Source organism: Orcinus orca, chromosome 16 (genome assembly GCF_937001465.1).
Source record: "Orcinus orca chromosome 16, mOrcOrc1.1, whole genome shotgun sequence".
In the NCBI taxonomy this organism is placed as follows: Eukaryota; Metazoa; Chordata; class Mammalia; order Artiodactyla; family Delphinidae; genus Orcinus; species Orcinus orca.
In genome coordinates, this window is record NC_064574.1 from 43,927,095 (window position 1) to 43,996,404 (window position 69,310).

General features: G+C 52.4%; 2 protein-coding genes across 3 annotated transcripts; one reads left to right on the forward strand and one right to left on the reverse strand.

The window, feature by feature from the left end:
- The first annotated feature begins 2,607 nt into the window (after positions 1–2,607).
- Positions 2,608–31,592, forward strand: APMAP (adipocyte plasma membrane associated protein). Of its 2 annotated transcripts, XM_004270434.4 has the most exons (9): positions 2,608–2,768; positions 10,772–10,888; positions 15,395–15,510; positions 22,770–22,862; positions 24,102–24,218; positions 25,345–25,519; positions 25,979–26,113; positions 26,533–26,725; positions 29,560–31,592. In XM_004270434.4, the coding sequence occupies exons 1-9, from the start codon at positions 2,677–2,679 to the stop codon at positions 29,767–29,769; spliced, it is 1,248 nt and encodes a 415-aa protein (XP_004270482.1). In that variant the 5' UTR covers positions 2,608–2,676; the 3' UTR covers positions 29,770–31,592. The 2 variants fall into 2 exon arrangements, with proteins under 2 accessions (XP_004270482.1, XP_033285312.1); XM_033429421.2 differs by lacking the exon at positions 25,979–26,113.
- Positions 31,593–33,355: 1,763 nt separating this feature from the next.
- Positions 33,356–43,217, reverse strand: CST7 (cystatin F). The gene is made up of 4 exons (XM_004270433.4): positions 43,079–43,217; positions 35,446–35,618; positions 34,444–34,560; positions 33,356–33,801 (listed from the first exon to the last, which is right to left on the reverse strand). The coding sequence occupies exons 1-4, from the start codon at positions 43,146–43,148 to the stop codon at positions 33,724–33,726; spliced, it is 438 nt and encodes a 145-aa protein (XP_004270481.1). The 5' UTR covers positions 43,149–43,217; the 3' UTR covers positions 33,356–33,723.
- Positions 43,218–69,310: the final 26,093 nt, after the last annotated feature.

Sequence of the window (69,310 nt, forward strand, 5' to 3'; positions counted from 1 at the left end):
GGGGTGATTCTCTTGGTCTCCAATCTTAGGGACACTGGACTCAGACCCCTGTCCCCCCCAAACTGGAATGCTGTATATATGTCTCTATTTCTTATTTCTTCTCTAAGCAGTGATGCTCGACTTCGGCTTTTAAAAGTGTCTGGGGAGGGACTTCCCTGGTAGTAAAGAATCCGCCTTCTAATGCAGGGGAAGAAGGTTCAATGCCTGGTCAGGGAACTAAGATCCCACATGCCGCGGGGCAACTAAGCCCGCGCGCCTCAACTAGAGAGCCCATGCGCCTCAACTAGCAAGCCTGCATGCTCTGGAGTCCGTGCACCACAACTAGAGAAGCCCGCGCGCCTCAGTGAAAGAGCTCACTGCCGCAATGAAGATCCTGAGTGCTGCAACTAAGACCCAACGCAGCCAAAAAAGAAAAAAAGAAAAAAAGAAAAAGTGTCTGGGGACCCTTTAAAACTACCTATGCCCAAGCCACACCCCAGACCGATTACACTGGAATTTCTGGGATGGGACTGAGGCATCAGGATATTTCAAAGCTTCCTGGATGATTCTAATGTGCAGCTAAAGTTGAGAACCCCTGTCTTAAAGAGTGATAGCATCCTGGGGCAACACGAATCACAGTGACCAGCTGGGGCACTTGCCACTGCTGCCTGGCAAACGTGTTTATTTTCACCCTCACGTCATGCCTTTCAGTCCAGCTGCCGACACTGTGAAGGCCTCAAGACTCTGATTATGGCGTCTAACCCCTGGGACGGTCCTCCTGGCACAGGTGACTTAAAAACAAGTGACCGGGAAGCAGCACCGCTGGCATAGGCTCAGGGTGAGGGGAGTGGGTTCTGGTTGGTCTAACCCATGGGACACTTGGTAAGGTCTGGAGACATTACTGATTATCATGACTAGGTGGAATGCTGCTGGCATCTAGTGGGTGGAGGCCAGGGATGCTGCTAAACCCCCTACAGTGCACAGGACAGCTCCCCGCTCTCCCTTCCCTCCAAGGAATTATCTGGCCCAAACTGTCAACACCACTGAGGTTGAGGGACCTGATCTAACCAATCAGAGTGGTCCCACCCCCCTGCCAGGAACGGGGTGTTAGCTATGCTGGAGGGTGGGTGGGGGGACTGAGAAGGAAAGAAACCATAGCTAGCAAAGTGGGCCTGACCATGACACCCAAACAGAAAAACAGGACTAAACCATGCCGTGCAACACGTGACTCAGCTCATGCAGAGTACGTGCTCCAAGACAAAACCACTGACCCCTCCAGTGGCTCTCCTGATTACAAATTCTGACCCATCCTTGCCAAGACCATCTATGGCCAACTACAGCCCCACACCCCTCGAGGACCCTTCCATAACACCCCTGTTTTGAGGAGACTCACGTGTCCTCTGGTGCATTCCTTTGCTGCAGCAAGTTGAATAAACCTAACCTTTTATTATTTTCTTGTACAGCCATGTTCCTGGCTGTTTTCAGTTGGCATGGAACACAAATAACTCCAGTGAAAGTGCCTTAGACACTAGGAAGATGTCCTGCTTGTGAAATTAGGGGAGGGATTTTCAGCAAATGAAGTGGGTCCTGAGTGATAAAACCGGTCTGACCAAGTGGAGGTGAAGGAACAATAAGGACCAAGGCAGGGAGGCACAGAATTAGAAACAGCGAGCAATCCTGAGTGTGTGAAACACAGGATTCAGGGTAGGGACACTCCAGACAGGCAGGAAGGGGCCGATCATGCAGCGCTGTTAAAACCATCCCTGGCAGAGCAGCTGTACTGGCTGCATCCCGCGGGGAATGAAGTAAGATGCTGCCAAGGCTTGAACTATAATCCGGGACCCTGCCGACCTGGATTCACACAAGGAATCTTCATTCCCCCACGCTGGGTCTTCCGAGCTTTTCTTGGGGACAGCTGGGTGGGAGTCCGGTGCCCTCGAGCACCCAGAAAGGCCGTGGCACACTGGCCTGGGGACCGCCTTGCCTAGTAGCAAGAAAATCGATTCTCAGGGTTTCATTTTGAGTGGCCTTTTCTGGAGACGCTGCCGAGTAACAGGAGCCGGCTTCCTCTGCCGGGAAAACCTCCTCCCAGTGTCTTCCCCAATCCCATACAACTTCAGCTCCGTCATCTGCCGGACGCCCTCACAAGCCCGTTGGTCTCCCTCGGCAAAATTCCTCATTAAAACCCCAAAGTGTCTCACGACGACCGGCTAGAGTCGGCTCTTCCGGGAGGAGATCGCGCGGGTCAGTCGGCGGGCGCGGCCCTCCGCTTGTCCGCTGCTCCTGGCGACAGCTCCGTCCACACGCTTACAAACCGCCGAACGTCGCTGTGACCGACACAATGGCGAACACGGCCGGCTGCCCTTTTCCGGCGCGTTTTCCCCTTAACCCCATCGGTTAGGAAACGGCCACGGGATTCTTGGTGAGCCTCGCCTCGAGGTCAGAACGGACGTGAAAGGCTGGGACGGCGGGCTAGGACGCGGCGATGCAGACGCCGGAAGCCGCCTCCGGGACGGCGCGCTGGCTCGGACTAGCCGGTGACCGCCTTGCAGCAACTCCCGCCCCGGCGGCCGGAAGGGGCGGAGCCCAAGTCACTTCCGCGCACGGCCGAGGAGGGAGGCGGGGCCTGTTCGTCACTTCCGCGCGCCGGGCCGTAGGTAGGGGGAACGGGGCTCAGGCAGCAGGCGCACGGGCGCCATGAGCGAGGCGGATGGGCTGCGGCAGCGCCGGCCCGTGCGGCCGCAGGTTGTCACGGACGATGCCCGGGTCTCGGAGGCCAAGGGCGGCAGGTAGGCCGGGCCCGGACCCCGAGGCGGTGACAGCGGCGAGCGCCTCGTTTAGTCCCCGGGGGCCTCGCTTCACGGGAGGAAGCGGGCTCTCGTCGCGCGGTGCACCTGCGGCCCTTCGGTCATTGCCCGGCTCCCAGGCCCCCCTTCCCCCGGCCCTGCCGCACTTCCCCGTGGGGACGTCTGCGGAGCAGCCCGGGGCGCGCGGAGAGGGCCTCCGCACCTGCCCTTCTTGCCGCGCCTTCAGGAAGAACGGGGAGCCGAAGGGACGTTTTTGGGCAGTTTTTGTGAGGGTCCAGGCTTGCACGTTTTCGTGGTAGGGACGGAGATGCATAGGGACCTTCCGGAATTTAAATATACTTTGCTTTGTTAGCTAAAAACTGAAGCATAAGCCTATAAAATTCTCCTTTTAACTTTATGCCCTGAGTGTCCTAACTTTGGATTTTTAGGAAGAACCAAGAGGCCCCACACAGACCAAGCTCGAACTGTGGAACTGATTGACTTATATGTTGTTAGAAATATTGGGAATATTTCTTGGAGTGCCAGCGGGTATGGTACATACTGAATGCGGGACAGCTTTTGCTGAGAGAGACCGAATTTATTCCCTGATGATAATGAGAGGAACACATTTGAAGGAGAGACATAGCAGAGAGGAGCGTTTGGGCTCTAGAAAGGAGATTCATGGAGAGTTTTCAATAATATGTCTCGGGGCCAGTGGAAAGGTTGGATATATGTTTCGTATATAGTCCTCACTGTAGGGTGATCAGCTATCCTGGTTTGCCCTGGACGTGGGCAAGTGCTGACCCTGGGCAAACCAGGACAGGTTGGACACCTTTTTGACTGTGGGTGTTGTGAAATCATCTGGTGATGACTCAGGAGCCTTTAGAGCACACATGATCGGACTGGCAGTGCTGTGCTCCAGAAACTGTGCCAACACCGAGTCTCTACACACTCATGCCCAGAAGACCAGGAAGCAGCCGGCCTGGGTCTGTCTGAAGGTGCAGGGCATAGAGTGCCCGAGGGCACTTGTGCGATGGGCCCAACTCTCAGCTGGGCTCCCCCAGGCACTCCAGGCCCCAGGGCAGGGGGCGGAGTTAATTCGGCTGTTTTTCAGTTTCTCTGGGGGTTTCTTCTTTAATGCTAGGGTTAATTGAATGTTCCAAAGTCCTCACCTGTTGCTGGTCTTTCCCTGGGTGCCTTTTGCACTGTGTTGATTTAAGACATTTTCTTGGCTTTCCTGTGTTTCCCTCTTTCTCTTCTTTGCTCTTCTTCTGTATCTTTGTAACTTTGTATCTGTATCTTTCCTGTCACCCACCTTCCTTCGTATGTGTATATTGTAATTCTTTAGTTTTTTCTTATTTTTACCATGCAGTTCTTCTCTATTTTTCACTTCTTTTGTGGTGGTTTCTAGTAGTTCATCTGATTGTCATCTTGGATTACCTTAAAAGTTGAGGGTTCACCCTAAGACGGGAAAACGTTGTGTATAATGGGTGAAGTAAAGGAATCTGAAGGAAGTAGAAACGTGATGATGATAAACTTTAGACATGCTGAACAGAATAAAGGAAGCCTTGAAGGACATACTGTTCAGTTAACAGAAGCAGGACAGTAGATTTCGGTGGACAGGACACTGAACGATACCTTGCTCCATCTCCTGACTCTTGGCATGAAAGGTGGCATTAGCTCTGTTTTCCTGGTGAGGTCGTTGAGGTCTCTGTGAGTGACGTGGTTTATGTAAAGTTACAGAGGAATGGAGTCACAAGTGACATGAAAATGAATGAAGGACAGAATTGGCTGCTGGACAGTGAGAAGCATTGAGAAGAGTTGTGTGTGACTCTCAGGTTCCAGGTATACTTGGCACCTTGGGTTCCAGTCTCCCCTGGATTTGGGCCTAACAGGTTTTCCATAAAAATCACAGGTCTTTTTTGATCTCACTGAATCTGTTGGTCAGGACTTCTGTCTGCGACTCGAGGCCCTGATGTCCTGTGTGCAGAAGTGGTTAGAGAATGCCCTCTGCCGCGTTTGGCTGGTGCCGCAACAGGATTTTGTAAGTCGTGGCTGAGCCCATGGTAGTTGTCAAATCCTGTTGCGTCACTGTGATCGCTCTCTTGCCTTAGAGACTGCAGGAAATTTCAGGGTGCAGGTGTAGAGGTTGGGGCAAACAAGTTGATTTCCCAGATGGCACCTGGGAGGGAAGTTGCTGACCTTCTGGGATGTGTCAGCCCAGATTGGGAAGGAGAGTAGGATGGGTACGTGCAGCACTTTGTCGGTGAAAACGGTACGGATGAATGGAGGGTCCTTTATTTGAGTGGACGCAGGGCAGGTGTGTGGTGGGGGCAGCCGTGCAGGAGAGGCAGAACTGTGGCTGACTGTGAGTTCACAGGAGCTGGCAGTGAGATGGGCCTGTCAAAGAGTTAATGAACCTTGGGCTAAAATAACCATGTGCCCAGAGCCTGGGTGGGAAGCCCTCCGACCTCACCCCCAGGACCTGTGCACCCAGCAGTTACAGGCTCAGTGCCCAGGGGAGTGCAGCTCTCGCCTGTGCCGAGAGCTCGTTGAGTCCTGTGTTTCCTCGGCTGCATGGCTCTGCTCAGTGGTTTCTCCTGAAGTTTCTGGGCAGAGCTCATGGGTTTCGAGCCCTCCCCACCCTCTGCCCGACCTGCTATACTGTTCCCCTGTGTGCTTGTCACTCCCCGGCGGGCCATGTTTACACCAGGATGCACGGAGGGCGGGAACTTGATGGGGCCTGGCATGCCTGCCGTGTGTGGAGGTGGTCATTAAATGCTCGTGGGCTCCCAGGTGGTGCTGTCTGATGTGGCAGCCACTTGGCCACATGTAGCTACTTAAGTCTAAATTAATTAAAATGAACCAAAATTAAAAATTCAGTCCCTTTTTGGTGTTATGTAGTGGGTTTGAGGGATGCTGGGGCTGATGAAGGAAAGTGATGTGACTGTGGGGTGGCAGCAGCCACGTGAGCTTCGTGGGTGTCACTGACGGGTTTGCGTGTGGGGGAATCTCACGGGGGAGGGGATGAGAGAGGCTCCCAGGTCAAGGCAGGTGGTCAGAGAGCTCCAAGGGCAGGAGTGGGGTGGGAGTGGCGAGGCTGTTTTATCGATGGGTAATAGCTGTCTGGTGAGGTTTCACAGAGAATGCAAAGCAGGCCGGCTCTAAATGGCTAAAAATTTGTGTTTGGGCTATTTTTAAAGTAATTGGATATGTAAAGTTGGAGTTTGGCGCTGATGGGTCTTTTGAGCTAATGTGTCTCAGCCTGCAGTGAGGAAGTAAACAGCCTGGGGCCGGGCTGCTGTTTCTAAAACTTGACCCTGTGCAGAACTTTCCAAAGGGGCTGGCTGGCGGTCAGCCAGGGTGTTGATGGACTTCTTTCACTGGGGAGGGGTTTGGATCAGGTCAGCGGTGTCCGGCCGCACATCAGGCACAACTGGGGGGCTTGAACCTGCCAGACAGAATCTTGGGCCTTGTTTACAGCTGCCCCAGGGGAGGTGCCCCCTTCAGGAGCACTGGGCTGGGTGGCCTCCAAGTTCTTCTCCAGTTCTTTATACTCTGATTGTAAGAGGGGGCTGGCTGGGTCCCCGGCAAGGATGGGCCGTGTGGACATGGGCCTTTGTCTGAGTTCCGGCCACCTTTCTAGCTGTATGCAGTTGCCTTCTGTCCTGGCTGGACTCCTCGTTTTCCCCGTCGTAGGAAGGGGCAACCAGGTCTTCAAGCACGCTGCCACAAGCTCTAAATCACATTCCTAAATTAAGATTTTCAAATGTACACAACAGTGTAGAAGAGGAGAGTTAACAACATAGAGTCCGAGCTAGATGGGAAGGATCTGTCTTATGTGGAATCGTGTTCAGCAAGGAAAAGGGAAAGGGGCTCTTTGGCCAATGTCACCATTTTCGTTGGTGAGTTTGCACAAGGCAGCTTCCCCTGAGGAGCAGGGGCCAGGGGTAGGGGAATTACATCAGCCCCCTTTGCAGGACGGCCCGTCCTTCTTTGTGGGGGCCCTGCGGAAGGAAGGGTTTGTGCAGTGCCGTGTGGCCCGCTCTTTGGGACTCCACTTTTAAAGGAACCACAGGACCAGTCATTCCTTCCCTGCGCCCTTGCAGATGCCCTCTTGCTGTGCAGACACTGGCTGTGGCCATCACGCTGACAGACTGGGCACCGAGTGAGTGATGCATGTCCCAGCCTGTGGACGGGCGGTTTGCAGAGTTGGTCACTGACTTTGTTTACTTTCTTGACATCTTTGTTGAGATGTAATTCACATACCATTATTCTCCAGTTTAGAATGTCCAATTCAGGGGTTTTTAGTTTATTCAGAGAGATTTGCAACAGTCATCACAGTCTAAGTTAAGAATATTTTCATCACCGTTAACTTTTTTGGAGGTGAAATTCACATAAGATAAAGGGAACCACCTCAGAGTGTACAGTTCAGTGATGTTTAGTGTTGGGCAACCACCACCGTGGTTTCAAAACTTTTCCTCATCCTACGAAACTCCTTGTTCCCATTAAGTAATCACTCCCCGTCTCCCCTCCCACCAAGTGTCCGTTAGCAGACGAGAGGATAAACGTTGGTGGTGTTGAGCTGCGGAAGGCAGGAGGTGCTGACACGTGCTGCAGCTTGGATGAAGCCGGACACGTCGTGTTGCGCGCAGGGAGCGGCTCACAGAGGCCACACCGGTAGCTCCATTTACCTGCAACGCCCAGAAGGGCAGACACAGTCAGCTTGTGCAGAGTGTTTCAAACGCTACTCCAGGCTCCAGGTCCAGGCGTCTCCTCTGGTCCTTGGCAGGTGGTGTTGCTAGCAGTGACTGTGGGCTTGGGGTCAGACCTGGCCCTCGGTCTCGTCCTTCTGGCAGTGGGCCGTGCGCCGGCCACCGTGCCCCATCCACTTGCCTCGTCCTGGAGCGGACGGTCCGGTTCTGCCTGGTCACCCTCCTGAGCACGTTGCATGGCACCTCTTGTTTTCACCATCTTTGTCATCACCCTTTTCGGGGCCCTTGCTCCTTGCCCCTCGCAGGCCTCTCAGGTCGTGCCCGCCTGCTGTTGTGTCTGGTGGTCAGTGCTGATCTGTGCCACGTGTGCACTGCATGCTCTCTGTTCTTGTACCCTTGACCACGTGAGTCAGTCACGATAGAAGGCGGCTAATGGGGTTTGGAGACCGGCCTGGGAGGGAGGGGTTGCCTGATTTTCCCTTCCTGGTCACCTGTCTTCTGCCAGGAGCCTGGCAACTCAGCGTTTCATCTGCTGGGGGTGCGTCCTCAACGCCATGTGAAAAGGGGGCTAGGAACAAAACTCGCTTTTTGGAGGTTATTAGAAGGAAAATAGGTGCAGTTTGGGATACTCATTAGCAGAAGGGAAGTGTCAAAGGTCAGCGCTGTCCCCTGTGCATGAAGGTACAGGTGCACCTCAGTTCTGCTTGGAGGTGTCCCGGCTCATCAGGTACAGGCGTGCTGTCCCCCTCACTGTGGGATACAGTCAGCCCGGCTCTCTGCTGCTTTCCTCCAGGTCTGGTCCTTGTCCTGGCATCCTCCTGAGGTCTCACCAGCAGTGCCTTCCGTGTCCGTGTTTCAGCTCACAGTCTGTTCTCACTTCGTACTGAGCCTTTGCCAGCAGAGTCTTTACGGTCCGTGTTTCTAACAACAGTCAGTTCGAGGAAATCTAGACCTTTTCTTTCCTGATCCTCACGATTCTTTCCTCCTCCACCTACAGCTCGATTCCAGAGCTACTTCCTCATTTTTAGGTATTTGTTATAGCAGCACCCCATTTCCAGGTAACAGATTTAGTTTAATCAGAAAACTGTATTAGGACTTCCATGGTGGCTCAGTGGTTAAGAATCCGCCTGCCAATGCAGGGGACACGGGTTCGAGCCATGGTCCGGGAGGATCCCATATGCCACGGAGTGACTAAGCCGTGTGCCACAACTACTGAGCCTGCGCTCTAGAGCTGGCGAGCCGCAGCTGCTGAGCCTACATGCTACAACTACTGAAGCCCGCACGCTTAGAGTCTGTGCTCCGTAACAAAGACAAGCCACAGCAACGAGAAGCCCGTGCACCACAATGAAGAGTAGCACCCGCTCTCTGCAACTAGAGAAAGCCCACGTGCAGCAACAAGGACCCAACGCAGCCAAAAATAAATAACAAAATAAAATAAGTAAATTAAAAAAAAAACTGTATTAGTTTTCTGTGGCCACCATGACAAGCAACCACACACTTAATGTAAACAACACAAATTGATTCTCTCACAGTTTCGGGCTCAGGAGTCATGCAGTCTCACTTTGCTGAAACCAAGGTATCAGCAGGGCCACCACGTTCCTCCTGGCAGCTCTAAGGACAGTCTGTTCCTCCTGTTTAGACCCAGGGCAGGATTCAAGCACTTCAGCATGCTGTCCATGTGTCTGCAGGGGGCACTCTGTCATTCTTTCATTTCCACCTACCCCCAGTAGAAGCAGAACGATTTGTTTTCTGCTTTATTTGCTTATTAAAATCATGAATGTTCAGAACTGGGTAGGACTTTGAGGTCACTCTGCCACAAACCCTGAGTCACAGTGGGGAACCGTGGGCTTCGGGGTGCAACAGCTCACCTGAAGTGGCGTGGCTGTAGTTGGGACAGTTGGGGCTGGCACCCAGGCCCCCACATTTCTGCATTCTTCATTGAAACCATCTTGTCAAAAATCAAGTGAAACATTGCCCTCACGTCAAGTTGCTCTGTTAAGTGTGAGTCCTGATTTTTTTCAAGTCAACTTTTTTTGATAGAAAAAGATTTTCCACTTTAGGAGCTCATGATTGTAATTTGCTTTAAGTTACTCTTGATTTCAGGTGTTCAGTGAATTTGAATATGCTGATGCAAGGAAACAGTGATCCTGGGCAGTTTATTTCTTAGCAGGAGGCTTCACGTGCTCCCTGGTCCATGGGTGAGTGAGGATGTGTGTGAAGATTGTTGGAGAGGAGTTTCAGTCCCCCATGGTCATTTGCCCACACGCTTCGCTAGAGGTCCCAGGGCACTGTCAGGTCTCCCCACGGCTTTCGCAGTGACGGCCTGGAGGTGTGATCTTGTAGGTTCTCTAACTGTCTGTATCTGTCCGGCTTCTCCCAGGCAGAAGAGCTGGGGTCACCTCTTGAGCTCTTAGAGGTGCGATGCCCAAAATGGTTGGGGTTGGATGCTCAGGACGTTCTGCTTCTGTTTCCTCCTTCTTCTTTTTTTTTAAATTAATTTTATGTATTTATTTATTTATTTTTGGCTGTGTTGGGTCTTCGTTGCTGCACACGGGCTTTCTCTAGTTGTGGCGAGGGAGGGCTGTTGCAGTGTGTGGGCTTCTCATTGCAGTGGCTTCTCTTGTTGCAGAGCACGGGCTCTAGGCGTGTGGGCTTTAGTAGTTGTAGCACGTGGGCTCAGTCGTTGTGACGCGTGGGCTCTAGAGCACAGGCTCAGTAGTTGTGGCGCACGGGCTTAGTTGCTCTGTGGCACGTGGGATCTTCCCAGACCGGGGCACGAACCTGCGTCCCCTGCATCGGCAGGCAGACTCTGAACCACTGTGCCACCAGGGAAGCCCAGGCGGATTCTTAGCCACTGCACCACCAGGGAAGCCCTATTTCCTTCTTGAGTTTGTCTCTGAGCGTTGCTTCTTTGAGTCCAGGCGGCTAGAGGTGGTGGCTGAGGGATGCTGTCTTCCCTGTGGATGAGGGTGGCTCCTTGCCTCAGCGCCACTCTCTCCTCTGTCACTTTGTGCCCATCAGTTCTTTGGGTTGCCCACTTTTAACCTCTGCTAGAGGATCCAAGATACAGCTTAGCAGACTACCTTGGAAATAACCAAGAAGAGTGTCCCACACGCTGAAAGGTTAACAAAAGAGCAAGGGCATGGAGTGCACAGTGCTGACCTTCAGTCACTGACGTGGAGGTGGTGGCGGGCAGGCCAGGCGGGAGGGCTGCCCCTGCCCAGAGGGCCGAGACTGCGGCCACTCCGCCTGAGCCCTGCCCAGTGCCTTCCTGTGCTTTGTCTCTGGCAGCTCCTTCAGTGGCAGAGTGTTCCGAGCCACCTTCCTGATGCTGGCTGTGTTCCTCACCGTCCCCCTGCTTGGTGCCATGATGCTGCTGGACTCTCCCATAGACCCACAGCCTCTCAGGTGAGCTGTTGCACAACTTGGGGGGCTGGGGGTGCTGCTTGACAAAATATAGTAAACGGGCTGAAATGACTTCTCGACTGATAAACCAACCTGCTCTGAAAGGTAAGTTATTATGGGAAGTAGAGATCTGTGATTTCTTTAGTGCCTTTGTTTCATGTTAAGTTAGATGTTGTACAGTATTATCCATGTTACTGTTTCAAAAACAAAACTGTACAAAGCAAAATTAAAAACCAGAAAAATCCCAAACAAGAGAAGCTTAAGTATTAGAGATGATTAACCTGAATTCATTTGAAGTGTCAAAAGCACACATAAACGAAGGTTAAGTTCAAGTTGCCTTCTTTAAATTTTTTAAGTAACTGATTTTTTTTAAAATTGGTAAGTGCTATTTGTTCAGCAGTCACAAATATGTTTACTGGAATAAGGATTTTATAAGTAGCTGATTTTTAGTAAACCTTGTAATTACTGTTCTATTTTTCCTAAGTTACCCTTTATCAGTGGGGATCTGTGGGTAATGCAGTCCGTTATAACTTGAAAAAATAGTGTACACCTCAGGGTCTCGTGAATGTATTCACATTTGTAATTACAGTCACGCAGAGCCAGGCTCCTCTTGGTGTGATTATTTATGACATCAAGGGCTGTGCAGTCTGGTTCAGTAAGTTCCTGTTTCCCCTCAGAACCGCCCAGGGTGATGAGGCTGTCTGAAGTTTACTATGAGTGAGTTCATGTAAGACTTTAAAGCTTTAGATAAGAACCCTGTCTCAGTATAGAGAGAATCTAACAGGTACAACTGAATAACACGTTGGTGGTTTGTGAGTGAGAGTTGAGGCTTCATGGTGGTGTGTTGGGCGTCCTCTCGAAGGGGCTCCCTCCTGCCGACCCCCTCACTGGGTAGAAGGATGCGGCTAAGCCTGCCCCAAATGCAAACTGCCTGGGCCTTTCTGGATAATCCAGTTGGCCAGGCAGGAGCATGAATTGTGTCCACAGCTGGGGATCAAAACCTGGGCTGGGGAGCCGGCCTTGGAGAGAGGAGGCAGTGAGAAGCAGGTGAGCATCCGGCATCTGAGGGGCAGGGAGGGTTAGAGCTTCCATGACCGAAGACCTGTGATCTCAGTAGAGGTCATTTATTGTGCAGAGTGGTGAAGAAATTCGGGGAAAGAAGGTGTGAAGCCCGAACAGCCTGGAGGGGAGCGAGGTCAGGAAGGCTTTGAGGTTGTGCAGAATGAGCCCTGTCTGTGGAGTAGATGTGCCGGGTGAGGAGAAACCCAGAGAAACCGGTGTGGCTGATGGGCCTCTCCTGGGCTCAGAGTTAGGGAATGACTGGGCCCACATTGGGGCTGTGGGCCCCCAAAGCCAGAACGAAGGCAGAAGGCTGGCAGATGGTGAGAACGGGAACGATCTGGGGTTTGGGGAAAAGTGCTGATAACAGCAGCAAACAGGACTTTTGTAAAACTCCCTTCAGAGCAAAATGAACAAGGAAGGGGGAGACCCACCGACTAGGGCGAGTGGTGCAGTCTCAGTGCTGGTGGGGCTCAGCTGGGGGAGGTGTCCTGGGGGCTCTGTCTGCAGGGGATTCAGGAAAACAGAGGACAGACAGACCCAGAGGGCGCAAGACTAGGGGAGACCTTTCCAGGGTGGCTTGTTATGCAGTTGGTGGCAGTCCTTAGGGAGCAGAGTCAGCGGGAAGGCTGCCAGACTTGGCCAGATCCTGCTGTGCAGAGCAGCCTTCTTTTCTTTGTTAGGAAGATTGGGGACTAGTGGACACGACATAAGTGACATCCCGATTCCTGGAGGGTGTTGCTCAGTGTACGTCAGGATACATTTTGCATGTGGAGGATGGGAGCCCAGTGGTGTGGTCACCTGTGGTTGGCACTTGCATCAGCTTAGTGGTCCTCACTGCACAGGAGCGTCCGCTCGTGGAACCAGAGGGGTTGGGTGGCTCAAAGATTTCCTGAGCATCTCTGAGGACCCCAGTGTGTCTCCCTCCTGAAGGGGTCAGGGGGCATGGGACACTGTCTCTCTCCTTCCCCTGCAGGTCTCCCGTGGGCCTTGCCTGAGTTTTATTTTTTGTGTTTCTATTTGCTCCTCACATCCCTGACCACCTGTAGCATTTTATTGCTACTATTTATTTATTATCTTTGAGTTTTACAGTTTCACTCTGCTAATAAAATGCATACTTTTGACAGTAATGGTAATAGCTTTCAGTTGCTAGAAGAATTATTATTCCTGTTGGTTTTTTAAATCATAGCCACAAAAATCTCTTCTTTAAAACACTGTGTTTTTTGTGTTAAATTTTACAGTAACTGAAAAATATGGTTTAAATATGGCAGAAACAGTCCTATCCTTTTATGAAAAATAATGTTTCTGTTCCTTTCTGGATGGAAGCTGAGTCCTTTCCACAAAGTGGTGGGTGGAGGCTGCGGTGACCACTGCTGAGTTGGGGCCCATGGGCCGTGTCCTGGCCACATGCTTGTGAGACACATTCACAGCTCACAGTCGGGGGGGGGGGGCATTTCCTCAGTTCCACCTCAGAAGGAGGACTAAAGAGTGATCCTGATCAAATGGAACCATGGGGAGAAACAGGATAAAACTGGAAACTGAGCATAAGTGGTGACTGAAGTTAGGGGGAGTAGCACGAGTGAATAGGAATTAACAATTAATGAGTTAATGCGAGTCCATGGACCTGGGCTGGCCCGAGGTGCTGGGCTGGGCTTCCTGGGCTGCTGTTCCCTGATGCTTCTGCACCCAGCGGCGGGCCTGGGGGCCCTTTTTGTGTGTCCTTTGCATTTTCTCCTATGTTTCCTTGTTTCCCCGTGGAGATTACTCAGACTCCTTGGGGGCAGGGACAGCACGTGATACACTGACTAGTTTGATGCTGCAGCCGTTCCCTGAGGACTTCCTGAGTGTAGGGAAACCGGCAGCGTCCACGTGGGCAGAGGGAGGTTGAGTCTCAGGGGAGGCTCTGTGTGCTCGTCTGTTGTTCCGTTACACATGTACCTGCACCTGGGAGGTGTGACCTTCCCGGGCAAAGTTTGAACCCAGGTGTGTTGCAGGTCATGGTCCTGCTCTCCCCCTTTGGAAATAAAACTCCTTAGTTAACCCAAGAGTGTGTTTTTGAAAAGCAGGTAGAAAGCCATAATTGGGAGGCAGCAGATGGTGAAGCGGGGGGATTTAATTTGGGGGGAGTTGTGCTGTGTCTTGAGTAGGGGGCGGAAGGGAGTGAAGAGTTCTGCCTGGAGGGGGATGGGGGTGGAGAGTTCCCACATCACCCCCGCCCCCCGCCTTGGTTGTCCCACTCTGGTGGGCGAAGTGGGGGGGAAGTGGGAGCTCTCCTCCCTTCCTCCCTCCCTCCCACGGTACTCCCCAGGAGCCTCCTGGGTGCCAGGTGTTCAGGATACAACAGGGAAAAAACAACAAATCCCTGATCTCGTGTGTTCTTGTGGGGACAGACAGTTGACATAGAGAAGTGAGAGCTGAAAAGTGCTGCCAACAAAGTCGAGTGGGGTGGGGTCTGTGCTTCTGGGGGCCGTGTTGGACGCTAAATTGGGTGGTGGGAGCAGGCTTCACTGAGAAGGTGATGGAGAGGAGGCAGCAGACTTAGGATGGGAGATGCCTGGTGCCCTCAGGGACCAGCAGGGAGGCAGAGTGAGGGGAGGAGAGGAGGCTGTGGCCGGACTTCAGGGCGAGGAGCTCATGGAAGACCTTGGCTCCGGGGGAGAGGGCCCGTTGCAGGGGTTTGAGGGGCGGATGCCGGGATCTGACTGTGTTTCCTAAGGTGCAGGTGGGCTGCTGGGTTGCGAGCAGACTGTGGGGGACAAGGGAGGAGGTGGGGAGGGAAGATGGTGGCGTGGACCAGGCTGGCAGCAGAGGACCTGACTTGTACAGGTGGCATCAGCAAGAGTTGCTGACGGGTTGGGAGAAATGGCGTATTTGCCTGTGTGTGGAGAGGGGAGAGCTCCTGGGGCGGCTTCTTTGTGCGGGGAGGGGTCCAGGCCAGAAGGAGCTGGGGGGCCCCCGAGAGTGACAGGTGGGAGACAGGTGCGCGTGTGCGGACGCTGGGGCTGTGGCGCCAGGCCCAGCCGTCTTCTGTCCCCTCTGGAGTGGGAGGTGAGGCTGTCACTGTGAAATGTCCACTCCGCTCCCTCCGTCTCAGCTGGACCCGGATGGCCTGGCAGCCCCGGGGGAGAATAAAGGCCTGGGTGTGTGAACCGCAGGGTGGAGCAGGTTGGATGGGTGGGCGGAGGCCCGTTGGCCTCGGGTGGCTGCTCCTGCGGAGTTCTTGCATCAGCCATGCTTACGTTCTCAGTTCTCTTTTGTGCTGTGACCTTTCCTGATATCCCAGGAAGTTCTTTTTCTTAACTTGTGCTTCTGGCAACTAAGGATGTTATTGGAACATGTGCTCTTTGTCAAAGAATGGGGAGTTATGCGTGTAGGTCCTTGTAGGCCCTCCGTAAATACTTTCTTCATGTACTTTTATAGACAAATCCCTATAATTGCGTTATTTTACAGCTTCAAAGAACCCCCGCTCTTGCTTGGTGTCCTGCAACCAAATACGAAGTTGCGACAGGCGGAAAGGCTTTTTGAAAATCAGCTTGTTGGGCCAGAGTCCATAGCACATATCGGGGGTAAGTAGACCCCTGGGACTTGGCGCTGTCTGTTGCCTGAGTGGGGTCCTGTGGGGGCAGCTCCGTGGGGAGCCCCGGGCAGCCTTCTTGGCTGCGGTCGTGCACGTGTTTGTCTACCAGATGCCCTGCGGGAGCCTCTCACCTCTCCGAGTTGCAGACCATTTTAGTGCTGGGTGATTTTGAGTTCATGTCTGTGAAGCATTTTATTCTGCTCAAACTGTTGGACCCTTTAAAGTGAAAGGAGAAAGGAAAAAATGTGGACAAACATTGGTGTTCAGTTCATTTATCACATTGGGTAGGTGTTACTTGATAGGACGTTCCTAGCACAGATTGTCTTTGTGTAGATTTCATTTTTGAAAAGAACAGGAACCATTCTCAATATTTCCACTTTTTTTTAAAGCTCACTTTGGTGGGTACATTTAAGGGTAACGATCTGCTTCAAACTTGCCCAAACCTAAGAACTGGAATAGGGTCTGGTTCTAATTCTTGAGTCTGTAGCAACCTTGAACAGGTCTTTTCTGTCTGTTAGAATGAGAGTTAAGCTCAGGAATCAAAAAATATAGTTAATGAAAAGTTTGCCGAGGGTTGAGATGTGAGGATTTCCCAGCCACTTCTTACCTCTGCTCACTGGCCGTCTTTCCAAAGCACGGTGGAACGGCTGTGGGCATGGGCGGCCAGCGTGCTTCTGTTTCCTTCCGAAGGCCTGTCAGGCCCACGCCTCCACTTCTGTTGCTGTGGACCAGCCCCTCTTTCCCAGCCGAACTGTTTGGCTGGCCCGAGGACTGAGTGTTTCTGCCAGTTGGTGGCAAAGTCAGAATTGTTCAGGAGGGATGGGCACTTCGTGATAGAGCTTCATGTTTCTCTTAAAAAGATTTTGATGTTTATTAATTTCACAGATTTTGTGTTTTTGGTTAAAAAAACCTGGTATTGACATTTAAAACTGGAACTTTGAGGAGTTATAGTGATTTTTTAAAAAATCTCTCAGAGAATGCTTTTCTTGTCTTTTCTACTTGGCCTGATGCCTCATCTTGCTCTCTCATCACACCTCCCTTTTCTCTCTTAAAGGAGCTGCTTGTCCTTTGGTGATATTTCTGGTTACCCCCTGCAGGTGTGAACCGCACAAAGGCCCTAGGGACCCACTGCTGCTGACAGTGGAGGGAGGCACTAGCCTCCGGAGTTGCCGATGAACATCCTTTAAGTTTTTAAATAGACTATGTTTTAGAGCAGTTTTGGAGTCACAGCAAAATTGAGGGGAAGGTACAGAGATTTACCATATATTCCATACCCCCTACTTTCCCCATTATTATTATTTTTTAAAATTTATTTTATTTGTTTATTTTTGGCTGCATCGGGTCTTCGGTTGCTGTGCGCGGGCTTTTCTCTAGTTACGTTGAGCGGGGGCTACTCTTCGTGCGGTATATGGGCTTCTCATCCCAGTGGCTTCTCCTGTTGTGGAGCACGGGCTCTAGGCGTGGGGGCTTCAGTAGTTGTAGCATGCGGGCTCAGTAGTTGTGCCTCGCGGGCTCTAGAGCGCAGGCTCAAGTTGTGGTGCACGGGCTTAGTTGCTCTGCGGCATGTGGGATCTTCCTGGACCAGGGCTTGAACCTGTGTCCTGTGCATTGGCAGGCAGATTCTTAACCACTGTGCCACCAGGGAAGTCCCTTGCCCCGTTATTAACATCTCCCATAAGATGGTACATTTGTTATAATTGATGACCCTCCATTGACACATCATCATCACCAGATTCCACAGTTTACATTAGGGTTCACTCTTGGTGTGTACGTTCTATGGGTTTGGACAAATGTTTAATGACATGCATCCATCGTTATAGTATCATACAGAAAATTTTTACTGCCTCTCCAGAAATCCTCTGTGCTCCACCTCTTCATCCCTCTCTGCCCCCAGCCTCTGGCAACCACTGATCTGTTTCCTGTCTCCTTAGTTTTGCCTTTTCCAAATGTCTTAGAGTTAGAATTATACAGCATATAGTTTTTTCACATTGACTTCTTTCACTTACTGATATGCATTTAAGGTTCCTCCATGTCTTTTCACGGCTTTATAGCTCATTCCTTTTTATTGCTGAATAATATTCTGTTGTCTGGATGTAGTGTAGTTTATTTTTCCATTCACCTACTGGAGGACATTTTGGTTGCTTCCAAGGTTTGGAAATTATAAATAAACCTGCTGTAAAGATCTGTGTGCAAATTATTTCGTGGACTTAAGTTTTCAGTTCATTTGGGCAAATACCAAAATAATTGCTGGATCATATAATAAGAGTATGTTTAGTTTCATAAGAAACTGCCAAACTGTCTTTCAAAGTGGCTGCACCATTTTCCGTTCCCCCCGAGCAGTGAATGAGAGTTCCTGTTGCTCCACATCCTCGCCAGCATTTGGTGTTGTCAGTGTTCTGGATTTTGGCCATTTTAATAGGTGTGAAGTGGTATCTCATGGCTGTTTTAATTTGCAATGTCCTGCTGGCATATGATGTGGAGCATCTTTTCATATGCTTATTTGCCATCTGTATATCTTCTGTGGTGAGGTGTCTGTTTAAGTCTTTGGGATATTTTTTAAATTGGATTATTCATTTTCTTATTGTTGAGTTTTAAGAGTTCTTCATATATTTTGAATACAAGTTCTTTATCAGATGCATCATTTGCAGATATTTTCTCCCAGTCTGTGGCTTGTCTTCTTATTCTCTAGATGGTGTCCTTCTCAGAGCAGAAGTTTTTAGTTTTAATGAAGTTCAGCTTATCAATTCTTTCTTTCATGGATCATGTCTTTGGTGTTATATTTAAAATGTCATCACCACACCCAAAGTCAACTAAGTTTTCTCCTTTTTTATCTTCTAGGAGTTTTGTAGTTTTGTGTTTTACTTGATCTAGGTCTGTGATCTATTTTGAGTTAATTTTTGTGAAGGGTGTAAGGTCTGTGTCTAGGTTCATCTTTTTGCAGGTGAATGTCCAGTTCCAGCAACATTTGTTGAAGAGACCATCTGTACCTCATTATATTGCCTTTGCTTTTTTGTTAGAGATGAGTTGTGGATCTATTTCTGGGCTCTGTATTCTGTTCCTTTGATCTATTTGTCTCTTCTTTTGCTATTATACACTGCCTTCATTATTGTAGCTTTATAGTAAGTCTTGAAGTCAGGTAGTGTCAGTCCTCCAGCTTTTTGTGTTGGCTATTCTGGATCTTTTGCTTCTCCATATAAGCATTAGAATCATTTGGTGGATATCTACAAAATAGCTGCTTGGGATTGCTTTGAATCTATAGATCAAGATGGGAAGAACCTCTTGACAATGTTGAATCTTCCAATCCATGAACATGGAATATCTCTCCTTTTATTTAGTTCTTTGATTTCTGTTATCAGAGTTCCATGGTTTTCCTCATCTAGATCTTGTACATATTTTGTTATATTTAAACCAAATACTTCATTCTTTTGGAAGCTAGTGTAAATGGTATTCTGATTTTAATTTCAAATTTCACTTGTTCATTGCTGGTATGTAGGAAACTGATTGACTTTTGTATATTATCTTTGTATCCTGCAACCTTGCTATAATTGCTTATTAGTTCCAGCAGTTTTTTTTGTTATTGTTGATCCTTTGGGATTTTCGACATAGACAATCATGTCATCTACAAGTGAAGATAGTTTTATTTCCTCCTTCCCCATAAGTATACCTTTTATGTCCTTTTCTGGTCTTATTGCTTTAGCTAGAACTTTCAGTCCAGTATTGTAAAGGAGTTATGAGAGCAGACATCCTTGCTTTGTTCCTGGTTTTAGTGGGAAAGCGTCTAGTTTTCACCATTAAGTATGATGTTAACTGTAGGTTTTTTGTAGATATTCTTTATCAAGTTGAGGAAGTTCCCCTCTACTCCTAATTTGCTAAAAGTTTTTATCATGAAATGAGTGTTGGGTTTTTGTCAATGCTTTTTCTGCATCTATTGATATGTTCATGTAGTTTTTCTTTATTCTGTTGATATTGTGGATTACTTAACTGATTTTCAAATGCTAAACTAGCCTCGCGTACTTGGGATAAATCCCACTTTGTTGGGGTGTATAATTCTTTTTATACATTGTTGGATTTGATTTGCTAATATTTTCTTGAGGATTTTTGCATCTTTGTACATGAGAGATGTTGGTCTGTAGTTTTCTTTTTTTTTTTTAATTTATTTTAATTTATTTTTGGCTGCGTTGGGTCTTCGTTACTGCGCGAGGGCTTTCTCTAGTTGCGGTGAGTGGGGGCTACTCTTCATTGCAGTGCGCGGGCTTCTCATTGCGGTGGCTTCTCTTGTTGCGGAGCACGGGCTCTAGGTGTGCAGGCTTCAGTAGTTGTGGCACGTGGGCTCAGTAGTTGTGGCTCACGAGCTGTAGAGCACAGGCTCAGTAGTTGTGGCACATGGGCTTAGTTGCTCCACAGCATGTGGGATCTTCCTGGACCAGGGCTCGAACCCGTGTCCCCTGCATTGGCAGGCAGATTCTTAACCACTGCGCCACCAGGGAAGTCCGGTCTGTAGTTTTCTTGAAGTGACTTTGTCTGGTTTTGGTATTAGGGTGATGCTGGCTTCATAGAATTAGTTAAGTATTTCCTCTGCTTCTATTTTCTGGAAGAGATTATAGAAAATTGGTATCATTTCTTCCTTAAATGTTTAATAGAATTCATCAGTGAACCCATCTCAGTCTGGTACTCTTTTGGAAGGTTATTAATTATTGATTCATTTCCTCAATAGATACAGACCTATTCAGATTGTCTCTTTTCTTCTTGTGTGAGTTTTGGCAGATTGTGTCTTTCAAGGAATTGGACCATTTCATCTACATTATCAAATTTGTGGACATAGAGTTGTTCATAGTGTTCCTTTATTATCCTTTTAATGTCTATGGGGTCTATAGTGATGTTCCCGCTTTCATTTCTGATATTGGTAATTTCTATCTTTTCTCTTTTGTTAGCCTGGCTAGAGGATTATTTATTGGGTTGGCCAAAAAGTGTATTTGGGTTTTCCGTAGCATCTTACGGAAAAACCCAAACGAACTTTTGGGCCAACCCAGTATTTTATTGATCTTTTCAAAGAACCAGCTTTTGTTTTGGTGATTTTTCTCTATTGATTTCCTGTTTTCAATTTCATTGATATCTGCTCTAATTTTTATTATTTCTTTCTTTTGCTTACCTGGGGTTTCATTTGCTCTTCTTTTTCTAGTTTCCTGAGATGGAAACTTAGATGATTGATTTTAGGTCTTTTTTCTTTTCTAATATATGCCTTTGATGCTACAACTTTCTTTCTAAGCACTGATTTCTCTGCAGCCAGAAAATTTTTATAAGTTGTATTTTCATTTTAATTTAGTTCAAAATGTTTTCTAATTTCTCTTGAGGTTTCTTCTTTGAATTATGTGTTATTTAGAAGTGCACGTTGTTTAATCTCCAAGTATTTTGTGATTTTCCAGCTCTCTTTCTGTTATTGATTTCTAGTTTAATTTCATTTTGGTCTGAGAGCAGACGTTGTATGATTTTTATTCTTTTAAATTTGTTAAGGTGTGTGTTGTGGCCCAGAATATGGTCTGTCTTGGTGAATGTTCCATGTGAACTTGAGAAAAATATATATTCTGCTGTTGTTTGGATGAGGTAGTTGATATCCAGTTAGTCAGTGATGCTGTTGAGTTCAACTGTGTCTTTACTAATTTTATGTCTGCAGGATCTTTCCTTTTCTTTTTTATTTTTTTTATATCGAAGTATAGTTGATTTTCAATGTTGTGTTAATTTCTGCTGTACAGCAAAGTGACTCAGTTACACATATGTATACGTTCTTTTTCATATTCTTTTTCATTATGGGTTATCCCAGGACATTGAATATAGTTCCCTGTGCTGTACAGTCAGACCTTGTTGTCCATCAGTATCTGTCCATTTCTGAGAGAGGTATGCTGAGGTCTCCTCCCCTAATCATGGATTCATCAGCTTCCTTGCAGTTCTGTCAGTTTTGCCTCATGTATTTTGATGATTGTTTTTAGGCACATACATGTTAAGGACTGTTATGTCTTCTCTACAGTTGACCCTTTGTCATTACGTGGAGGCCTTCTTTATCCCTGATTGTGTTCCTAGGTCTGCAGCTGCTCTGAGATTAATAGAACTACTCCAGCTTTCTTTTGATTAGTGTTAGTGTAGTATATCTTTCTCTGTCCCTTCATTTTTAATCTATATGTGTCTGTATATCTAAAGAGGGTTTCTTGTAGACTGCATATAGTTGGGTCTTGTTTTTTGATACACTCTGACAGTCTCTGTTTTTTAATTGGGGTTTTTATACCATTGATGTTGAAAATGATAATTGATATACAGTTGACCCTTGAACAAGTCGGGTTTGAACTGCGTGGGTCCACTTACACGTGGATTTTTTTTCCAGTAAATACATTCTGCAGCACTACTCGATCCACAGTTGCTTAAATCCATGGGTGCAGAACCTTGTGATGCAGAACCTCTTGAATGCAGAACCTGGAGGATGTGAGGGCTGACCATAAAGTTATACAGAGGCTTTCGACAGTGCACGGGGTGACAGTTGACACCCCTAACTCCCAGGTTGTTCAAGGGTTAACTGTAGTTGGATTTCTATTTCCCATATTTGTTACTGTTTTCTGTTCATTGCCTTTGTTTTTTTATTTCTTATTTTCTCTTCCACTCTCCTTCTGACTTTCTAGTTTCAGCTGAACATTTATGATTCTATTTTCTCTCCTTTCTTCGCATATCAGTTATACTTATTTTAAAAACTTTTTTTAGTGGTTGCCCTAGAGTTTGCAATATACATTTAAAAATATGGAGCATTTCATGAATTTGCACATCATCTTTGTGGTTCCAGTTCTCGTGTATGTGCTGCTGAAGTGAGCACTTAATTTTACACCGAGGGCCTTCCTAGCAGTTCTTCCCCTTTGGTTGGGTGTAATCGGCTTCAGCAGCAGACACTGACATGAAGCAGACGTGAACAGCCCGAGGGTCCCCGCTTCTTTGAGGGTAGAAAATCCTGTTTTTATCCCTGACTGGTGTCTGCTGTGCCCTGGATCCAGCCTCGGGGTCACGACCATGCTGTCTGAGTCCCCCGTGGAGTTTATCGCTGCACGTGTTAAGACTTTTGTCCCCAGACACCACTTGCCTTCATCTTCAAAACTGCCGTTTCCTCTCTGGAGATAAAAAGCACAGACTGGCCGCCTCTGTTGTAGAAGGTTGTGAGAGCACAGTTTTTAGGCTAACCCAGTAATACCCTTATTCCCTCCTGTCTTTAAACAGATGTAATGTTCACTGGTACAGCAGATGGCCGAGTCGTAAAACTTGAAAACGGTGAAGTAGAGACCATCGCCCGGTTTGGCTCAGGCCCATGCAGTAAGTCAGTGACCCCTGACGTGTGTCTCTTCCAGGCACCCAGGAGGGTGCCAGGAGGAGCTGTCTTCCCCAGAAGTCGGGTCCTTGGAGGAGGAGAGCCTGATGGCCCAGCTAGAGGCTGCCTGGGCTCCTCATTTGCCACCTGTGCTTGCAGTTTCCCATCCAGCTGTGGCCGTGGCCCTGCCGGGCCCCCACACCCCAGAGCTGCTGCAGGAGGTGCTGGGCTTTGTTCCTCACGTGCTGGAGCGCATTCCTGTACTAGCCCCTCAGGAACCTCAGCCCTGCATCCAGAGTGAAATACCCTTAGGTCACTCAGCTGTTAGAAACTCACTGTTTAAAAACTGGTAGCTCCCAGACTTATTTTTTTAAGAGCTAGAATGTTTTTCTAAAAATGATGCATTTTTATGGTGAAATGCAAACAACGCAGAGAAGAAAGTAAAAATCACCTCAGAGTCTTCTCAGATGTAACTGTTAACAATTTAATGAATAACTTTTCAGATTTCTTTCTGTTCATGGATACTCACACCCACACATGGTTTTATGTGATGGAATCATACTCTACATTTGGGTATTTAACCTGCTTTTTCCCGCTCTGTATTTTGCCTGTAAGTGCCTCTGCAGTAAGTGCCCTGCAGTATACACCTTGAGGAGCACACCCTGCAGTAAGCACCCTGCGGTGAGCACCCTATAGTAAGCACTCTGCCGTAAGTGCCCTGCAGTGAGTGCCCAGCAATAAATATGCTCCGCCACAGGTTTAAAAAGAGTATAGGTAGTAGAGCAGGAGAGTGGATCTCAGCAGTAAAATAGGAGCTTTCCCTTTATGACGGGAGGAGGGACCCTGCCATGTCCCTGGATGGGCACAGCATTCAGGTCCAGCTGTTGGGCCTAAATCCCACTCCTGAGGTTCTGGGGGATTTGGGAGTGGGGCCTGTGTCTGCTGACGTCCCTGAGTTAACTGTTTGAGTCTCAGGATGCTGATGTGAACTTGATTCTTGGGTATCAGTTGCTGTGCTTATGTCCACATCCAGATTCTCGGGTGGTCCCTCTAGACATGCTGGACAATTGTCCTAAGCTCTAGGGGGGCTGGAACATGGGGGGCCGAGTCTGTCTCTGAAGCCATGGTCTGTTTTGTTCTCTACAGCATGATGCAGGTTTAGGACGGGGTGGAGGAAGTGTTTGGACACTGAGGGGCCACAAATCTTGGACCAGCCACTGATTCCTGTCTGTTTGTTTCCCTAGAAACCCGAGATGATGAGCCTGCTTGTGGGAGACCCCTGGGCATCCGGGCCGGGCCCAACGGGACCCTTTTTGTGGCTGATGCATACAAAGGGCTATTTGAAGTAAATCCCTGGAAACGTAAGTGACAGTAACTTGTTTCCTTCTATGATGATTGCTGATCTTTTAAACAGTATGTGCATTTATTTATAAATGGATTTAGTAGAATTTGTTCAGTACAGTCTACTGGAGACCCTGATGTTTTTCTTATTCACTGAATGGAACTGAAAATATTACCTGCAGATACCAGCCAGTATTCGCACCGTGTGGCTCCTCACTTACGCCTGCTTCTGGCCCATTCCCTCCTTTCCCCTGGCCTTTGTGTTTGAGCCACAGAATCTCAGAAGGACTCATGTTGAGGATGTTAGGCTCCTCTTCCTATCTTTACTTCTCTGTATTTCTCTGCATCTGGTCTTGCTGTTTGTTTTCTGCCTCTCTGTCTTTTCCTTCCTCCAGTTCCTTCTCCTCTTTCTCTCCCCTGACTGAGCACGATGTCACCTCGATCAGTGCCACAGTATTGCTGTGTGTGCTTCAGCGGGAGGTTCATGCTGAGGGAGGAGTTGCCATCGTGGGTGGTGCACCGGGCCCCTGGGCGGCCCCCGCTCTGCTGGGTGCTGGCTGTGTGAGAGTTACTCAGCCTCTCTGTGCCTGCTTTCCTCACCCACGGGGCAGGGTTGACGGGAGTGCCTGCCTTGCGCGATAGTTGTGGGGGGTTTAAATGGGATTATATGTGGGAAGCGCTGAGCGCTCCTTGAACGTTTGTGCTACAATCTAAAAAGATTTACTATGATTTCTGCCTTTTAAATTTAAAAGCAGATGAGGTGAACATTCTATATTTCTCTCAAGCAGACAAATAGAAAATTGCCTTTTTAACCTAAGATTCTTACCAGATTTTTAAGTCAGTTGGTCTTGATAAAAGGAGTTCCTCATCCTTAGAGGGGGGATTCTGCCTTTAGTGGAGCTGGTCTAAAAAAATTCATCACCTAATAGAAAGAAAGGAAAACACTGATTTTTACTGTAAGAAGGAATAAATCTTCTGTCAGGACACGGAGAAGCTCATTTAGTTTTTCCTTATAAATCAGTTAGGCCGATTGATATTTTGAAATTATTGAGTTACACGTTCTTAGAATACAAGCAAGTCTCTCCCCTTCGTTCTTCTTTCTTTCTTCCCCTCTTTCCTTTTCTTCCTCCCCCCGCCTTCCCTCAGGTGAAGTAAAACTGCTGCTGTCCTCCGAGACACCCATTGAGGGGAGGAAAATGTCCTTCGTGAATGATCTTACAGTAACTCGGGACGGGAGGAAGATTTATTTTACGGATTCTAGCAGCAAATGGCAAAGACGAGATTATCTGCTGCTGGTGATGGAGGGGACAGATGATGGTCGGTGAGTGTTCCTTCTGGATCTTCTCCTCAGGGAGGCCGTAGACAGGCAGGGTGACTTCGCAGAGCTTACTACATCCAGGAATTGTTGGGGTGTTTCTGAGCATAGTACTCAGCTTTTAAGGGAGGATCTTACTGTCTCCTGGAAACAGGTGGCGGACACAATGAAACAGCGAGATGTTCTCACTTTCTTCTTTGGAGAAATGAAGGTAGAATGGCCAGGCTGTCTGAGGGTGTGGTCTCGCAGCGGGGGGAGACCTCACAGGCGACCTCTGAAGGGGACTCCTGTGAGGCTGCAGCCACGGTGGCCCTCCCTGGTGCTGAACCAGTGCTCAGGTCCGCGAGAGAGCTGACCGTGGGCTTGTCTGGAGGAGGGTGCCTGAGGGCCCAGACCGGGAGCAGGGCTCTAGCCCAGCAGGGGCCCCCAGACACCCCATGTGACCTCTGCTGTTGGCGCCCGCAGCCTGCTGGAGTACGACACTGAGACCAAGGAGGTAAAGGTTTTGCTGGACCACTTGCGGTTTCCCAACGGGGTACAGCTCTCGCCTGCGGAGGACTTTGTCCTGGTGGCGGAATTGACCATGGCGAGGATCAGGAGGTGCGTGAGCTGATGTCAAGTCCACCGAGCTGTGGGCCGGGCGGCTGTGAGGTGTCAGCTGCAGAGCCTGGGACGCAGCGGGTGCCTGTCCTGTGTGATGAGAGAGTCATCTTCCCTCTCCCTTCCTCAGCCTTCTTGCGCGTCATGGGCTGGGAGAGTCTTGATGGAATGCTGGCTGTGATCCCGGCCCTTTTCCCTGCTGGTGGGCCTGGTCCGGCCCTGCTTCCCGCACCTGCTTCTTGTTGGGTGGGCCCAGGGCTCTGAGGGCTTCTTGGAGCAGCCGTGCCATCGTTTGTGATGGACGGGTTTACAGTTGTATCCATTTGGTTATTGGGACCAAGACCAATTTGGTGTTTGGCTAAAATTTTTCCTTCAGTTTGGGGGCTGCCACTCATTGCCTGCTTGGGCGAATTTTTCAGGTTCTACGTGTCTGGCCTGATGAAGGGAGGGGCCGACCTGTTTGTGGAGAACTTGCCTGGATTCCCAGACAACATCCGAGCCAGCAGCTCCGGGGGTTACTGGGTCGGCATGTCGACCATTCGCTCCAATCCTGGGTTTTCCATGTTGGATTTCTTATCTGAGAGACCGTATCTTAAAAGAATGATTTTTAAGGTAACTATGAGAACTATTGATTTCAAAAAACAAAATGAAAATGCATCTAATTATGGGTTTTTTGACCTTTATGGAAGCTCTGAAAATTCTAGTTCTGCTTATAGTATTTGGTGCTTTTAACGACTTCTTTAAAACGTATTTTATTCTTTGCCTTGTAACGTAAATGTAAACATCTGAGCCCTCTGAGTTTTTTCTCTTGGTTTCCTTGTCTGGGTATTTTTATCGTCACCCTCCCCGTTGTGACCTGTTGGGCCTCTAGCCCTGCCTCTTGCTCTCCGCTCTCCCCGAGACCCCGTCCTCAGCAAGCTCAGCTCTTCCTTGAGTGGTTGCAGGTGCCCCTTCCTCCCGCCCCGCTTCCTCCTGCCTCCTCGGAGCCTCATCACCCCCTTCATGGGATTTCGCCCATGTCCTTAGTTGCAAATACTAAACTATTTGAGCCTTAAGGTCCTGGAAGGTGCTGGGCAGCAGTTGCTGAGTCTGTGCGGCACGTAGCCCTGTGTCTGGGCCCTGCCAAGGGCTGTGGGCACCTTCTCAGTGAGGCTGGCCCATGGCCTTCAGTGTTGTTCCAAGTTCGGCAGGTCACTGTTCAGAAATGACGCATCGTCGGCTGCAGAGTTACATCTGTTCGCTGGGACCTGGAGGGCGCAGAATGGCAGTGTGCAAGGAGAAGGGTCTTGAGGAAGGCCTGACCAGCTGTGGGGCCCTGGGCAGGGGGTGTGGTCTCTCTGCCTCAGTTTCTCCATCTGTCAAGTGGGAAGAATAATAGCACTTCATTAGGTGATGGAAAAATTTAATGAGAATATGCAGATGATGCCCTTAGCTGAGTATAGTGAGTGCTTGAAGCTGGTACCATCAGAGGATGTGCTCTGTCCGTGGTGATCGCATCTCCCCCCTGGTTGATAGGCTGCATCTCTGCACCATCAGAGCAGGTGCTTCTTCTGTTGAGTTCTCTCCGTTATCCTCAGCGCCTAGAACAGTGTCTGCATCAGGAGCCAAGACCGTGTGTGAGAAAGGGCCAGCGGGGTGGGCGTGTTCCCGGACATGGGCGTCCTGGGTAGGAGTGGCCCGGCGTCGTCATGTGGCTGGGAGATAGATGGTGGGTCTGGGGCAGGTGGGAGGTGGGAGGTGGGAGAGGACCACAGGCCTTGCAGACTTGAAAAGGAGGTTAGATTTTCTTCACAATGTTGTTGAAGTCTTTGAGGATTTTCTTTTTTTAGTTTTGAGGCAACATCAGACCTAAAAAGCAGCAGGAAGGGAACAGAGGATGTCTTTCCCTCAGCTGTTTGCAGGCAGGTGGCTGACTTGTCGCCCCCGGATGCTCCAAGCGCTGTTCCTATAGCAGGGATGACTCCCTTGGGATAGGATGTCCCGCGGATACGGGTGACCCTCCGGTGCACAGACCCAGCTCAGGCTCGTCAGTGGCCCAGGGGTGTCCTTTGTAATGGGACTGTGCCCAGGATCGGGCTGGCTTAGTCGCCACCTCTCCTTGTCCCCTTCAGCCTGGAGCAGCTCCCAGGCCTGACCTTCAGGATCCCAGGTCAGCTCTGCTGCAGAATGTCCCTGCCTCGGGCTGCCTGGTGTTTCTCATGGTCAGGTTCAGGCTGTGCCTCTCCAGTGCCCTCAGCGTGACCTGTCGGGAGGTGCGTGGTGTCCACTTGTCCCTGCAGTGCCCGTCACCTCATCCAGTGGTGGGTGCCGGGTTTCTGCTGTGAAGTTACTCTTTATCATTTGTAATTAATAAGTATTTTGTGGGGATAGTTAGTAAGTGTCATTATGATCTCGGGGTTGATGGTTTCATCAGTGATTATGATCTGTTAACCATCGTTGCTTACTTTGACGCTCACACTGTCCGGCTGTGGCCAGTGGGAGCCCCTTCCGTATGGCCCCTTGACCTTTGCATGTGTCCCAGTCGTTCTTGGAGTAGTTCCTCCTTCCTGGCCCCGCACATTGTTCAGGCTCCTCTTGTTCTTTCCCTGCCCGGCTCTGGGATCAGCCGTTTGTCAGGGAGCCCGGCTTCTCCTAGAGGGGACAGGTGCTAAGTGTGCTTACTGACGGGGGGTCGCTGCTCCCAGGCCCTCGTGACAGAGCTGGGTATGTATGCACACGTGTTCGTGCACAGACCCTCACACCTACATTTATGTGTCTTCATCTGTTTCTTTAAATTGAAAACCGTAAGTAAGGCTGTATCTCTGCTTCCGGTCCCATACCACAGGATTTATGCCAGTTTTCTTACTGTCTGTGTTTGTACTTCCCTTCTCTAAGGTGAGAAACCCGGGTCTCATGCTCCTTCATACCTATGTGATCAGATTGCCCAGTTGTCCCTGTCTGTAGCCATTGTCCCCTGTCACGTGGCCTCAGCTGTCATGTGGCCCCAGCATCACATGGCCCCGGCTAGGGCTCTAGCACCCATGCCAGCCCTTTTCCCTCCTCCCAACCGTGTGCAGGGGCCTTACCTCTTAAGGGCTCATGGCCTGTGCCAGGTCACCCTGCTGCAGGACACCATCTCCCCTGCTTGGGCCCTGACACCCTGCTTGGAGCCACGGCCCTCTCTCTTCTCCAGCGTGGACTCTCCCTGCTCAGACTGACTCTCTGGTCTGGGCCACCCCTGCACGCACCTACCCTGCTTGGCTCCACAAGCTACTTCTTGACTGAATTGTGGGGTGTGCCGGTATTTTAAAAAGGCAGCTGCAGTGCCGTGTGGAAGCGAGCCGGTGGGGAGGTGGGGGGCAGGGTGGGTGGGACGTGCCCAGCAGTTGACAAGAGCCACAGTGCCCGGCCTGCAGGACTCCACGTGGCCCGTGTCACGCTCTCCTCTCACTGTGCTTCCCTTTCAGCTGTTCAGCCAGGAGACGGTGATGAAGTTCGTGCCGCGGTACAGCCTCGTCCTGGAGCTCAGTGACAGCGGGGCCTTCCGGAGGAGCCTGCACGACCCTGATGGGCAGGTGGCTGCTTACGTGAGCGAGGTGCACGAGCACGACGGGCACCTGTACCTGGGCTCCTTTAGGTCCCCTTTCCTCTGCAGACTACGCCTGCAGTCTGCTTAGGCCCGTCGTTGCCCTGTGCGCCACCCCTGGGCCAGGAGGTGCGTGGACACACCCTTCCCACCTGCACCTGCCGGTCCGCAGAGGTGTGGTGCAGCCTCTTGGGGCACTGTTACCTGGACACCTGGACTTGGCCTTGCATCTGCCCTGGGGAAGATGAGTCCCTTGTTGCTTAAAAACCTTCCCAAGTGCAGTGATTCTTTAGGCCCTGGGGACTTGGTGCACTTAACAGGCTTCAGGTGTGGGGATGGAGCTGTGGGTGAGTCGGCTGGCATCTCGCTTTTGCTGCTGGCTGTGTCCCGCCAGCCTCGATGTCTTTGTTGTTAAATGGGTGATACCTGTCTTTGTGAGAGGGGCTCCGGGAGGGCGCAGAGAGCTCAGAGGAAACTTGTGTGAAGCCTCGGATGGGCTGTGCAGGTGAAGAGGGCACGGCTACGTTCCCCAGAATCAAGTGAGACCCGAGCCTCGGCCCTGGGCGTCCCTCCCGTGGCTCCCACCCTCCTGCTGCACCTGGCCCCTCCCTACCCGGGTACCTGCCAGCACTCTGCAGGCAAGGACCCGGGTGTGTGTGGAGGAAGAGCACGTTGATTCCAGCAGCTCAGAGGACTCACCGGCTTCTCCATGGACAGCGTGCCGTGTGGATCAGAGGATGGGGAGTGAAGGTGGGCGCTGGGCACCAGGAGTCCTGTTCACACACCTGGTTCCTCACTCCAGACCCAGGTGTGAATAGTGCACGTGCTGGGGTTGCGTCTGCTCTAGTGTTACAAGCCTGACGCTGCTCTATATCCTGACGGGTGTGTCCACACATGGTCCCGGTTGTGGGGTGATCCATGTGATTATGGTAATTAAATGGACTTTTCTGCTGATTAACCTCTTGATGGTGTTGCCTGGGAAGTTCTTCTGTGCTTTAATCTACTTTAACAGCGAGTAAGGTCTTGTCCTCCGCCTGTCGTAGGGGCCGTTCTGCTGGGGTCATTCTTAGATTTGCTCGGGGCCTCCCCTGTGGCCACCTGCCTCCCACGCTGACTCAGTCCACGTGACACTCCTCTCCTGTTTCCATTCTGCAAGGTGGGGCTGATGTCTGCTCCTTCCTTTCCTGCGTATTTGTGAGAACACATCAGGGATTGTGTCTCTGGAATTGTCTTTGTAACTTGAAAAGGCAGTATTTTGAGTAGGGGATGACATTGAACGTCAAGGATTGCCGACATCGTGGTGAGACTTGAACCGTTTGTGTCTTGTGCTGGTTCATAGCTCCTTTCCCCTCCCTGCTCTGCGCCATTTTAGGGGAGAGAGTCAGTGTCTGATGGGGGCTCATTCCGAGTTGCCTGCTTGGGGCCAGCTTTACGCATAGCTGTGTACAGCAGAGTCAGACTGGCTGCATGGCCGTGATGTGACCCGTGTCCTGTCAGGTGTTGTAACTTCATAGGAAATGCTTTTTAACAGGCAACAGTGCACGCGTGTATCGAGTCTGCAGGAATAGTAAGGTGAAACCTGACCATTCTGCCTCGAAAACACAGAACCCAAGCGTGCTGACCCTGAACATTTCTTCTTGGTTGGGAACTGAGGGCTGTGCTCTCAGTGCAGAGAAGCTGGTAGCTTTTCACAGTTTTCAGCAAAGGTGTCTTTTTTTTGTTTTGACTCAGATGTTGATTTTCTGTCTCAAAGTGTCATTTCCTGTATTTTATCTGGTAATTTGCCATGATGAGGTGCAAAATAAACCTCATTAGGCTTAAATATATGATAGGTTTTTGTTGTAAACATGAAACGGATTTACTCTAATGGGAATTACTAACATGATCTTAAAATTAAATTAAGTGATTCATTCACTGTGTGCTGCTTTGTCATCGTTACAAAAACTCCATCAGGACTCAGTTGCTGCCTTTTATAGGACAGAGGCCCTGCGTTGAGGTTTTTGTCATCAGCCTTCTCTCTGCCATGTTGAGTTTTCATGTGCACTGACCTCTTTGTGATATAAAGAGACGTGGCCGCGTCTCATGGGGGAACCAAGGCTGGGGAGGGACCTGCCTAGGGGCACAGGCGGCTGGGGGCGAGGAGGCAGGGTGGCTGCCCAGTCCAGGGGTCAGGCCTGCGGGTGGCTATGTCCCGGGCACCGAGGTGGGACAGCAGCGGGGCTAAGCCTTGCAGGTGGTCCTCTGGGTGGCTGCGTTCCTCAGGGCCTGGCCTGTCTGCAACCCGGGGAGGGCTGGGCTGCATCTGGAGTGGAGGCCCTGAAGCTGGATCCCAGAGTCTGCACGGCTGGTGAGCAGGGGTGGAGGGCCTGGCGGGGAGGCTCTGGAACACAGAGCAGGGCAGGCCTGTCTGTCGGGAGTTTGACTGGTTTTGGTCAGTTTGAGACCTCAAGTGTTTCTTCTTCTTGGTCATAATTCTGGTACCGTATGTCTTAGAATCCTGTGTCCTTAACTTTACATTTTCCCAGTGACAGTGAATGAGATGAAGGTGCAGCTTCCCACTGTCAGAATCATTCCCTCTTAGAGCAAAGCTGGTAAGTTTTAAGAAACAGGTAGAATTGGGTGGCAGCATGGGACTTCAGGCCACCACTGGTTGACATCCACTTCCTGTGGTAAGTGACGCTGTCACGGGCACGGGGGAGTTGGGGGCAGGGGTGCCATGAGGCTGCTCCCCGTCACACCTCCCTTTCTCACACCATGTGAGGCCTGTGGGGCAGCGTCCGGTTGGTCTCACAGTTGTCAGGAGACACTTGGCCTTGTGCTCTGGTGCGTGTTTGAAAGTGAGGACGGAGGGGACCTTAGAGCTTGTGTCCCCTGCATCAGTCACGGGGGCCCCACAGGTGTGTCCTGAAGCGTCTGGCCCTGGTGCTGGACCCTGGTGTGCCTGCCGTCCTGCTGACGGACGGGGTCAAGCAGGGGCTGAACTTGCTTGTGTTCACGAGAGGGCTGCCTTCAGGGGCCTTCAGAGTCTCGAATGAGTCCAGCCTCGCGTGGCACAGTGGCCGCCACTGCCCCTGAATTAGTGGCCGCAGAAATGGAGGCGGCTGTGGAATTATCGTGACTTTCATCGCCGCAGGAGCCAGAGGAACTTCACTTGGGGGTTCGCGTTTGTCACGTTTATGACAGCGAGCTAAGTCGCCGAATTTAATGCACATTTTCTGTTTCCTGTGAATTACCGAGTCGTTCTTTTAAAGGTGACAGCACGTTTGGCGCTAATCCGTAGTTGGACGAGGACGCCCGGGCTCACAGTGCAGGCGTCTGGGTCCCCTGCTCCCGCTTGGCCCAGCCTTGTGCCGCCTCCACTGCGAAGGCCTTCCCGCCTTCCCACCCACGGCGGTGCCCCCGCCCAGCAGGTCCCCCACCCTGCCTCCCTGTCCGGGCCGAGCCGTGGGATCTGCTCCGTCCCTGCCCACCTACCTGCCCAGGCGCAGCTGCCGAGCCTCAGGCAGCAGAGAACGTGGGGGTGGGATGCGCAGAGGACAGCGCAGCTGGAGGTGGGGGGCCTTGGGGCTTTGGTCTTCAGTACGGTTCAGTGGCGAGGCCCCCCAGGGCTTTGTGGAGGGAAGGGGGCCTCCTGACTTCCCCGTTCTCCCCTTAGCAGGTCAAGCAGCAGGCATTGCTTCAAGGTGATCAGTTCTTTATTCAGGTTTATTCCTAACTATTCACCCAAGACATCACTGATGCCTGGTCCCTGCCCAGTGCAGGGACAGTTATTCAGATGGAAAGATGGCCCTCTGGGCTTTCCTCGAGGGCCTGGGATCTCAGGGCAGTGAGGTGGGAGGGCCCCTCGGGGTCGAGAACCCGTGTAATCCCCATTGGAGGACTCGCCCTGTCTGTGCAGACCCTGAATCTAGGTGCACAGCGTCGGGGAGACTAGTTAAGTTTGGAGGAGGCTTGATGTGTTCAATGCAGCCGTCTGCCATTCTGCTGTCAGGAGGTGCTGTTTCCCAGGGCCCGCGACAGCAGGGATGGAGCTGGGAGGCGGGAGTCAGTGACAGCGGAGGACGGGCACCTTGAAGCTCTGGAGCCAGGGGATGACCCAGACTTCAGAGTAGCAGCTGAGAGTCTGAAACGAGGGTGACCTGAGAGTCCCCCCTTCACGGAGGCTTCCCACCCCGCCAGGGTAACCTCACCCGCCGCAGAGGTGGGTTCCCAGTGCCACTGCCTCAGGCGTGTGTGTGTGTGTGTGTGTGTGTGTGTGTGTGTGTGTGTGTTTGTACACGTGTGTGCTTGTGTGCGCACGTGTCTGTGTGTGCGCCCACGCATGTGCATGTGGGTTTTCTTTACTGAAGAATTCACTCCCTGCCCTGACTTTATTTTGAAAAACTTCAAACCTACAGAAAAGTTGAAAGAATAATTCAAAAATATATACTCAACACATGTATTTACAAATTACCAGATTTTGCCACATCTGCTCTCCCCGTGTGTGTATATAAAATTTCTCAATTATGTACAAGTTTTCTTTTGCTCTCCTCCCACCCCCAAACCTGCAGTGTTTACTCCCTGGAGGTGTGCCTGTGGGAGCGAGGAGGGGTGTCGTTTGGGAAGTCCTGGGGGGCTGCCTCTCGCTCTCCCGTGTCGGGGGTGGACGTGGGCGCTGCTCAGGGGTGGGGTCAGAACCTCGCAGGTAGCAGTGCCGAGGGTGATTTCCGAGGCTGCGGAGCTGGCTGGGGGGTGGTGAGCGGTGGGGAGGCCAGAGCCCTCTTACCTGCTTCAGGGTGCGGTTGGTCTGGAAGCTGCAGTCGTCCAGGTTCGAGTGCCTGGTCTTCTTGCAGCTGGTTCTGCTGATGTCCAGGTCCAGCATGAACTTCAGGCCCTTCACTATCTGAGGGGATAGAGGGCGGGCCTGGGTCACTGGGTCTAGGACATGGTGAGAGATGGGGTGAGCTGGGGGCCCACTTCCCTCCCCCCAGGCTTGGGCATGCGCTCCTGCAGACGGTGGAGGCTGAAGACCCCAGTCTCCGGGTCTGGGCCCCTGGAGTCCTGACATTGGCTACTTATACCCATGCAGACCACCCTCCATGATAGGGACAGCATCCCGCCCTGAGAGTTTGCGGTTACCAAAGAGAAGAGACATAATAGAGTCACCCCCCCCCCAATCCTGTGCCCAGGGGTGACCATTATCGTGAGTCAGCATGTGGGGTGGTGTCGGGCAGCACACATCCTCGGGGCTGTGGGTCTCTCTCCCCAAGGCCAGCTCCCCGGTCAGTGACTGTGAAGCTTGCTGACCGGCTGCACCGGGCCCCTGCTTTTCGAGAGTGGCTGCGTCCTGTCCTGTACCCTCATTGACTGTGTCCTGTACCCTCATTGACCTGTGTTCTCGGGACCCAGGACGAGCCAGGCCTGGCTGCCTCGTGGTGTCCCCGTGGGAGGAGGAGCACTAGGCTGCTCGTATGGGGCCGCTGAGAAGTGTGGGGACCTCGCAGGGTGTGACACTTCTGCAGGGACGGGGCAGTGGTTGGGGGACGTGGCCGCAAGTGCTTTGGGGTCGTGGAGCAGTGGCCTGCGGGCAGCCCGGCAGGCAGGCAGCCCTGAAGGTGGGCGGTGGGGCAGCTTGTGGCCCGTGGTAGCCGCCCTCGTCCGCCCTCCTCCCTGTGTGCTGCCCGGGAGGAGCCTGGTGCAGTGAGAGGCGGCGCCGGCCTCGGTGCCTGACTCTGGTGGCCCCGGTCCGGTTCTGGCCGCCTTGGGCAGTCCTGAGCCCAGACCCCACCTGGACGAGGGCTCTGCTGATGTGTGACTCCCGGAACAGGAAGGCGTCGTTGCTGCAGTTGTTGAAGCTCTCAGCGCTGTGTCTGGCTGCCTTGAGGACGTCCGGGTCGTTGGTCTTGATAGTCTTGGGAAATCCTGGCTTCACACCTGAGTTAAGGATCTTGGAACAAAAATCTGGATGAGAAGCAGAACCAGACAAGAACGTTAACTGGCGGGGGGGGGGGGGGGTCCTTGGTCCAGGGATCATGCCTCCCGCCTCTGCTCCCAGTGTGATGCCCGGCCCACCCGGCCTGTACTCCCCTCCCACGGCCGTGTACCCTGCCGGCCTGTCCATGTCTCGCCCCCCGGTGCGTCTGCCCTCCATCCCTGTGGTCGCCCCATCCTCAGCCGAGGGCCAGTGCGGTGGGCGGCGCAGAGGTGGATGAGATGTGGTCCCGTCCTGTCCCTGCCCGCATGTGTCCCTGGGTTCTGTCCTTTCAGAACCCAGGTTGTTTCCAACAGTTACAGGAGCCTGGACACCCCTGCCCGCCCTCAGGCCTGGAGCCTCTGTCAGGATGAGCCCTGGTGTTCCGAGAAGTCGGCCCTGGCCTATGAGGCCGCCCTCTGGCTTCGACCCCTCCGCTTGTCCCCAGCAAGTGGCCGAGGGGAAGTGCTCGAAGGCCGTCCTCCGCCCCCAGGACTCTCGACCGAATCCGCCCAGCTGCCAGGTCCCCGCGGCACCCGTGTGCTGCCTCCTTTGGGGTGTTTGGGCAGCAGGTGGGTGGTGGCTTTTCTAGTTGGTGGCTCAGGGGTGACTCGATTTCAAATTTATGTTTCTCAGTTTTGCTGCAGTGGTCACGGACTACTTTTATATTAAAATCTAAACTGAGGGGAGGGAGAATGGGAAGAGGGTTTAGGGTTGTAGATTACTTCTCTTTTCTAAGAATTCCCCAGATTTTCCTGAAATCATCTTGTGCCAGAAGTGACTCGGAGCTGACCCACCCCCTGGGGCCAGCTCAGCTGTTTTCTTTCACTGAGTCGCGTGGAGAGTGGGGTCCGCGCCTCGTGCACGGCCTGCATCGGGGATCAGCTGCGTTCTGGCCGGTGTGGAGGGTCCACTGCCCTGCGCTGCCCTGGAAGGTCACTCTGCCTCCCTTGGCCGTGACCTTGGGGAGCACCTGTGGTGCATTCAGTGGGGGTGGGGTCAGCACGTGGTGGACCCGCTGGAGCCACAGGAAGTAGAGACTCGTGGACGAGCTTCTGGGTGTTGCATGTGGAAAGGAGGGGTCAGTGCTGCCCGGGTCCCCTCCTCACGGGGTACTCGCTGGGACTGCAGACCCAGGGTGCTGGGTGTGGACCCCACTGTATTGAGGACACACGGTTCCCTGGTTGTGAAGAAGTCTCGACTCATGGGAGGAAAACAGTGGTGTGAGGTCGGCAGTGCTTGGGGGTTTTGTTCCTCAGGGGCTGGACGGGGGTGTCCCACTGGAGACAGGGCCCCCCAGCTGAGGACCTTCACCTCAGCTGGGGGTTGGGGTCAGGGTCAGTGGCCTTGCTGGGCCGGGACCCAGGCACCTGGCAGGACGGCCTGTGTGCAGCTATGTGTCCAGGAGCCTCGGCCAGGGTCAGTCCAGAACGCTGGGACCTCTTCTGGGGGCCGGCCTGTACGTGGGTCACAGCAGAGGGTGAGACATGGTGGATGCCAGCTCAGCTCAACTCAGTGGGGAGGTCTTGCCAGGGTGTCAGTGAGCCCTTCAGCCCAGAGCGAGGTTTTCGGAGGAGGCTGGTTCCACCGTCCGCCGCCTGAGGTCTGCACAGAGCCCTCCTTAGAACTGGACATCTTCTGTGGCAGTGGGCACACGAGACCCCCACCGGGTGCGAGAACCAGGACGGCCAGAGCCGGCCCTATGCGGCCTCGCTGAGGGGTCTCCTCTCCAGTTGGGTGGAGCGGTGGAGGGGGCTCTGGCAGTGGGCAGAGGAGGCGTGGGTCTGGTCTGGGTAGAATCTGCAGAGGGCCCATGATCCTGGGGGTGAGCCGCTGGCGCTCATGACAGCCTCTTTGTAAGGGGGGCTGGCACTGCCCACCCAAGCGGGACCCCTCCTGGCAGGTGGGCCCCAGCTGGGTCCCTGGGTCAAGATGGAGCTCTGGATGGCTCTGTGAGGCCCCCTCAGCTGGGAGGCCTGCTCCACCCCCATGAGAGCTTCCCAGCAGGTGAGGTTGTCGCTCTTCCCCCACGAAGCTTTGTCCCCAACGTCTCTGAGAGTCTCCTTTGCCATAATCTGGCCCTCACATGACGTCCCCAAAGACTGGGCTGGGCTGTGGCTGAGGTCTCTGGACGCGGCAGCTGGGTTGGTCGGCTGGCTGGGCCCTGAGCCCGTGGCTCTGACTCTGGTGCTTTGAGGGCTGCTGGCCTGCTGTTGACGACAGAAGTCCAGTGTGTTTTTCTGTTTTGAAAACCGTTTGATTTCTGCTTGTCAGCATAGTCTGAACAGCAGACGGGAAGGGACCACCTGGTGGACGGTCCAGTCGCCCATGTGTTTGTGGGTCTATATCCACGGCTATTTTTTCTTTGTACAAATTACATATATTGCTTTTTCTGATTATAAGCTTACTTGTTTGGTAGGAAACTTGAAAAACACAGAAAAGTACAACAGAAACATTAGAGCTCACTCTCAGTGTTGCAAAGGTAACCACTGCTACCTGTTTTTTAAATAAAGTATACTACATTTGATTTCGCTTGAACTTAACATGATTATAATAATGAAGTGAAACTAGGTGAGGCCAAACCTCTGATGATGTCTCTGCCAAACGTGTGATGTCAGTTCCTAAGCAATTTTGGTAAAGTTACAAAGAGGTTGTAGGAAACTTGAAGTTGGCTTATTTTTAACTACATTTCCTGAAATAAAGGCTTCAGTTAAGTGAGGTTTCATCAGCAGAGTTATCTAAACAAACAGTAAAACCCCATTTTTAATTTTAAAAAGTTGAAAAGTCAAACCTATTTTCAGAGCGATTCTTCAGAACGTCCACAGGGCAAAGTTGGTGCAGAATAAGCCCAAAGAGGGGCTCTCCTTCTGGAAGAAGACAGGCAGCCAGGGGCCCTGGGCCCCAGCCAGCTAGCCCCCTCCCACCACCGCCAAGGGGTCCCCCCCGGGCTGGCCGTGGTCCCATCTACAGGGAGGAAACAGGCCTCGAAGGAGTGCAGGGCGGGTTAAACCTAGGTGTGAAAGCTGTGCTCTTTTTCTCTTCAAGAAGTATTTCTCAGTAGGTGCTGTGGGCAACTCCAGGTTGGGGGCAGGACAGTGATCTGGCAGAAGGGGCTCAAAGAGGGAGCTGGGGGTGGGGACCAGTTAGGAGGCGTGGAGATGGGCCAGGGGAGCAGAGAGCAGAGCACGAGGCAGACCTGACTGCCCTTAGCTTCAGGCTGGGTGCGGGGGCCACAGGGGGGGATCGTGAGTCACTCTGGTGGCAGGTGGTGGCCTGGTGACGTGGACTGAAAGGACAACCAGAAGGAGAGGTTGTGAGGAGGAACAAACACTCTTCATCACACACGCTGGGGTGGGGGAGGGCCGGGCGGTGCAGAGAAGTGAGGTTTCCAAATAAGCCGGACTCCCTCCCCCATCCCCTGCCAGGCAGGGCATGGAGGCTTAGGCCCAGAAAGGCACTGGGAAGAGGGAGGTGGGCAGACCCCTTGGTGAGGGGTGGGCTGAGTCAGGAAGGAGAGAAGAGGGCCCCTTACTGCTCTTGGGAGAGAAGTAGCTCTTCAGCTGGTCTTGAAAAAAATGACTCAAGACGGCAAGAGATTGGGCAAGAGATGGGGGGCCGGAGACTTGGGAAGATTAGGGTGACAAAAGCGCTGTGCTGGGTACTGACCGGGGGCTCCAGCCGCCCCCGGATGCACAGTTGTAAGAGCACCGGGTGAGCGCAGTGTGCAGGGGTGCGAGGCTTGGAGGGAGGACGGCAGAGGCCCAGCTTTCCTGGGGCCAGAGCAGACTCCCAGGGCAGAAATGCGAGCGCCTGTCGTCTCAGACCTGGGCGGTGGAGCTGGCCCTGGAACTGAGAGCGTGGGCAGGAACCAGTGCGGGACCTGCCCCTGGCAGATCCTTCCCACCTGCCCTGGCACAGCTGGGACCTGCTCCAGGAGCCAGCACGGCTGGGGATCCTGCAGGCCCCTGGGCTGCTCAGGCTGCACCAGTGGACTCCCGGCCACCTGTTTCTGTGAAGTCACCCCAGGCCCCTTTGACACCCCCTGATTCAACCTGATACAAGGGAGTCAAGGAGTCTCTCCTCATGTGATCAGAATGGGAAGCAAAACGTCAAGGAAACATTCTGATGTTTCTTGCTGAAAAGTAACTTTCCATCTAAATCACAAGTGATTCCTACTCCAGCTCCTGTCCTGTCCTGTCCCTACACCCCCTTCTTCAGAACTAACACTGGCCCCACTGATTTCGGTGGCCAGGCTCTGCGCTTGCCCTCACCAGTTGGGGCACTCAGTTCCCTCCACCAGTGTGTGGGCACTTCACAAACATCGAGGGGCTCAAGGCAGATCCACAGTTGAGCAGGTGGGGCTGGAGCTTGGGGGACATGGTCAGCAGCCCTTTGGGTTGCGGCAACAGTTAACTGTTTCTGTGCAGGTTAAAGAGGATGGAGTCTGCCCTCCAATTACCACCAAACATGCAGCAAATGTCCCAGGAGAGGACAGTAACTTCCTGACAAAGAACAGCTGGTAAAATGAGTCAGCAGCAAATGTTTTTGGTAAACATCCCTCAACTTGCTTTTCTGAAAAATGAAGCCGTGGGATGATGTCCTGTAGGAGGCGCTGGAGCCTGGGACGCTGGCTGTGATTCCAGGGGTGCTGGGCCCTTTGGAGAGTCCAGTGCCTCAGGCCGCGCAGCCCCTCCCTCCCTGGTGTGGAAGGGAGAGGGGGCTGCTCAGGCAGCTGAGGCTCCCCACCCCTTCCTGTTTCAGGAGTGTCCTGTGTGTGGCTGGGAGGTGGGGAGACCCTAGAAGGGAGCCAGGGTGCCCAGGAGCCAAACACTGAGGCCCCCACTGGAGGCTGCCCCACCGTGTCCCTGGTGGTCTCCTCGTGGTGGCTGCTTCCCTGCCAGCATCACGGGGCCCTTGTCATGTCACGGGCGGGGTCCTGGAGGGCTGTGCCCAGAGAGCGGGGTGCTGGTGTCCACTGCCCACCTGGAGGTTCACTCCGAGCCTCGCCCCCTCACGTGACACCAGAACTCAGTGTGCTGGTGGTTGCCCTTAATTCCGTGGGGCCACACCCACCCGGCTGTGCTCTGGGGGCTCTGACTAATGAGTAGCCCCGTTGTTTTGAGAGCATAGGTGTCCCCCGGCACAAACAAGATGCTGGTTAGCCCCCGCCTTAATCCACTGGGACATGCCCAGAGTGAGTCCCAAGTCTGCCTCAAAGGCTGCTCGGCCTTCCTGAGCCTCCGTGTCCCCATCTGTATAATGGGGTGATGATGGCGCCAACCCCACAGGGTTGTGGTGGGGATACAGGAGACCATCCGCAGGAAGATCTTGTCGATAAAGGACATGCCATGGTGTCATGATTATCAAATATGGGAAATGGCTGCAGTGGCGCTCTGAGGGCAAATGGGTGTCCCCACTGGAAAAAAGAAACCTCAAAACGCAGAGGGTGGGTCACTGGCCCTCATGCCGAGATGCAGCAGTTCCCCCCCACCCCCCACCCTGGGATGCAGGCCGGCGTGGGCCTCCCTTGTGGTGGGTGGTCTCCGGGTCCTGCCACTGGTGACGATGGCTGCTGGACCCCAGACCCTGCCAGGCGGCCTGTGATGGGAAGATGGGCCCCTGTGAGCCCGACTGGGAGGGCTTCCCAGGAGAGATGAGAGTCAGGTTGAAAAAGGGCTTCCATTTTCAACTGAAGGAATAGTGGCTGAAGAAATCGATGTAGCAATTTCCTAGGTTCTGAAGGGCTTGGGGAGGGAGGCTGCCGGGGTCAGGTCAGCGTAGTTGAGCGCCAGGGGCGGGGAGAAGCCAGGTACCCAGGTGGCGACACTTGGGGCCCCTGTCCTCCCACCACGGAAGGCTCTAGGATCTGTTCTTAGAGGAAGGCCGTGGGGCTGAGGGGCGGACTCGGGTCTGGGGCCGAGCTGTCTCTTCTCGACCCCCAGACAGGGGCCTCCAAGCCACTCACTCGAGTCCGAGGCCCTCGCTGGGGCCGTCACCTGTCACCTGGAGGCAGCAGAAAGGATCTGTGTGGCGTAGGGGCTGCGGCCAGCAGAGGCTCAGGAGCAGGGGTGCGGGTGGGCAGCTGCCCCCCACCCCAGGCCCGGGGCATTGCCTTCCGTGGGCCACCGTAGCCAGGCGCCTCCAGGGCCTGAGGGGTGCAGTGGTTTACCCATTTCATGGACAGTGAGACTGAGGTTCAGAGAGGCTCCAGGTCCCAAGGCCTCTGCATGTGGCTTGGACTCTGGACCCTCCTCCATCTGGGCTGTGGGGCTGAGAGCAGGCCTGATGGGGGAGGGCCAGGCCAGCCAGAGGGCTGTGTCAAGGGCAGGCACCGAGGGGGCAGGTGCGGGACTGGGTTGGAGAGGGTTTGGTCCAGCACCAAACCCCAGCAGAGGGGAGGCAGTCCTGCCAAGGGAAGGCGGCCAGCGTCCAGCACCTCTTGGGCCAGGATTCCCCACACAATCCTGCTCTGCCCCGCTTGTTAGGGGAGGGAATGAGGCCGGCAGAAGCAGCTTAGGAAAGCGGGACAGAGGGCACGAACGTTACATCCCAGTGCGGTGGAGATGGCAGGCCCCTCACTCAGGCTTTCTGAGGGAGTCACTTCCCTGGCCTGAACGTCCAGCCACTTCCCTGGCGTGGCCTCCTCGGTTGGGCACTAAGGGGGCCCAGGAGGACAGACAGCTCCCGGAGGAGAGGACCTGTGAGGCTTCATGGTGTGAGCTAAGACCGCGGCTGGGGGAGGGGACAGAGGCAGGATGTCCCGTCCTCATGGTGCGTGAGATGGTCCTGAGGTGTCACCCACTTCCGAGGCTGTGACCTCCAGGGACTGAGAGGCTCAGGCTGTCCCCTGGGCACCTGCCTGGGCACCCCAGACCTGGTCACCCGTGGCCAGGCTCCAGACCTCTTCAAAGAGGGAGGAGGGCAAAGACCAGTCGCTACCTGGGGGCTGTATCCTCCACCTCCCGCTGGTCACTTCAGCCCCGGCTACCAGCTTCCTTGTGCGCATGGGGCAGGTGCTCACGGGCTGTGTTACTGGGCAAGTCGCCTAACCTCTCTGTGCCTCATTTCCTGGCCTACAGGTGGCGGCTCCCCTCGCCCTCCCCCCAGCTCTGGCCTGGCTGGAAGGATGAAGACTTAGGTTCCCCTGAGCCAAGTCACAGGGCAGCAGCAGAGGCAGGAAGCGTGCACCATCAAATAGAAACGGCCTGACTGCTGCCCTGTGCGCTGTCTCCGTGGAGGGGCCGTGGCGGGCCTCCCTTGGCTACTTGCAGACCCCTGGAGCGGTGGGGGACAGAAGGCACGTCCCCGGTCCCCAGACCCCCCCAGTCCCCCTCTGCCGAAGCTTGCTCCCCACAAAGGCAGCTGCTGTGAGGTCCCCTGGAACGTGCCTTGGGAACGGGGTTGGGGGTCAAGCTCACGGCGCCTGGACGGTGGGGAGGTCCCCTCTTACCTTGCGAAGGGTCCCCCGTGGCACCCAGGACGAGGCCACAGATGACCAGCAGTACGCCGGCAGGATGCATGGCTGCACGCAGGGCTGTGCTGAGCAGGGGCGCCGGCAGCGAGGTGCTGGGGGAGCCCCGCCCCGCGAACCGCCTGCCTGGGGTGCGGGTGGTGGTTTCTTGCTATTCATCTCCACATCTAGCAGCTACAAGCTCAACCGCTTCCTTTCTAAAAGTTTCCAAACAGCGATTATTTGCAGGGGAGGGAAGAGGTGATAGCTGTGAGCAAAACTTTTGCGATTTTCTACCCTTGAAACACACAGAAGAGACATTGCAGCAGAAAAATGAGCAGGGATTTTCAGAAGCACACGCACTTGGGGTTCCTTCTCCAAAGGGTACGCTCCTCAGGCCTAGATTCTGGGGTCTGACTGGCCCCCCTGCAGGAGACTGTCCTCCTGCTGGCATGAATTAGGTGACTTTCCCTGGGAAGTAGCAGGAAAACAGGGTGCAGACTGCAGTTCAGAGGATGAACTTCGCCAGGCCTGGAACCGGGTGAGGAACAGCGTTTGCTGAAGAGTGATGGATTCTTGAACCTTTTTGGCTCAGAGCTGGCAAAGGAGAGGAACAGTGTCTGGGCTAGAGGTCCCGGCGCTCTGCTCAACCTCTAGACCAGGCCCACGGTTAGGAGTGGGAGCTCTGGAGCCAAGAGGCTTGAGGCTCTACCTCTGAACACCTGGCTCACCTTGGGCGGGGGTCTCCAAGCCTCAGTTCCTCAGGTTATGCTGAGGATTTGGGGATGTCGTGAATGTAAACGGCCACTGTGCCTGCGCCCTCCACCAGGCATGGCAAGGAGTTGGGCTTCCCCTGTGCTCACGGCTTGACCCTGCAGTACCTCGGGAGCCGGCGGTCACTCCTGCATGTCCTCAGTGCGGTGGCTCATTCCCACTTTCAGAAGTTCCGGGGGTTGGGGAGCTCAGAGCGGTTACGGGACCTGCCTGTCACTGCACTGTCTCTGGCCCTCGGCCCTGTTGTCCGTGAATGTGGGTGATGGTGCACCTCACCGCCCAGGCCTGGGGGCGAGCAGAGGCCCAGAGAGGAGGAAGGAACTGGGGTTAGAGCAGCGTTACGGGCCCCCGGGGAAGTGTGCATGTGTGCGCTGTGTACATGTGTCATGTGTATGCGTGTGCATCCAGTCTTTACATGTGTCTGAATGTGAACATGTGGAAGTGTGTTTTTCTGAGTGTGAATGAAAGGTGTGTATGTGCTTACACGCAGATGTGTATAAGTCTGTGTGTGTTTTGTATATATGTTGTGATGTTGATTTTATGTGTCCACTGGGCCACTGAGGGCCCGGACACTTGGTCAAACATGATCCCATGTGTGTCCACGAGGAGTGTTTCTGGAGGAGATCAGTGCTGGAGCCAGTAAACTTACTAAGGCACCCGCCCTCCTGCGTGGTGGGCCTTGTCCATTCAGTCGAAGGCCTGAATAGAACTAAGCCCAGGAACTAAGAATCCTCTCTGCCTGCCTATCTTCCAGCTGGGACATCGGTCTTCTCCAGCCTTCGGACTCAGACTCAGACTGTCCTAGGCCTGGACTTCTCAGCCTCCTTAATCCCATGAGCCAATTCCTTGTGATAAATGTCTTCATACATACACACACCCTACTGCCTTTGTTTTTCTGGGGACCACTGACCCATACATTTGTGCAGGTGTCTGTGCCTGTATGTATCTGTGTGTGAGAGTGTACATTGCTTTCGAGTCTGTGTGTTCATATGTGTCTGTGTCTCTGTGTCTCTGTGTCTCTGTGCATGTGTGTGACTGTAGGTGTGTACGTGCACTATTTCTGCCTCATCCTCGGCCTGCTGAGGGTTGTGGGCTCTGCACTGAGCCCCACTCATTCATTGGCGGGTCTGTTCATCACTCACCCTTCCTGCCACCCCTTCCTGCTTGAAATGTGGTCCCCTGCCCAGTGCCCAGTCAGCACTCCCTGGGCCCTTGATGGAAATGCAGCTTCTCAGGCTCTGCCCGTGATCAGGCTCTATGAGTGGGGCCCAGGAATCTGTTTTCACAACCACCCCCCCCAGACTTTTTCTTTTGGCCTCCACGCTGTGCCCCCTGCTGGTTGGCTGGAGCCGTCCAGTTCTCAGGCTGTCCTCCCCCCACCCCCGCCCGCCCCCCGAGGAGCGAACCGGACACCTGAGCCGTCCTGCTGCTTCCAGGTCCCGAGCTTCCTGCCTCGTGCAGCCCGTCTTGGCCACAGCCGGGCTCAGGGAGCCTGGGGCTCCGCCAGAAGTGTTGCTGCATTCGTTCTGATGACAGCCGCGGTGTTGGTGAGAGGGCATGTTCCAGCACTTGCTGTGTGCCGAGCACTTTTCTCAAATCCCCACACCATTTGACAGTTGAGGAAACTGAGGCACAAGGGGGTGAGAAGTTGCGGGAAGTTCTGCAGAGTTGGGGCCCAGGCCCAGCGCTGTGGTCCCGGCCGCTGCCCTGCACTCCTTGCCCCCCGTGCCCCCTGCCCCCGGCCTGGGGCCCCAAGCCTGGGGCTGTCCGTGCCGGCCACGCTGGCACCGGCCAGCCTGCAGATGCCAGCTTGGCCATGGGGGTCCCCGATGGTGGCCCGAGTGAGCCGACATCCTGTCCAGCACGACTGTTGGCAAAAGCATCAGCGAGCCCTGCAGAGCAGGAGTGTGGGGGGCCTTGGAAGGAGCCTAGGGTTGTGTGTGTGTGTGTGTGACTTTTGTGCACCCAAACAATGTACAGAAGAAGCACAAAAAAACTGGTTGTCCCAGGAGAGGATTGCCCGATGGGCTTCTGAGACCTTAACGTCCTGCGTGTACTTTATTTTCTAAAGTCCACGGTGGTTGTCTGAGTGGAGGGGTAGGAATGTGCTTTTTTGGTCTGCGAAGAGCTGCTGGGTGGCGAGCAGACTTTGTCCACACGGTGGCGCCGTGATCCAAGAAACGAGCAGGTCTCGCCCGGCGTTTCCCACGCTGGGGGCTGGGGGCTTCCTCCTCTGCTCTGGGAACCCCCCTGCTTCTGTCGCTACATCTGCTGTACTGGTGATGGATTTCAGCAGTCCTGGGCCCTCTCTGGGGAAATACAGTTCTCAGTGGGGTGGGAGGGACCCTGCAAATCTTCGGCCTGGGGGCTCTTCACTCTCCCCAGGCTGGGCCTCCTCCTGGGGGATCTTGGTGCTTGTGTGGGTGGGGTTCCTGCACCCAGTGCCGCCTGCAACCATCCGTCATGATCACACATTCTGCACGTGGGGGGCTGCATGTGTCGGCATGTCCATCTCCATGGGGTCTGGGGCATCCCTGGGAAGAGCCACAGGCTGGGCCTGGAATCACCCTAAGATGCTGGTGCCGCGTCTGGACTTGATCTCAGTGGGGCTGTTGGTGTAGTGGCCCCTGGAGTGGCAGGTGACAAACCCCTGGATCAAACCTACCCTGAAGCTCACGTGCTGCTAGGTTTTCCAGTTATGAGTTCCCATCCAGTCTCTTGCCGCTTAAGACCATTCTAGTTGGATTTTCTAGGTTTGTTTTCCCTTCCCTCAGCATAAAAGGCCCCAACTGACAGATGGGAAACAAGTTTGTGGCTGGGTCGGTATCAGGGGTATGTGCTTGCCAGTTGGGAGGCTGGAGAAGTTGGTAATGCTATTGACCAGGAGAACTGAGAACCTTTCCAGTGGTGACGGGAGCCTGGATCCACAGGTGGAGCTGAACTCACGTGCCACAGGCACAGTGGGGCTTGGTTCCTAGATACTGCACACAACCTGCCTTACCTGTCTCAGTGCTGCAGCTTCTGCCCAGAGGTCACGTAAAGGCCTGGCCTGGCTTCTGACACCCGTTACCTAAGGTTGCCAGTTAAAATACAGGGCACCCTGTAAACTTGAATTTCAGAGAAACAACAAATAAATTTTTAGTATAAGTATATCCTAAATATTGCATGGGATGTACTTATACTGAAATCGTTCATTCTATAAAGTCCAAATTTTGTGTATTTTTATGTGCTAAACCTGGCAGCCCAACCCTTGCTTGGTCTGGTGACCTGGCTGGAAGGACAGAGTTGCCAGCTCTTTACACGTGATTCTTCTGTGTGGATCCGGGGGCTCTCAGCTCAGGGCCCTGGTGGGTCAGCCCAACTGCACCGGCCAGCCCTGGGTCCTGGTTTGGAGCAGCACCTGGTGTGATGGGACGGGACGAGATTCCGCTGCTCCTCTGGCCCTTACGCTTTGCGGGTAAGAAGCGTCCTCAGGGGCCCTGATACTTGCTCGCCTGGGTGGGCTGGATGCTGCCCCTCACCTGGGGACTCCACGAGGGCGGGGCTGCTTGGCCTCCCGCTGTGTCACCCAGACAGCAACTCACGACATCATGTTGCAGCAGCAGCTTCTCATGGAGACAGGAGCTCAGCCTGCACAGCTGTCTCTACCGCCCTGAGGGGGGCTGAGGCCCGGGCCTGGGACCAGGGGGCTAGCCTGGAGGGGCTGAGGGAGCGGCTGCCCCCTCTGCTGACTGCTTGGTGGGCACAGGGCACCGCCGGCCCCACGGCGGGACCTTGGTGCTCATCCTCCAGCCGAGGGGAGGGTCATGCCCTTTCCCAGGGGCAGCCTGAACCCCCGGGGCTCCAGGCAGCACCTCTGCGCAGGCCCATCGCCGCTCCAGAGTTCCGGCTGCCCTCGTGCCCCAGCAGGCCCCCGCTCTCCCAGCACCACCTTGTTTGCTCCCCAGGGACTCATCCCTACTATCTCCACAGAAGGGATGTTTAAGTTGAGCTCTGATGACGGGGTAGGAGTTTTATTGGCAGGAAAGGAGGGGGTGAAAGCAGAGGTAGCATCATGAGCAGAGGCTGGTGGGGGTCGGGCGCCTCGTCAGGACAGCTGTGCTATGCTGGCCCAGCCTCATCGTGTGGTCCTGGACCTCTGGGTCCTTCTTGGGGCCACCTGAGCCTAGGAAGGTTTGCTCAAGGGGAGCAAGTGCTGGTGCTGACAGCAAGCTTGGCTCTGCCGCTGCCAGCCAGGCCCTTGTCCAGTGGCTCTTGAAGCCTCACGCTGCAGGACAGTGGCAGTAGAGTGACCTATGACCTGGCATTGGAGAGCCAAGGGCCGTGTGCAGAGTGAGACTCTGTCCACCTGTATCGTCCCCAGCCGCCTGCCGAGTTTCCATGGGCCGCATTCTCTTCGGGTGGGTTTTACAGCCAAGGGCTGTCAGCGTCTGGAGTTGGGGCTCTGGAAACTCCTGGAAATTCTGGAACTGGACGATGAGGAGGAAAAGGCTCAGGGCAGCACGTCAGGGGCTGGAACCTGCTGTGACCCCAGCACAGGGACACGGGCTGCTGACCGCCGAGGCGAGGCAGCTCTCTGACCTGTTTTCCCCCTTCACATCTTTCTTTCTGACTAAAGCTGCGTTTTCTGCTCTTAAGGCTTCATGTGATTACATTTAGCCCCCTGCCATACCCCTGTATTCTGGGTAATCACCCCACCTCGAGGTCCTTCCTCACATCTGCAGCGGCCCTTTTCCCTGAAGAGTACCATAGTCACAGGTTTCAGGCTTAGGATGTGGGCATCTCTGGGGCCATTGTTGCGTCTGCTCCAGGGGGTGTCAGGAAGAGGAGGGCCCTGCAACGTGGTGGGCCAGGAGCTGCTGAGGCTTCTGGGGGCCTCGGCTCAGCTGTCTCACAGACCGCCTACCTCATCTTCCTCCTCAGGAAGGTCTCACGCTGAGTACCGCCCCTCCAGCAGACCTGAGACAGTGGCTGGAGCACTTGGCATATGGGGGGGGGTCCCAGTGAGACACGTGCACTCGTGGGCAACAGCCAGACCACACGTGACCATGGCACCCTGCCCACTCCCTGCTGCACCTGCCCAGGAAGCCAGACCACAGCCTCTGCTGCAATCATCCCAACGGTCAGGCTTGGTCAGGAACTGCCAGCTTCCCTAATTTTTGTCCCCGTGTTCAACTTAGCATCAACAAGAGAAGAAAGCCGAATGTACCCCCTGCCAGGCCCGCGGGATGCCCCGCTTCTAGTTGCCTGCTTCCAGCCTCCCCCGTCCCCCTCCCTGGCCTGCACGCCCGTCTCTGCCACGCGCCGGTGGCTGAGTTCCCTTGCTGTCTCACGCTCTGAATAGGGGAGATAGCTTTTGCTTGTTCTCCTATGGGTGGTCCTTGTTTATTTCCACGCCGGGAGACGTGGGTGGGCAGTGGGATGGGGACACAGCCTGCACAGTGGGTTAACGCACAGGTTCTTGCTGGGCGGCTGGGGATCTCAGAGCCAGGCCCCTGGAGGTTGGGGAGGTGCTGGGTGGTGGGCTGAGAGCAGCCCTCAGGGCGGCTGGAGAGAACCCTCAGGCAGAGGTGGCACTCACAGTGTCCCCCCAGTAGCATGGCCACCCCACCAGGCGCTGCGATGTGGGCAGGGCACTGAGAGCACCTGCCTCCGGCCTCCGGCAGCTTCCAGGTGGGGTCCTGGTTCCTACGGAGGCCTCTCATTAGAATAGCCCCACAAACTTGGCAAAAATGCAGACTGTTTGTTCCTGAGTGAACACTCACTCTGTGGATCTGGGTGTGGGGCTGGGAATGAGCATCTTCAAAGCTCCTGGGGGCCCAGCTAGACCTTGGAGCACAGCTGGGTCTCCGCAAGAGCCCAGGCAGACACACCGCCCGCCCCACGGCCCAGGTTTGTCTTCCTCCCTGCGTCCCTCCTCGTTTCACGGAATGATTGCGGATTTAAATGCATGAAGATGATATCAACTACAAATTGGCACTTGTTGTTGGCACCTGCCACCTACTTCTACAAGGATTAAATCAGGTGCTGCTGCAGCTGCTGACTTTCAACACTCCCCTGAAAGGAGCTTGGGTGGAGAGCAGAAATGAGGCACTCTGCTCTGGGAAAGACTGGCAGAACAGGTCTGCAGATACATATTTTCAGGAGCAGATTTTATGAGCCCAATTCTTGTATCTCCTCCTATCTAGATAAGCACTGAAATCCTTCATGGTGATGACTGCTTCTCGTGACTAGCAGAAACCTTCTGTAAAAAAATACGTGCTTGCTTGCATGTACTCCCCTTGAATGAAAATCACACATATACAGACCTTCCCTCCACCTCTTTGGAGCAGTTTCTCAGAGCTGTCTGAAATGCTGTCTCCCGGGCTGCAGTCCTCATTTTGCCCCAAATAAAACTTAGCTCACAACTCTCACATTGTGCATTTTTTTTTTAAGTCGACAGTGGCTTCTCTGCCTCGGTCCCCCTTGGCATCTGACGTCCCATTTATTGCTGTTAATTAGGCACCTGGGCGAACCTTCCCTCGGGCGTCTGTAACTCTCGAGCCTCGTTCGTTTGGCTCCACGCTGATGTGGATAACCCATTTCACTGGCTTTCCTTCTGCCATTAGTTTCCGTAGCCCTCGTGTAAAATTTCCAGATTGTAATTTCCCGACTCCAAGTTGTGTGGTGAGCTAGGGTTGGTTTCACCACCTCCCTTGCCTGGTCCCATCCTTGGTGAATTTTTAATTGTGCAGGTGAATCTGCTGAGGTGTTTACCCTCCTGAAAGCCCTGGGACCAGCCCGAACCAGGGATGGCTGGACTTAACATGTCGTGTGTGTGGTGGGTGCAGGTGTCACAGAACCACGAATCCAGGGTCAAAGGGACAGTCGTGAAAGTCGGTTCTCACTTGATTCTTCCACAGCATTTTAGTAGAAAAATTTTCAAGCTTTTTCAGAAAAGTTGAATGAATTGTTCCGTGGACATTCACAAGCCACCCCCTAGATGCCACAGTTAACTTTTTCTACATTGCTCCATCCATCCATCATCCATCCATCCATCCATCATCTATCCATCTATCCATCCATCCACCCATGATCCATCCATCCACCATCCATCTATCCATCCATCCATCATCCATCCATCATCCATCCATCATCCATCCCTCCATCATCCTTCATCCATCCATCCATCCATCCATCCATCCATCATCTATCATCCGTCATCCATCCATTCATCCACCCGTCATCCCTCAGTTCCTCTTGCTGTTTTTGCACATTAATTACAAAGTAGCTGCACTTCAGTTGATGTTGAATCCTGGGGACCCCATGCTGCCCAGTGACCACGTGGCCTCAGTTTAAATTCCCCTGGAAACAGGAAACCTGCTGCCCGCTGCAGCCCAGTTCCACCGCTCCAGGTGAACCAGGTTCCCTTCTGTGCCAGGGGCCCAGTGACAGGCTCCCTTTCTCCCAGGTGTGACTCTTCAAAAGAAGGCATTGAAGGGAAGCAAGAGGTGGAACCCATGGGGATGTTAGAGCCCTGGGCTGGGCCCTTCCAAGCCTCTGGCCCAGGGCCTCTGGCAGGCCCGGAATGTGTGGGTCTAACAAGCCCGTAGGCGAGGCTGATGCAGCTCCTCCAGGCTCCACTTTGAGAACTACTGACTTAAGCTTGCACGGCTCAGTGGAAGTCCAGTTATCCCTAAAATAACTGCTTAGAGTCTTGGGTGTCCTTTTGGAATAGGTATGGAAACATGCTTCTGGCCCGAGGGTACCACTGTTTGACCCCCGAGGGAGGCCAGGCCAGCCCCTCTCCTGGGCCCACGGACACGCCAGGCTGCTGGTCGTGGGGCGGGCACCTTCAGGGTGGCGACTTACTACTGTCTGGGTGTGTTTCAGGCTGCACGTCTCTGCAGGTCTGCCGCCGGCCGCCCCAGTGGCCTCTGTGGCTCTCCTCAATGCCTTGGTGTCCATGGCTCTACCGACCGACAGGAGATGGGGTCCTGGCTGAGTCCCCACAGAGAGGCATCATCATTACAGCTGGATGGGCCGTGGCACCAATAACCTTTCTTTGCTTAATTTATTTCCTCACCACCCAAAGTAAAATGTTCTGTAAGCAGGCAAGTGTTATCTCTGAGAACCCCTTTGCCGCCTTCTGTGGACTGCGCAATGCCGTCTTTCACACTCTGCTGTTGCAAGTTAAGTCATTAAACAAAGAGTAAACTTGTGCTAATTGTCGATGGCTTATTACTACCTAGGAGGACGGCCAGGCTGGGGATGTGTGTGAATTTCATTAATTTCTCCAGGCTTTTGGGGTTTGGCTTGAACTCAAAGGCCCTCCATGAGCAAACTCTTATAAAAGCTTTAATTAACTCTTGCCAGTGTCAATGTTTTATTACCTTCTGTAGCCGACAGGCTCCCCCCGAGACTAATTTACACGGATGTTCCCAGCCACCGTCATGAAGCCACAGAGGCCACTGGGCGGACGGGAGTGGATTGAGTTGCTTTATGGGCTTCAGCTCAAGGGCAGTTCCTCCGTCAGAGATGATGGTGGGGGCGAGTGGGGGGTGTCTTCTGTTCTGGGGAGTCAGAACTTGTTGCATCAGAAACCGAAGGGCTGAGCTTAGACCGACATATACACACTACTATATATAGAATAGGTAACTAATAAGGACCTACTGTATAGCACAGGGAACTCTACTCAATACTCTGTAATGACCTATATGGGAAAAGACTCTAAAAAAGAGTGGACATATGTATATGTATAACTGATTCACTTTACTGTGCAGCAGAAACTAATACAACATTGTAAATCAACTATACTCCAATAAAAATTAATTTAAAAAAAGAAGCCAAGGTGCTGAGCTTGGAGATACAACCTTGGCCATGCCCTTGAAGGCTAAGTGGGGTCTGGGACTCAAGTTTGGGCCTTGATCTAAGCTTGGAAGCTGTGGGGTGGAGGATGAGTCACGCCCACCTCTGGCTCCCTTTCCCTCCATTTGAAGGTGAGGGCAGGAATATTGCCCCTAGACGGCCAGGTGCGGGGGCATCTTCACGGCCATAGGTGTATGCAGAGACGCTGACTTCCACTGGCTTGTGGTCTGGGGTCCATGGCTGCCTGGCCTCTCAGGGTGGGAGCCAGGGGACAGACATTGTCAGCCTGTGGCCCCTGCAGCAGCCACCTGCCACATTCCACCCACGCCCGCAGTCCCTGCCTCTCTGCCCACAGGACCAGAAGGGCTTGGGGGGATGACAAGCCCAAGCTCACCATGACTCCTGGGGGTAGAGGGGGTGGAGGTCTGCACGATGCGGGTACCGCAGCCTGCCAGGCCTGCATCCCTGTGCCACTGGCTTCCCCTTGGCTCCAAATCCAAATTTATCCAAACATTGATCTTTGAGGCTTGCTACTTTGATTTGATTGAGGTAATATTTACATGCAGTGAATGTAAGATTGTAAGCGGATGATTCCATGAGCTTCCGCAGATACACACAAGCGGGTACGGAGCCCTGGGTTCCGTCGAGCCCTGGCATCAGTCTGCTGGCTCCCCAGGCACCGTGTTCTGATTTGGCCCCTAGAGACTGGCCACCTTGAGCTCTGCACGAGGGACTTTTCCATCCCCCTTCTTTTGTGTCAGGTGACGTCCCTGGGGTTGAGCCCTGTGGTTTGTGTGTCAGCGTCTCCTTTCCTTTTACTGAGGAGTAGGGTTCCCATCTGTTTGTCCATTACTTGTTGACGTGTGTTATATTTTGTCCAGGTTTTGGCCACCATGAAAAATGCTGCTATAAACGTTCTTGCATAATGCCCTTGTGTGGTTGTTGTTTTTGTTTCTCTTGGAGGGTATTGTTGAGTCGTTGGGTAGTGTGTGTTCAATTTCATGAGAAACTGCCAGGCTGTTTTCTGGCCGGACCGTTCTTCACCCCCAGCAGCAGTGCTGTCAGCACTTGATACTGTCAACCCTGAACTTTAGCCATCATGGTGGGTGCACAACAGTATCTCCTTGAGATTCTCATTTGCATTTTCCTGAAAACTGATGGTGTTGGGCTTCTTCTCATCTACTTATTGGACAACTGTGTATTTCACTTTGTGAAGTATTTGTTCATGTTTTTTGCTCATTTTTAAATTGGCATGTCTTCTTATTGATTTGTATTTCTTTATATCTTCTGGGTAGAAATCAACAGTCAGATATACACATTACACAAGTTTCTCCTCATCTGGGGCTTGTCTTCATAAGCAGAAGTTTTTCATCTTGATGAGTGCTTTCTACTTTTGTAATTGAGATGTACCTAGACTCTCTGAGCTGGGATTGTAAGTTTAGTTTTTTTAATTAGAAAATTTCATTATTCCCTGAAATATGACACAAATGAATCTATCTATGAAACAGAAACAGAATCATGGACATAGAGAACAGACTGGTGGTTGCCAAGGGAGAGGGGGTTGGGGGAGGGGTGGAGTGGGAAGTTGGGGTCAGCAGATGTAAGCTTTTATATATAGAATGAATAAACAAGGTCCTACTGTATAGCACAGGGAACTATATTCAATATCCTGTGATAAACCATAATGGAAAAGAATATAAAAAATAATGTATATATATGCATAACTGAATTACTTTGCTGTACAGCAGTGATTAACACAACATTGTAAATCAACTATACTTCAATTAAAAAAAAAGTAAAAAATTTCATTATTCCCATGATACATCCCCTGCTCACCCCAAGGTAACTGGCGTTGGCAGCCTCACCTGTATCCTCCTTCACCTTTCTTCACGCTGCAAACACACCCACGTGAGATTGCCCTTTTTTTTTTCCACTTAGATGGGCCTGGACTCCACACTCAGGGACTGGCCTTCTCACGTCACAGCACAGTGCTTCATCCACGGAGGCAACACAGATGGAGATCTGACACCTTCTTTTTCGTTGCTGCTTAATATTCCAGAGAATGGCTGTGCCATGGTTTATTTAACTCCTCTTTTTAAAGAATTTTATCGTTTTATTTTGCTGGGAATTCAGGTTGTTTCCAGTTTCTTGCTGCCTCAAACAATGCTGGGATCTGAGCACACAGCTCTCACACCACCTCACCATGTCACAGGCCTTGGAAGCTGCTGCCTTTTTCCTGTGGGATAAATTCCCAGTGCGAGACCGTTGGGTCATTGAGTGTGTGGTTTTGAGACTTGACAGGTCTGGCAGATTCTTCCCCCAAAGACTGTGGGAATTCACAGCAGTGGGTGAGGTTCTGTGTCCCGTTCACAAGCACTGGCTGTTGTCACTTAACGTGTACGTCAGTCTGATGGGCGATGACACTCGTACTCATCCCCCTGCAGCCCAGTTGTGCTTTTCTATGAACTCATCTTAAAAACTGACTTGCACAGATTATCTACAGATTTCTTTGCTGTTCAGAAATGTTCTTTTTCTCTCTTTTTCCCCATTTTGTCTTCAACACTCTCCCTTGCTCTTCACCTTGTCCTTCTCAAATGACGTGTTTCAAACCAATTCTTAGGAGATCTTTGGTTCTCATTCAGTGATTTCCCATCATTTGAAATGGATGTGACTCTCCCCACGTGTTTTCCTCCAGCCTCAGGCCCTGCCGACAGGCCTTGTGGCCGCTTGAGCTCCCTGGGAATCCAGTGCGCAGCTTCTGGGTAAGACTTTGATTACGGCTGGCTTTATAGGGACCGTCTCAGTTTTGTAATTGCGCCCTAGTGTCCTGGACGTGGTTTCTTTTTAGAGGACTGATCCTACCCGCGCCGGGATCAGATTCATCGTGACTGAATCTGAACCTCCCTCCATGGTGACTGAGCTTGTTTATGAGCCTTTCTTCCCGAGAGTGGGTTTTGTGGCTGGAGAACCAGCTCCTGGCCGCTGTGGAACTGGCACCGCCGGCCTCGGTGTGGCGTGGTTCCATCCCAACCACCAGCAGGGCGTCTGCACCCCGGGAAGGAGGGTGCCCTTAGAGCCCAGGAAGCGGTGTGCATGCAGGGCCACAGCCTTGTCCAGAGCATGAGGAACACGCCCAGCCGCTCTCTCCTCCTCCACTCTGGGGCGCTTTGTGGGGACGGGGGCCAGGCAACCAAAACACGGAAATGCTTTGCAAAGCGTCAAAACCTATTTGACTAGAGGTTGAGCCTTTCAGCATTTCAACTGTCCATACGTGTCCACGTGTCAAGTGACATGTCAAGTGAAGGGGCCTCCATGAAATTAATTTCTTTCTCTCTCTCTCTCTTTTTTCTTTTAAATATTACCTAGAGTACAGGGCCTGCACAAGTACAGCACTTTATTACTTTTAAAAATATTTATTTATTTATTTTGGCTGCGCCGGGTCTTAGTTGTGGCACACAGAATCTTTAGTTGCAGCATGTGGGATCTAGTTCCCCGACCAGGGATGGAACCCGGGCCCCCTGCATTGGGAGCTCAGAGTCTTACCCAGTGGACCACCAAGGAAATCCCTCTTTCTTCTTTCTTTCTCTCTCCCTCCCTCCTCCTTCCTTCCTTCCTTCCTTCCTTCCTCTCTCTCCTCTTTCTTTTCCTTCTCCTTCCCTGCCTCCCTCCCTCTCTCCATCTAATAATGCTCTATGTAGAACATTTGAATGATTATACCACAGAGTATAATGAATAAAAGAAAGCTTGCAGACTTCCCTGGTGGTCCAGTGGTTAAGACTCTGTGCTTCCACTGCAGGGGGCACAAGTTTGATCCCTGGTCGGGGAACTAAGATCCTGCATGTCACGTGGTGCGGCCAAAGGAATAAAAAAAGAAAAAGAAAAAAAGTTTGCAAACTTGCACATAATCTCACTATCCTCAGATAATCTCCCACACTAGCTTTGTGGATTTCTTTCAGTTATACACATACATTTATACACATATAATATATATATTAAATGTTGTGTGTATTTAAAATTTGACTCCTATTAGGTATGCAATTCTCTCTTACTTAACATTATATTATCTGCATGTAACTATGTCATTAAGTATTCTTTTTTTTTGGGCGGTGCGTGGGCCTCTCACTGTTGTGGCCTCTCCCGTTGCGGAGCACGGGCTCCAGACACGCAGGCTCAGCGGCCATGGTTCACGGGCCCAGCTGCTCCGCGGCATGTGGGATCCTCCCGGACCAGGGCACGAACCCGTGTCCCCTGCATCGGCGGCAGACTCTCAACCACTGCGCCACCAGGGAAGCCCAAGTATTCTTTAAAAGTGTAATTTTTGGATAAACTTTTTATTGAAGTATAATATACACAAAAGAGTGCACGCACCATAAATGTGTAGCTCAACTGATTTTTCACATGAAAATGTGATTTTTACACTACAAAGTAATCTGTTGCATGTAACTTATCTGAGCAGCCTGTTGTTTGTAATTTTGCATGATGATAAATAACTCTGTAACAGACCTCCTTGTGCACAAATCTTTGGGTGCATCCTGAGTGACTGATTTTTCATTAAACATACACGATTGTAGGAATCACCCTCCCAGACTTCAGACTATGCTACTCAGCTACAGTCATCAAAACCACATGGTCCTGGCACAAAAACAGATACATGGATCAATGAAACAGAATAGCGAGCCCAAAAATAAACTCACACATGTATGGTCAATTAATCTATGACACAGGAGGCAAGAATATACAATGGAGAGAAGACAGTCTCTTTAGCAAGTGGTGCTGGGAAAGCTGGACAGCCGCATGTAAAACAACGAAATTAGAACATTCTCTAACACCGTGTACAAAAATAAACTTACAATGGATTAAAGACCTAAATGTAAGACCTGAAACCATAAAACTCCTAGAAGAAAACATAGGCAGAACACTCTTTGACAAAAATCATAGCAATATTTTTTGGATCTGTCTCTGAAGGCAAAAGAAATAAAAGCAAAAATAAACAAATGGGATCTCATTAAATTTAAAAGCTTTTACACAGCAGAGGAAACCATCAACAAAACAAAAGGAAACCTATGGAATAGGAGAATATATTTACAAATGATGATCAACAAGGGGTTAATATTCAAAATACATAAACAGCTCATACAACTCGACCTCAAAAAAAAAAAACAAAAACAACCCAATCAAATATGGGCAGAAAACCTGAATAGAATTTTTTTTTCCCAAAGAAGACATAGAGATGGCCAGCAGGCACAAGAAAAAATGCTCATCATTGCTAATTATTAGAACAATGCAAATTAAAACCACAGTGAGGTATCACTTCACACCTGTCAGAATGGCTATCATGCTTCGTATGTGAGAAGATTTTAACTTCTTATTTAATTTCTTTAATTGTCATGAGAAAGTTTGGGCCATCATTCTTAGAAAGGTTTTCAAATTGAGTGTAACTTACATTTGGAAACGTGCCAGTTTGTGTTACAACTTGATGGGTCTTCCATGTCACCATCACCCAGGTCAGCCCCACTGTAGTCCCTTGTGTCCCCACCTGTGTGTGGCTGTTTGACCAAATACTTATCTGCACCTACTGATGTGGCCTTGTACTTTCCCATTATTCTTTTAATGTGGTGAAACACAGTAAGTGATTTTCAATGATAGGTCAACCTTGCATTTCTGGAATAAACCCAACTTGGACATGCTATTACCGTTTGCATATATTGCTGGATTGGATTTGCTAATGTTTTCTTTAAGATATTTGTGTCTATGCTTATGAAAAAGATTGACCTCTAATTTTCCGTTCTCAAAATCTCCCTTTGATGCAAAACCAATTTTGTCAGACAGAAGGTAGAAGGTTTAGCCCTCTGGAAGGCAGCTGGTGGGGAGGGGAGGGAGTTGGTGGTGGCTCAAGAGCTACAGATTCTGGCAATCTTCGCTGAGATTTAGTAGGTTTTCTTGCACAAATATTTTTTCAGTTGCTCTATGCCCTTAGGGCGGTTTCCAGAGACTTCAAAACGGTTATGATTATTTAAAAATACTTTTCACCAGTTGTGGCTGTCTCACTGCAGAACGTGGACTGTTTCGTTATCTTTGTTGGTAGGATTTCCACTATTAGTGCTTTTCTGTCTTTTGCATTTCTTTTCTCTCAGGTGAGACTTCCGTGTAATTTTGTCAGCTCTGCTCTGCAATGGACTATTTCTCTCTCCAGCTAAATCTATTCTGCTCTTCAACCCATGGAGTTTTCAATTTCAATTATTATATTTTTCATTTTCAGAAATTCCACTTTGTACTTTATTAAAACTATATGGTCAATTTTGAGAGTCTCTTGTTCCTTTGGTTTTTATCCATTTCAGCATATTAAACATCTTTATATTTTTGAATTTGATAATTCCCTTTCATTTTCTCAGTGAATCCTCTCTCCTCACTTTTTGTTGTTGTCGTTGATTCTAGATTGAAATGGTTTGTTTCCTCATACATATCATGATTAAAAAAATTCAAGTTTATCTGTGGGGATTCTTTGTGGCCTGAATTTAAAATACCTCCAGAAAGGATATACGTTTGCTTCTGTCAGGAGCCTGGAGATTGTGAATCTAGGTCTGTTGTAACCTGGATTTTCAGCTTTTATTTTCCACACAGAGGCAGCGTGACTCCCATCCCCAAAGCCCTGGGCGTGTTGTCTTCTTGGGGGAGATTCCTTCCCTTTTCAAAGCTCCCAAGTCTCTGTCCAGCGTCAGGGATGCTCAGTGACCCCTTGTGGGAAGGCAGACCTCTGGCCTTGTTCTCTGGCAGGTTCTGCATTGGACAGGCCAACTCCTCTGCCTGCCGGGTGCCTGTGGGTGACCCTTCACCTCAGCAGACCCGGGGTCCAGTCCGCTTCCCCCCCTCTGCCGATGCACAGGCTTGCATCCTGGCATCAAAGCTCAGCAGCTCTGTGACCTTGGGTTAGTTTTTAAAAAACGTCTCTGAACCTCAGTTTCCTCATCTGTAACGTGGCCACATAGCAGTACTCTAATGGCAGTTAAATTATTTCTTTCCTTCCCTTTCTTTCTTCTTTTATACCCATTTTCCCTCACTTAGAGTAACTATTAAGGCAAGACCACCAGAAAACCTGAACTGTGTATTAAATTAGATTGAAGCTCTCCTTGCAATATAATAGTGGTTCTTTGAAAGTATTTCACCTCTTAATCTGTTCCGCTGGTGTCTTCTTGCCTCTCTGATTTGCCAGGAGGGCAGAAAACCCCCAAAAAAGCTTCGACATAAAAAGTCTCTTGGTAGCTGGTGTAATAAATCTTCAACCGGAATTCAGGTAACTCTCACCTTTGAGCCACGATGAGGAAGAGGGGAAGAGCTGGGCAGAGGGACATCCCACGCGGCTGCCCCCCTTGGAAGGTGTTCTCAGACATGGTGTTTAAGGTCTGCTGGGGTGTCTTCAGGTAGCTGGAGCTCCCAAGACTGGGGTGTCATGTCCTTTGAATATTTCTCGAAAGATAAAATACTCTGACTGCCCGTGTATTTCAAGTCTTGTGCATGTAATGAGAACCTTTGCTTCCAGTGCCAGATGCTCTGAAAGGGGGTAAGATGTTAATTCACAGTCAGTGAAGTTCCCTCCTGCTTTCACTGTGAAGGATCTGGGATCCCGCCCAGCTGAACTGTCGGGGCTGCGTGGCAGTCACAGCTGTGAAGGGTTCAGGAGGTTTGTTTGTCACCTCTTCTGGGTGGCAGGCCCCTTGCTCCCTTTTCCATCAAGGCCTTGTGTTCCTATAAGAGATGACACACGTGACGACTCCTCTCTGGTCCTGGGTTCACTTGCCCGTCCGGAAAGGCCCCCTTCTCCTCTGGCAGGTGGTGCCTCCGCTCCAGAAGCAGCCCCTCCGGAGGCTGTGTTGCTGTGCCCAGAGGCTTCTGTGCTTCACGAGTCTTACTGGAAACCCTCCCCAAGGCACATTGGGGGGCCGTGGGCTGGCCTTGGAAGGACAGTCCTGCTGCTGTAAATGGCACCCGAGAAGATGCCTGGGGAAGATTTCGCTGGTGTAGCCAGGAGGGGGAGATGCAATATGCAAAGGGATGGAGGGGGGGTGGGACCCATCTATCCATCCGTCCATCCATCCATGCACTTAGGTATGGATTTATTAATTTCTTTTCTTTTTTTCAGCAGGTATTTGAAGGCTCTAAGCCTGGTGCTGGAGTTACAAACACAGGACACTCTCGTGTCCTGCTCTCTCATGGCCAAGAGTGACATGTAAACAGAGATTCATTCCACAGTGTGAAAATCACCAAGGTGAAGTGCATGCGGGTGGAGAGGAGGGCAGAGATTTGGGAGCAGGGCTGGGTGACCAGGGGACGCTCCAGAGTTCACCTTCAGGCCAGCTCTTGAACTAGGGGGGCTGAAAGGGCTGAGTCCGCATGAGAGTCCGGCATGGACGAGTGTGGCCCGTGGCAGGACGTCCTCCAGGTGGACGAGATGACAGGTGCAGGTGCTGCTCACCCGGGGCCCCGGGGACCTGGCTACGGGATTTTCACTTTATTCTACAGGAGCTGGGGCCTTACGAAGGGATGTGATAACAGTCAGAAGAGCATTTTGTAAAATTGTTCTGCAGGGCTCTTTGGTGGACGAGGAAAAGAGGCCAGATGGGAAGCAAGTGTCCAGGCAGGAGGTGCCGATGCTGAGCTGAGGGGAGCAGTGTGGAGGTCAGTGGCAGCTGCTCCCCGGGAAGAGGCTTTGGCAGGAGGTGAGGGAGAGACATGGACGGAGGTGAGACAAGGCTCAGGGGCTGATGCCGGGACCACCAGGAGATCCGGAAAACAGGCCGCAGGTGTGACAGGTGTGCTGGGTGGGTAATGGATGTTGGTGAGTATTGTTCAGGTTTAGGGGTCTGTGCACATTCAGGTGGAGAGGTCTCACAGACAGTTGTAAACATGTCTGAGCTCAGGAGGGAGGAGGGAGAGACACGGGGGTGATGGGCAGCACAGACATGGGGGTGATGGGCAGTAGCCATAGAAATTCTCTGGAAGCCCTCTGACGAGGTCCTAGCTTATTAATTAGCATCTCTACAGCACATCACAGTGTTGGTTCATATTAAGCTTGTGATGAGCTCAAAATGTAGGACTTTTCCATCAGAACTGCCGACAGTTCAAGTCTCTGCCATCGCATTCCTGGACGACTGATCCTTTGAGTTCAAATGCACGACCTCACGTCTGGTTATCTCTAGTCTGACTCTGGCCTACGGGGCCCGGCTGATGTGCGGCTCTCTGAGTCCTGTGGCCCCTGCCGCCATGGTGCGGTTCCACTGGTGGGGCTGTTGACCAAGCAGGGCCCTGCGGCTCCTCCGGGTGTGGCCCTGACCCTGGGAGCTCCTGCCTGCAGCTCAGCGCCCCCCAGTTCTGTGCGTGGGGCACAAAGACGCCACCTGCTCGAGGGGCAGTGGTCGTTGTCATGAGGTCCCTGAATGAGTGTGTGGGTAGAGGTCACAGGTCATGTGCCTTGGCCGTCCTGGACGTACCCACCTGACTGTGGTTTCGGGCCCCCTTTCCTGTCCCTGGAAGAGTTTTAAACCGGAAGGATGCTTAGACGGCCCGCTGTGTTGAAGGGAAAACAGGAGTCAGAAAAAGCCCCGCTCTCTGCCAGGGACTGTCCCAACCCAAATCACAAGACAATTTCTTTGTTATTTGTGGAAAGATGGTGAGGAATGGTATAAGTGGTTAAAATCTTTTACTTCGTCTTTCTTAAACATCACATTTTCAGAGACTGGCAGGCAAATTAGAAGGGAAGAGCAGGCGTGTGGGTGGCGTGTGGGAGCCCAGTTTGAAGCTGTGATGTCTGTTCCCCAGCAGCACATGGGTTCCAGGTTTAGATGCTCCCCAAGATTCGCCCCAGTTTGGGGCGTTCGACCTCGCCAGTCCTGGCCTAGTTGTTGGGGGCAGGGTGTGCGGCCAGGATGGCCCGGAACCAAGAAGGCCGTGGAAATCCAACCGCCTCTGCACTTAGCAGCTAACTTCTTTTACATTAGCCAGGGGCAAGGAAAAGTTTGTTTTTTTTTAAATTGGGGTAGAGTTGTTTTACAATGTTGCGTTCGTTTCTACTGTACAGCGAAGTGGAGTTCCCCGTGCTGTACAGCAGGTTCTTATTACTTATCCATTTTATACCTGTTAGTGTACACATGTCAATCTCAATCTCCCAATTCATCCCACCTCCCTCCCCCCTTCCCCGCTTTCCCCCCTTGGTGTCCATACGTTTGTTCTCTACATCTGTGTCTCTATTTCTGCCTTGCAAACCAGTTCATCTGTACCATTTTTCTAGATTCCACATATATGCGTTAGCATACGGTATTTGTTTTTCTCTTTCTGACTTACTTCACTCTGTATGACAGTCTCTAGGTCCATCCACGTCTCTACAAATGACCCAACAAGGAAACGTTTTGTCGACAAGGAATATCTCCTGTGGTTGGTTAGCAGGTTAAAAAGTTGTGAGTCAGGCATAGACAATTTCTCCTTCAGTTTGCGTGTCACGCAGACCATGAGATGGGCAGACGAGGCCAAAATCGATTAGAAGTGAGGAGCAGCTGCCCCTGTGTGGATCCTCAGCGCGTCCTTCCCGGGACTTACACCCCCTCCCCCCGGCCCTGTCCCCCCACCCCCACCCCATCCCATATCATCGCCTCTGGCTGCTGGTCCACTCACCTTGTCTTGCTCTGTCCACCGGGATCCGGGCAGCAGTGCAGCGTCAGTGCCCTGGCCCTGGGGGGGCGGGTGCGCACACCCCTCCTCCCCCTCCTGCAGGTGAGGGTGGTCATGATGGCCCCCTCCCCCAACAAAGCTATCGATGCCCCCCGCCGAGCCGTGGTCCCCTGTGGTCAGAGGGCCGCTCAGCCTCGGGCTGCCTTTTTGACGGGACCTGAGCTCCCGATGGACACTCGGGCCCAGTGCAGGCAGGGAGGGGCTTCGGGAGGGCCTTGGAGAGAGGTGCTGCCTGGGAGCGGGGTGGGTGGGTGGGGAAGGTTCCAGGAGGTGCTCCTGTGGTCAGAGGGGAGGCGTGTGGCGTGGGGCCCGATGGACCAGCGTCTCCTCCGTCGTGCCAGCCGGGTTGGTTCTGTGCAGCCTCCACCCCATCACTCGGTGCAGGTCCTTCCTGAGGGGTCGGCTCAAAACAATAAACACTGAGTCAATGTGCTCGGGGCATTTTCACCTTTCTTGGTCTCCAGCTTTGTGAGACAGAAAGACGGCCTTGGCTCTTCCACAGCTCAGGCTTTCCCTGGGAACAGGAAGCCGTCTGGGTTCCGGCGCTGGAGGGGTGCTGGGCGAGGTCCCACGCCAGTCCACACTGTCTTTATTTCTGTAGCTCTACAGTAATGCTTATCATTGAAAATAACTGTATTGTAAAGATGAAGTGCATTTTGTGTGTGTGTGTGTGTGGTACGTGGGCCTCTCACCGTTGTGGCCTCTCCCGTTGCGGAGCACAGGCTCCGGACGCGCAGGCTCAGCGGCCATGGCTCACGGGCCCAGCCGCTCCGCGGCATGTGGGATCCTCCCGGACCGGGGCATGAACCCGTGTCCCCTGCATCGGCAGGCGGACTCTTGACCACTGCGCCACCAGGGGAGCCCCTTGCTGTGGTTAACTTGCGCTTCCTGGTCCTGATGGCGCCTGGCTTCTCTACTGTGCTGCTGCCATTTTTCACATTATCTCCTGTCAACTCTCTGCTCCAGTCTTTTGCTCTCTCTTCCTTAACGTCCCCGTTCAACCCCTCGTCCTGTTCTTCACTGGATGAGGTAGGTGGACGCAGAAATCAGTGGTGAATTGGTACTGACGGCAAGAAAAATTTGGAGAAATATGTTAATTCCAGAAGCTGGGGAAGTTCTAGTCCAATGCTGTCTTTACCTTCTCTTTGGTCGTTTCTGGTTTTTCGAGGCCTCTCTCAGCTGGGAGTTATTCTGTCCTCTTCATGCTTTTACAATACACCTGTGGGACCTCTGTCTGTCCACCCACACATCTGTCCACTCGGTGGCCTGCTCGGGGAGAGGCAGTGCCTGGGCTCTCTCCCTGTCCCTGCTGGTCTTGGGATGGGACCCTCCTGGGCACCCCTTTGGTCCTCCCGGCCCCTGTCCTACTGCAGGCTGCGACCAGCCTCATACAGCCCCACACGGCCTGGCTCTGTCCTCTCGCTCCAGTGGTCCCCAACCCCCGGGCCGTGGACGGGTACCGGTCCACGGCCCGTTAGGAACCGGGCTGCACAGAAAGAGGTGAGTGGTGGGCGAGTGAGTGAAGCTTCATCTGCCGCCCCCCATTGCTCCCCATCGCTCACATTACCGCCTGAACCATGCCCACACCCTGTCCATGGAAAAATTATCTTCCACGAAACCGGTCCCTGGTGCCAAAAAGGTTGGGGACCACTGTCCTGCTCGGTCCTTCTCTGATACCTCAGTGAGGGACATCCTGGACCCATGTGGCCCCCACACATCCCACCTGGACATCTGGGGCAGGACAGCCTTCCAGGGAGCCGAGGGGTAGATGAGGGGGGTCGTGAGGCTTCTCACCCAGTGCCCCCCCGATTGAGTGTCTGGGGGCCTGAGCTGCGGCCAGGCAGCGAGGTGGACTCTCCCTTCCCTCTCTCACCCCCGCCCCTCACCCCTGCTCCTGGGATCACAGCCCCACATGCCCTTGACTCTGACTCTGCTTTTGGAGGCTGCAGGCTGAGGGAGTCCAGAACGTGGCGCCTGATCCTGCTTCCATGTGGAAAGCCCCGCAGTGGCTGACCTTTAGAACACGATGCCGTGTTCCAGTGCGGCTGCGGGGCTCCCCCGGGGCCAGCCCCTGACTCCCTCCACCACCCCTACTTCTCCAACAGAACCCAAACTCCCCTCAAAAGGGATGCACAGTGAATTCCGCTTGGGCTGCGGGTGGCAGGGAGCTCAGGGAAGTCTTCCCAGGAGAAGGATGCTTCAGCAGCCTCTTGAATTGTGTCTGTGGAGTTGTAGGGGTTATAGTGTAGAGGTCACGTTATAGGGGTCATAGTGTAGCGGTTAGGGTGTAGGGGTCATGTTTTAGGGGTTAAGGTGTAGGGGTTATAGTGTAGCGGTCACGTTATAGGGGTCATAGTGTAGCGGTTAGGGTGTAGGGGTCATGTTTTAGGGGTTAAGGTGTAGGGGTTATAGTGTAGAGGTCACAGTGTAGGGGGTCACGGTATAGGGGTCAGAGTGTAGGGGTTATAGTGTAGAGGTCATAGTGTAGGGGTCACGGTGTAGGGGCCAGAGTGTAGTGGTCATGGTATAAAGGTCATGGTGTAGTGGGTTAAGGTGTAGAGGTCATGTAGAGGGGTAGGGTCTAGAGGTCATTGAGTAGGAGTCAGAGTATAATGGTTAGTGTGTAGGGGTTATGAGTACAAGCTTGGAAGTCAGACTGTTTATTTCAGCTCCAATTTTGCCCCCCTCCTAGCTGTGTCAAATTACTTACCTCTCTGAGACACAGTTCCTTCATCTGTGAAAACAGGTTGTCGCTCACATCTACAGTGTAGGATTGCTGTGGGGTTTAAGGGATGGCTGGTGTACGCTGCCTGGCACTTGGTGACTGGTCAGTCAGTGCTCTTTGTATGTGCTAAGTGTGTTTTCTGAGTGGGTTCCCCCAGGGCCTGGGTGTTGAGGCCATTCACTCACTCAGTAGAGTATGTCCTCCTAAGGATGGAGACCTGTGTTAAACACCCAGGAACTTCTGCTCTGCTCAGGAAGCCTGAGGATTGAGCAGATAATGAGTCATGCACTGCGATGAATGGTACTCCAGGTGGGGTCTACAAGAGTGTCTGGTGTAGCCCAGAGGTTCTCAAAGTCGGGTCCCCAGAACAGCTTCAGCACCACCTGGATATCTGTTAGAAATGCAGATTCTTGGAGCCCATCCCAGACTTGCTAGATCAGAGGCTCTGGGCTGAGGTTTCCCAATCTGTGTTTTAACCCGCCCTCTGGGTGTTCTGGTGATCTAGAAAAACCCCTGGGGGGCAGGACAATGCAGCATCCTGCCTAAGGACCCAAATAAGACAAGGCTTACTTCCCCAGTAAACCAAGTGTTCCTGCCCTGCGCCCATCCTGTTTTCCACCCTTACTCTTGGGATGGCCATTGACTAGTCACATCTCTCAGGCGGACCTGGATACTCTCTCCTCTCTCTGCCTCTGTCCTGTGTCTGCCATGTCACCCTCGCTGGAGGGAATGCACTGGAATTTCCAGGGGCTGATAAAGATGACAAGACAGCTGCTGCTACTCTTTGGACAGAAAAGCTTGTCCCCATAACCAGCAGGGCCAGACTAAGAGAGAGGATTTATATCTGTGTCTGTCCATGGGTGCAATGCCCCTAACGCAGATACAGTTTCTGGAAGTCTCCATAAGCTTCGTCAGCCCAGGCTGACCCCCAGTGGCTGAGGAGAGAGGAGGCCCCGGAACCAGACCCTAAGATGGTTCATGGGCAGGTGATTTCTAAGGAAGTGCTCCCAGGTGAAGCTGGCAGGGAGTGGGGGAGGCGGGTGGGAGGGGAGAGGCTGCCAATGTGGGCTGACCCCACGGGGAGATCTCTGTCTTGCCTGGGTTCCACCTGTCTTTGGCCACGGGAGCACAGTAAAGAGGTGACCCTGGTCTTCTCTAGGGAGACGCTGGTCATCTCTTATCTAATTGTTGCCCATCCACCTCCCCTGCCACAGTGACACAGGCTAGTGGAAAACTGTGAGGATGATCCCCAAGGCTGAGGTGATAGATGCTCGTACTTGATCCTTGGGGAAGATAAACCAATAGCAGGTACGAAGATTTAGGCGGATGATGTCTTAATAATAACAATGAAGAGCAGGGATACGTCGTTCCCCTGCAAAGCACCCAAACTGACACACTTACCTGCTCTTTACAAACCAACCACCAGTGGGTGTTTGTCCAGTAGAAGGACCTTATTGCATGTTGGTCACGACCCAGAGCACGTGTTTCTGGAAGCCCCATAGCCAGGTGGCATTAGCAGATGGTTGGAATCGTTTCTGAGTTGGGAGGCGGCCAGCCCTGGGCTCCTGTGGCTGCACCATGTGTGATTTCAAAAGGAAAACCCAACAAGGATCTCTGCAGTCACTGGAGCCGGGGCTCGTGGCCGTTCAAGCAGCATGTTTTCCGGAGAGGTTTTATCATTAACCTTCGATTTTGCGCATACGTTCAGGCCGTCTCGTTCAAACAAGGGCAGTAAAAGACATATTTCCAAAGAAATCAAGGACTGTGTCTGGGGGAGAGGACAGACTGGCAGATGGGAAAACTGCTGGTTGGGGTCACATATGCCCAGATTTTCTGCAGCAGGAAAGCACCCCAGAGGGTCATCTCACTCGGGCATTTCGGATGTGTTCCCGGGTCCTGGGAGGGCGACACCGAAGGGGCCGGGCTAGGGTGGGTGGGAGAAAGCTCTCACTGTATCAGAGGTGCCCATTTACAATTTCTACATGTGTGCCTGCCGTGGACAAGCCGTTTTGACCTCAGTGCGTGCAGGGCTTTGCTTGGAAACATAGTTCTGCTATGAAAACGTTAGAAAAGCACTGAGCCCATTTCCTCCTCTCCCTTTGCACCGACGAACCAGAGGCACAAGAGGCTCAGCAAAGCACATCGCTGGTTGCCCTGCGAGACGGTGACAGACACCAGCCTTATCAACGCCAGTCTGGCTTTTACTCCACCAGACGATTATCTGATTAAAAACTTGGCAGGTTCACTTGAAATGGGACATCAGACCTCCAGAAACATACTGTCCTGAGGGGGGGCAGCCATGGGCTGGCGTGGAGCCTGGCTCTTCCTGAATACAGGGTCTGGTCTTTCCCCTGAATCTTCCCTACATCGAAATCTGTCCTGTCTCTGTCTTTTTTGGACTTAAGCCTTTATTTGTTTGAAATCGGCTTGAAACACCTGCTGTGCCTTTTCCATCATCGTCCCCAGCTCATTTGCACAACGTGTTAGGGTTTACGACAGCTTTTCCAGGGATGGTCCACACTAGGTTAACAGTAGTGCCGTGAAGCAGGTTGTTATGTCCCTAATGGATCCGAGGTGACTTGTCTAACTTTTCTCCACCCGTAGGTACTGGTGGCAGCGGACGTGCGCCCCAGAATTGTCTCCTACTCATTCCACGGCAGGCAGAAGGCTTGCTCCTGTAGGGTCGGCTGCTTCTTTTGGCTCCTTATTCAGCAAATACCTCTGGCGTGTCTGCTCTGTTGCAGGCACTGTTCCAGACACTGGGGGACAGCAGAGGACAGAGTCCCTGAACCCAAGGGTCTGGGCGCCAGCGGGGCTGGTCTTCAGAATCCCTGGGCCGCCTGCGTTGATACCCACCTCTGTTTAACCACCGAGTTCTAGGCTCCAGGGGTGTCCTGCAGTCTTCTCTCCTCCACTTACCTGGCACAGGAAGGTCCCTAGGGCCAGATGTCCAGACCATCTTTCGCTCCCCGCCTTCCTGGTTTATCTCTGCCGGCTCTTCTCTCAGGAAGGGAATCCACAATTTCTTATGCCTTTGGGCTCATTGCCCGTTTGTTTTACTTGAATTTTAGAAACCAGGGAGGGTAGAACAGTCCTCACTTTCTTCACCAGCTCCCCCATTGCAGACCCCGAGTATGTCCTGTCTGTCTCTGGAAGACAGTCCCCCG

Excerpts from the sequence above, each read along its gene's own strand:
- CST7 (XM_004270433.4), bottom strand. The coding sequence starts at position 43,148 with ATGCATCCTGCCGGCGTACTGCTGGTCATCTGTGGCCTCGTCCTGGGT. Across the intron at positions 35,619-43,078 it reads CACGGGGGACCCTTCGCAAG|ATTTTTGTTCCAAGATCCTT; the intron begins GTAAGAGGGGAC and ends CTTCTCATCCAG. Across the intron at positions 33,802-34,443 it reads CCAACCGCACCCTGAAGCAG|ACTCTCAGCTGCTACTCTGA; the intron begins GTAAGAGGGCTC and ends CCCTCGTTTCAG.
- APMAP (XM_004270434.4), top strand. The coding sequence starts at position 2,677 with ATGAGCGAGGCGGATGGGCTGCGGCAGCGCCGGCCCGTGCGGCCGCAG. Across the intron at positions 24,219-25,344 it reads TGAAGTAAATCCCTGGAAAC|GTGAAGTAAAACTGCTGCTG; the intron begins GTAAGTGACAGT and ends GCCTTCCCTCAG. Across the intron at positions 25,520-25,978 it reads GAGGGGACAGATGATGGTCG|CCTGCTGGAGTACGACACTG; the intron begins GTGAGTGTTCCT and ends TGGCGCCCGCAG.